The sequence below is a fragment of the Ranitomeya imitator genome, chromosome 1 (assembly GCF_032444005.1).
Source record: "Ranitomeya imitator isolate aRanImi1 chromosome 1, aRanImi1.pri, whole genome shotgun sequence".
NCBI classification, from domain to species: Eukaryota; Metazoa; Chordata; class Amphibia; order Anura; family Dendrobatidae; genus Ranitomeya; species Ranitomeya imitator.
The window spans coordinates 50212082-50273029 of NC_091282.1; the positions used below are offsets into that span (position 1 = coordinate 50212082).

The 60948-nt window shown below is 44.8% G+C and overlaps 1 protein-coding gene across 2 annotated transcripts; it reads right to left on the minus strand.

Moving 5' to 3' along the window:
* Positions 1 to 5493: 5493 nt before the first annotated feature.
* ME2 (malic enzyme 2) lies at positions 5494 to 51402 on the minus strand. Of its 2 annotated transcripts, XM_069746253.1 has the most exons (16): positions 51246 to 51402; positions 35927 to 36048; positions 30631 to 30764; positions 29958 to 30107; positions 23445 to 23520; positions 23199 to 23360; positions 20519 to 20622; positions 20306 to 20415; positions 15534 to 15631; positions 14639 to 14752; positions 10765 to 10879; positions 10453 to 10595; positions 10259 to 10361; positions 9402 to 9472; positions 8335 to 8433; positions 5494 to 6910 (listed from the first exon to the last, which is right to left on the minus strand). In XM_069746253.1, exons 2-16 carry the CDS (start codon positions 36032 to 36034, stop codon positions 6746 to 6748), a joined length of 1752 nt encoding a protein of 583 aa, XP_069602354.1. In that variant the 5' UTR covers positions 36035 to 36048; positions 51246 to 51402; the 3' UTR covers positions 5494 to 6745. The 2 variants fall into 2 exon arrangements, with proteins under 2 accessions (XP_069602354.1, XP_069602364.1); XM_069746263.1 differs by lacking the exon at positions 30631 to 30764 and having other exon boundaries at positions 51246 to 51392.
* Between the last annotated feature and the right edge of the window lie 9546 nt (positions 51403 to 60948).

The window sequence follows — 60948 nt, forward strand, 5'->3', positions numbered from 1 at the left end:
GAGAAACATGCCCATATCATGATGCTTCACTGTCTTCAGAGTGTACTCTAGATTAAATGTAGAGTATTTCTCAGGCTTTCAAGGAAAAATGCATGTACATTTCCTGCTTCACCCTTAAATAAGGATCAAACCTTTACTTTCTATGGAAACCACAAAATCTTTCTGTTGCTCCGATTCTTGTCTGGACTACTACAACTCACTAATCAGCCTTCCTCTCACTAAACGCTCCTCTCTCCAATCAATCCTTGACACAGCAGGAAGGCTTATATACCTGTCCAGCTGCTACACCGATTCCTCCACCCTGTTCCATTCATTACACTGATTGTATACCAGTTACAGAATACAGCATAAAAATTCTCACACTCACCACAAAGATCTTTACAGTTCTGTGCTACCCTGCCTCTCCTCCATCATCCCTATCTACCACCCTGCCCATCCTCTCCTCAATGCTGAACGGTCCTACATCTCCCTAATCTGTATCTACCACCCTTGCCTGTCCTCCCCACAGTGCAGCCCTACACCTTTTCACACATCTGTCTGCCACCCTACCCAGCTCTCCACAGTGCTCGACCATCCCACATCTCTTCTGTCTACTCCATCTACCACCCTACCTGTGCTCTCCATTTTTATAATGATCTATTATCCTCCATAATCTGAACTTCCCTTATTTATTATTAAAGATGATTGGATCGTACACTACAAGCACTTTTTACCTTTTGTTTCACAATTAATGATGAAATAGAGGTAAGATCAAGCAAGGCCCTCAGTCCTCTTATCAGAAAGATAGAGAAAAAGATGCAAAGAGAAACGCGGCAGAGAAGTGGAAGAGAGAGGGGGTAAAGCGGCAGAGAGGTTGGGTAAAGCGGCAGACAAGTGGAAGAGAGGGGGTAAAGCGGCAGAGAGGTGGGGGGGGTAAAGCGTCACAGACCGGGGAAAATGCGTCAGAGACCGGGGGGAATGGAGAAGAGACAAGGAGGAAAGCAGCAGAGACAAAGGGGAAAGCGGCAGAAAGGTGGAAGAGAGAGGGGGTAAAGCGGCAGAGAGGGTGGGTAAGGCGGCAGACAAGTGGAAGAGAGGGGGTAAAGCGGCAGACAAGTGGAAGAGAGAGGGGGGTAAAGCGGCAGAGAGGTGGGGGGGTAAAGCGTCACAGACCGGGGGGAATGGAGAAGAGACAAGGAGGAAAGCAGCAGAGACAAAGGGGAAAGCGGCAGAAAGGTGGAAGAGAGATGGGGTAAAGCGGCAGAGGGTGGTAAAGCAGCAAAGAGGGTGGCAAAGGGGCAGAGAAGTGGAAGAGAGAGGGGGTAAAGCGGCAGAGAGGTGGGGGGGTAAAGCGGCAGACAAGTGGAAGAGAGAGGGGCTAAAGCGGCAGACAAGTGGAAGAGAGAGGGGCTAAAGCGGCAGACAAGTGGGAGAGAGGGGGTAAAGCGGCAGAAAGGGTGGGTAAAGCGGCAGACAAGTGGGAGAGGGGGGTAAAGTGGCAGAGAGGGTGGGTAAAGCGGCAGACAAGTGGAAGAGAGAGGGGGTGAAGCGGCAGAGGGGGGTAAAGCGTCAGATCGGGGGAATGGGGAAGAGAAAAGGGGAAAAGCGGCAGAGACAAAGGGGAAAGCGGCAGAAACCGGGGGTAAAGCGGCAGAAACCGGGGTAAAGCGGCAGAGAGGTGGAAGAGAGAGGGGGTAAAGCGGCAGAGGGTGGTAAAGCGGCAGAGAAGTGGAAGAGAGAGGGGGTAAATCGGCAGAGAGGGGGAAAGCGGCAGAGACCGGGGGGAAAGTGGCAGAAATCAGGGGGAAAGGAGGTAGAAACCAGGGGGGGGGGGAGCAGCAGAGACCGGGGGGAAAGCTGCAGAGTGAGGGAAGGCGGGAGAGACAACACAACCAAATTTACTACAATTTGTATATTAGAGATTACACTTGTGAAGGTGTAATAATTTATTAATAGTCACCGAAACACAAGGGACAAAAAGAAACAAACCCCGAATCATCATCGAGGTGCATAGGTCGTCAGCTCTACATGAACATTTCCATCCTTCACCTTATGTTGCTTCTTCACAGTGATTTTGTTTTCTCAGCAGCTTATAAAAATACAGAAACTGAATGACGGACTGACTTTTCCCCACGATATCCATAAACATCCCTGAGATTGTGTGTGACACTGTAACCAGCTGATTAGTTCATATGAAAGGAAAATTGTGGACTGTAATAAAGAATAAAAAAAAAAATCTTCATATTCATGAAAATGAAAATAAAAAAAAAAAAACATTTAACTAATTGTTACAGTCATTTCCTAGGAAAATCTAAATGTGAACATTTCCATACAATAAACTCCCATTTGTTATACAATTTTCCACTATACTTTAGCAACGTCGCTCACTTTTTTAGATCTTTGCCATTGTTCCTCTCCGTGGAGTAGACATTTTCAGCAATAATGTAAAATCGTCCATCAATCAGTAATCCGGGACATTATGTCACAGTTCGGCTGCTGCTCAATTATGTTATTTACTTACAGAGATTATGTCATTTCTCTACACAACGGTGGCAGCTGCCATATTGGTTATCACCTCTGAATTAGATTCTCATTAAATTGCTATTAATAAAAATAAAACCGGTAAACACACATTTTTCCGTTTCTCAGATGCTAATTTAGAAGTCCCAACAAATATGTCTGCACTTCCCGTTGTCACTTTTACAAAAATGGCAGCCACAACAAAACTTATCAGTAAGTTACTGCCTATCTGCAGAGGATAAAGTGTCTGACCCAATATAGCAAGATAAGCACCTGCCTTGTAACAATAAGATGACTCTGTTCATCCAGTCACAGTCTATACAGCAAAGCTGACAAGTGATCAGCAGAAAAAGCGTCCAAAGTTATCACCTCTCTGCAGAGGATAAAGGGTTTGCTCCAAGACAGCAAGTTAAGCCCCTGCCTTGTAACAATAAGGAGATGACTCTGCTCATCCAGTCACAGTCTATATAGCAAAGCTGTCAAGTGATCTGCAGAAAACAAAGCATCCAAAGGAAAGTTATCACCCATCTGTAGAAGATAAAGAGTTTGTGCTATGATAGCAAGTAAAGCCCCTGCCTTGTAACAATAATGAGATGACTGTGCTCATCCAGTCACTGACTATGCAGCAAAGCTGACAAGTGTTCTGCAGAAAACAAGTGAAATATTATTTGTATTTTAGAAAAATATTTAAAAAAAAAAAAATGTGTTTATAATAAAAACAGGTTTAAATCTGATAATACATTCCCATTAGCAGTGGCAGGGTCGTCTGATGTGGCTGGTTTTGCCATGAGATTTTAGCAGGATGGCTGCGTAAAAGCATTTGGGCCATGAAGAAAATGTCCAAATGTGAGGTTGACTAATTTAGGCAGATGAAGAATCAGACCAAATATAAAGGATTTTTGTAGCTATCAAGTCAGTGAACAGAACACGTCCGGGCTAGACCCTGATTTTTGATGTTGGTGACTTGTGTTTATGACGGATGGCACTGAAACCACAAGTGGACCCTAAAGTAAACAAGCCAAGCCTTCCACCTGAAGATCACACCAGAGCTCCATTTTATTCTGGATTTTCTTAGATGAGCAAGATGGATGGACGAATGGATGGAGATTATCACAAAGTTCATGAGCCGGACATTGAGAAGACCGAAGACCCAAACACAAGACAAGACTTCATGGACAATATGTGACCACGAGGAGCCCTACCAAACATTCAGGACAGCTTCCTAGTGAAAGCAGGTCCCTTATGATACGGTAAATCAGTGTTAGTAAGGTGGCTTTACATAAAGAATCTTTTGGACAAACATCTCTGCAATTTGTTTTAACAAAGTGTTTTTTGTTTTTTTTAGCCAAATCCACAAGTGGCTCCAGAAATAAAAGGAAGTACGTCGTACCTTTATATCTCCCATTCCTTTAGATTCCACTCCCAGTTTTCTAGAAAAACAATATTATAGTATTCTGGTATGTGAAACCATCTCTACAGCGATACAGCTTTATCCCTAAGACGATCGATATCATCATGTTCTAAAAAACAGATGACTCCATGACACTACTGAACGTAAGTAACTTAAAGGGAACCTGTGAAGACGATTTTACTTCTGAAACTAGTGGTACAGCTGTATAGGTCCTAATACAACAATTAAAAGGATACCTGTCTTGTAGTAATCCGATGTGCCAGCGCTGAGAAACTGAGCTTTAAAGCCATATGCAAATTAGACTGGAAGTGCTTTGAGGGCATGCGGATACCCAGAAGCACTTCCAGGGTCATATCGCAGAAAGACCAATTTCTCGTCATTGGCACATCGGATTACGGCAAGACAGGTATCATTTTAATTGTTGTACTAGGACCTACAGAGCCGTACCGCTACTTTCAGAAGTAAAAATATCCTGACAAGATCCCTCTAAAACCCAAAGGACACAATCAGTTTTCATTTCTGCATTTTTTTGCTTTCGTTCCCCCCCCCCTCCTCTTCTTCTAAGAGCAATAACATAATTTTTTTTTTTTTTTTGTATAGACCGCCATATGGGGGATTGTTTATGCGGAATGAGTTGTAATTTTAAATGATGCCATTCATTTTATCAAATAATGTACTGAAAAACTAGGAAAAAAAAAAATCAGAATTGGGTAACATTGTGGAAAAAAATAAGCAATTGTGACATTGCTTTTTTAGTAATCTGTTTTTTACATTGTTCATTGTGCAGTAAAAATTAAGGTACCTGGAAACGTGATTCTCCACGTCAGTTTGACAGTGGGAATAAAACTATTTTATATTTTATTTATTGGTCAAAAAATATTTAGATCTTACAAAAAAAAATAAAAAAATTCTAAACCCCATAACTATTTATTTGGCAACAGATTTGAGCGGCGAGCAGAGATTTTAATAGATAGCAGTTTGGGATAATTAGGGTGTTTATTACTTTTTATTTTTATTTTAAAGTGATGTGGCAGTCAGGCCACAATTTAGGCTTTTTTTTTTCTCTTGGTACTTACAAGCTTTTATTTTAACGGATGGTACTTTTACAGACAACTTGATTGATACCTAATGTGTTTTTTTTTACTTTTTTCAAGGATAAAAAAAAGTGATTTCAACTTTTATACGTTTCACTTTTTTTTTTTTATACTTTTAGAACATACTTTTTCTTATACTGTATTTTTTTGACACTTTAGAGGAGTGGATTGCTGACATCCCTTGTGTGTGGAGTGATTTCTATATACCCACACCCAACGTGTGATGTACATGTATATCACATGTCAGGAAGTAGTAAAAGAGCCGTGTCTGCGTTTGTTGCTGCCTTTCAGCTCTATTTATATAATGGAAGCCGAGTTGCAATACCAGACACAGCCATTTTTACAAGGGCGGCGCTGTAATGAACCCCATCAACCCTCATTTTATAATGTCAGATAATATCCATTATTAGACCCCATCTTCATCAGTACACAGTAGGACTGATTTACTATTCCAGCGGAATATTTAGGTTTTCGTTTTATGTATTTAAAAAAAAAAAAAAGAATTTTTCCCCCCCCATCACAATCTGCATTAAGAAAAATAATATCTTGCAATTTTCACATTGACCACTAGGGCTTTGTTTAAAAACTGTAACTTCATGCTGTTTCAGGAAACAACACATGCACACAGCCAAAATTAACAAACTGACACCATCTTTTTTTGTATTGAAGCATCGAATGAGCGTGTGCAAAGGTCAGTGTGACATCGCCTACTGTGATTGGTAGATCCCGAGTCATAAACTGTGTATAAAAGAGTCATTGCAATCCTGCCTCTGCTGATAATGAGTCTGCTGAAAACTCTTCCTCAAAAGGATTTGCTCCAGTGAGCAGACTGAAAATTGCAAAATTACTCTTTTTTTTTTTTTATAAAGATGAGCTATGGGAAAAAAAGAAAAAAAAAATACAAGCAACACAAAAACCTGATTTAAACAATAGGACATTTTCTGATTCTTGATAAACGGGTTTGTCCAATTTAGTGACGTACGCTCAGTATATGTCAGCTGTGGAGGCCCCCCTCACTGATCAGTTATGATCCGCTCCGGCAATAGCCACAGTCTATGGAGCCAGAAAACCATAGCGCCGTTCACTGGGTGGTGGCCACTGCCAGGTACTGCAGCTTAGCTCCTATACAAATAAGCATGCTGGGAGTTGTAGTGTGACAAAACCCAGAGTGCTGCAGGTTGCCAGCTGTAAATCTATTGCATAGTAAGTCCCAGTGATGCCACAAAGACATTAACTTTACCTTTATGATTCCCATAATACCAAATGATGTGTATAAAAAAAATAAAAAAAAAACACAAAATATTCAAAAGTCGCAAGATATTAGGAAAAAAAAAAAAAGTTCAGATTTTTTTTTTCTAGACACTTTCACCTTTGATCATGGACCGGGGCTGAGCTGCATTACCAGACCCGGCCTCGAGACAAGAGAGGCGCTGCAGAGACAAAGATCTGATACACGGCACGAGGCAGGACTATACAAAATCACAGCACAAGAAGGTAACAGGCAATGTATATAGATGACGGACGTGATACTTTGTAGCAGCTCATGTGCAGGACTTGGCCGGATCTAGGACAGCGGGGATGTAGCAGATGGGCGCTCCTGCTGCTGCGCAGGAGATCAGTTCTATACAAGGCACCGGAAGAAGGACAACTTTTATTTTTAAAGTTTCTGAGCAGGAGACGTGAAGGTCACGATGAAGGTGATTGTCTCAGGACGGAGGTGCTGGGGGGGGGGGTCTGGACGTCAGAACATTTTATGTGGCCTCGATGCGTGCTCGGGCCAGTCATACAGGTCCGGCAGGAAGGAGTCATAGTCCGTGCTCCACACTTTAGAGCGCACGTAACCGTTCTTCTCCAGAGGCTCAGGGTACTGGAAAGCCATGCCATTCCTATACACAAACTCCATCACCTGGGGGAAAATGGACAAAGGGTAATTCTACTAAATGATATATTATATATGGGGACAACGCTAATAACATCAGGGTGTGCAAGAGAAGGAGAAAGGATCCAGCTCCCATACTGACGGAACAAGCTGAAGGGGGAGCTGACATTTATCTAAAGCTAGAGCTGCACTCACTATTCTGCTGGTGCAGTCTCTGTGTACATACATTACATTACTGATCCTGAGTTACATCCTGCATTATACTCCAGAGCTGCACTCACTATTCTGCTGGTGCAGTCACTGTGTACATACATTACATTACTGATCCTGAGTTACACCCTGTATTATACCCCAGAGCTGCACTCATTATTCTGCTGTTGCAGTCACTGTGTACATACATTACATTACTGATCCTGAGTTACATCCTGTATTATACTCCAGAGCTGCACTCACTATTCTGCTGGTGCAGTCACTGTGTACATACATTACATTACTGATCCTGAGTTACATCTTGTATTATACCCCAGAGCTGCACTCACTATTCTGCTGGTGCAGTCACTGTGTACATACATTACATTACTGATCCTGAGTTACATCCTGTATTATCCTCCAGAGCTGCACTCACTATTCTGCTGGTGCAGTCACTGTACATACATTACATTACTGATCCTGAGTTACATCCTGTATTATACTCCAGAGCTGCACTCACTATTCTGCTGGTGGAGTCACTGTGTACATACATTACATTACTGATCCTGAGTTACATCCTGTATTATACTCCACAGCTGCACTCACTATTCTGCTGGTGCAGTCACTGTGTACATACATTACATTACTGATCCTGAGTTACATCCTGTATTATACTCCAGAGCTGCACTCACTATTCTGCTGGTGCAGTCACTGTACATACATTACATTACTGATCCTGAGTTACATCCTGTATTATACTCCAGAGCTGCACTCACTATTCTGCTGGTGCAGTCACTGTGTACATACATTACATTACTGATCCTGAGTTACATCCTGTATTATACTCCAGAGCTGCACTCACTATTCTGCTGGTGCAGTCACTGTGTACATACATTACATTACTGATCCTGAGTTACCTCCTGTATTATACTCCAGAGCTGCACTCACTATTCTGCTGGTGCAGTCACTGTGTACATACATTACATTACTGATCCTGAGTTACATCCTGTATTATACCCCAGAGCTGCACTCACTATTCTGCTGGTGCAGTCACTGTGTCCATACATTACATTACTGATCCTGAGTTACCTCCTGTATTATACTCCAGAGCTGCACTCACTATTCTGCTGGTGCAGTCACTGTGTACATACATTACATTACTGATCCTGAGTTACATCCTGTATTATACCCCAGAGCTGCACTCACTATTCTGCTGGTGGTTAGATGACGGAGCATGGTAACACACAGGACATTGCACCTACTTTGACAGCGATACATATGGAGACCTCCCTGATGTTGGACAGCGGAGGGTACAGGCGTCCTTGCTCCAGCTCCTCAGCAGTTAGCTGTTCTGCGAGAGCCTGGAGAGAAGAATTATTATTAGGAACAACATTCTTACACCAGACCTACAGCCAACCTCTGTATCTGCGGGGTACGCTATTGCTCCCTGTTATCAACCAAGAGGCTGAGCATGGCTACTAGGTAACACGAGTCACATTTGTATCCACGGGTCTCGTTACAGCATTTCTCCCCTCCGGGACAGAAGAGAACGGCACAAGATATTTCTGGGCCCCCCGAACAGATATTGCAGAGGGGCCGAGAAGATAAAGTGCAGCGTTCTTTACACTTACGGAAACCCAATACTGTCCGATAATTCCTTGCCCGCAGGAGCGGACTCATGTGTTTATTGCACACAGATAAAAAGTGCTGCTTAAAGGGGATTTCCAGGTATTTAAATTACAGAGTATTCCTAGTATACACCGTCACTTGGGGAGGATCAGACATCTTATATCATTATTGATCCTGAGAGTGAGGGTTCCGGAATGTCGGCTGCGGGGGGACGCAGGGTGTCGGGCTGCGGGGGGACGCAGGGTGTCGGGCTGCGGGGGGACGCAGGGTGTCGGGCTGCGGGGGGACGCAGGGTGTCGGGCTGCGGGGGGACGCAGGGTGTCGGGCTGCGGGGGGACGCAGGGTGTCGGGCTGCGGGGGGACGCAGGGTGTCGGCTGCGAAGGGACGCAGGGTGTCGGACCTCCCTGATCAGATATTGATGACCCATCAATATTCAAGTAGTGGACAACCCCTTTAATTTTTAAGGTGCTATCAGACATCCACCTATCAAAAAGTGATGCCAAGCTCTAGAAATATGAGCAGAGATCCCAAATTTTATGGAGCTAGATTTGGTTTTTCAGAAGCCCTGGAAAGCCGAGTGACTACTCTGATTAACCCCTGGAGTGGTAGCCATATTGGTTTTGTCTATGAAAACATAAGAACATGATAGGATTCCTGCTCTGCCCTGACTGGCGCTTTTATACCTTTCCTTCATCTCACCTTAGCGGCTTCTAGGAATACTCGATCGCTTATGTGCCGCACCCCGCTCAGGATCACCGCAAGAGCGACACCTGGTGACAAAATGAGGGAATAACACCATTAAATATAAGTAATGATACTATCACTAGAGGGTGGCACAGTGGCTTAGCTTTGATGGGACCGAGGAGGTAAATTCTTAGTTGCACAATATTTAAAAAAATGAAGTAGCAATGACATTAGTTGCGCCAAAGACCTGGGCACATGCCGCAGAATTGTAGCCAGGTGCCCCAGACCTATGGGTGAAAGCCACTTTGATGTATCAGAATCAACATGATGCCGATACACTCGTGTCCTGTAGGTGGCAGTCTGCTGTAGGGTAACATCCAGGCGCAGGCGGCACAATGAATGGCGTCGCCCCAATATCAGTGCAGGGGGAAGAACTTATGATTGCACTAGAATAGGCAAGATTAACTTTTTTTTTTCCTTTTTATTGGTGGTCACATTATCAGAGGCACCATTACTAAAGGAAACACTAAGGGGGTATTACTACCATAGAGGGTACTCCAGGGTCATCATCACTAGATTAGGGGGCCTAATGAAGATCACCAGCAGTAATGACGCTCTCCAATACCTGCCATATACAAAGTGAGGGGAGAAACCAGGTTCCTCTAGAGAAAAAACCTCCAAACTAATCACACGAAGATCGGGCATGCTAAAATCCAACATGCCCAATCGTTCTCTCCCCACTGACATCTGCACCTGTTATAGATTTAAAAAAAAAAACCCTTTAAGGTGATTAACCCTTAATGGGCATTTTGTGCTCATGAGTAACCAACCCATGGCTAATAAAGCAGCCATGACACCCTTCACCCCCTCACCTGGGAAGATGTAGGCATTATTGCCCTGCCCTGGCTTAAAGCTACGGCCGTCATTTAAAGTCACTGTATCAAATGGGCTGCCGCTGGCAAAGAGACATCGCCCCTGGGGAAAAAGGGAAAATAAAAAAAACTGTTGAGTTGACTTTTTGATTGGTCACTTTTGGCACGTAGGATGTCACCGCACGCACACACACCTCGGTCCAGGAGTACGCCTCCTCCGCCGTGCACTCGGCCTTCGCAGTAGGATTACTCAGAGCAAAGATGACCGGCCGGTCGTTAATGGCGCTCATCGCCTTAATGACGTCTTCTGTGAAGAGACGGCCGGCTCCAGCGACACCTGCATCCGAAAAAAGCAAGCCATGCTCCGTCACGGTCATCTCTCCTGAAATACTCTGTGCTGCTGCGGGACACTGCTCTTTCCACTGGGCCCATGTCTCACAACATAAGCCCACCTACCTGTCCCCTTATGAGACCACACAAGTGACCTGTGTACACCGTTCACTCACCGATGATTGCTGTCGGCTTCAGGACATTGACGGCATCCAAAAAGCTTTTCACTGAATGGTGCGGAGGAAGATGCGCAAAAGACTCCTGATTGCCGTCCACACCTTCATCACGGCCCTAAGGAGCAGAGACCAAGGAAAGGAAACGTCAGAAACGCACAATAAGAAACATCAAAGGCGTAAGGAACGGTTCTGGGATATACGGATCTGAAAATGTGCTGAACATATAACACCACAATAAGATTAATACAAATACAAGCCGATCCCATGTCCTCATATACCAAGAAGAGCGAGAAAAGCTAAGTGTCAACACAATCAAAAATATTTCTGCCTTACAAATATGGAAATGTGATTATAAATAAATTCAGAGAAAGAACCTCTATTTACAAGAAGAAAAAACAACCTACTATAATACTGCCCCCTATGTACAAGAATATAACTACTATAATACTGTCCCCTGAAATAGATTGGGGAACAGAAACCTGCAGTTCCAGCAAAGGTAATCGGTTTTTGACAACTATGAGAGACAATTACCTTTCACAACTGGTTCAGGACCCAACAAGAAGGGGGGCACTGCTAGACCTAATATTAACCAACAGGCCAGACCGCATAGCAAACATAAGGGTTGGGGGTTACTTGGGAAATAGTGATCACAAAATAATAAGTTTTCATGTATCCTTTAATAAGATGTGTAGTAGAGGGGTTACAAGGACACTAAACTTCAGGAGGGCAAATTTCCAACGGATGAGAGAGGATCTTGGTGCAATTAACTGGGACGATATCCTGAGACACAAAAATACACAAAGAAAATGGGAGACGTTTATTAGCATCCTGGATAGGACCTGTGCACAGTATATACCGTATGGGAATAAACATACTAGAAATAGGAGGAAACCAATATGGCTAAATAGAGCTGTAAGGGGCGCAATAAGTGACTAAAAGAAAGCATTTAGAGAATTAAAGGAAGTAGGTAGTGAGGAGGCATTAAATAAATACAGAAAATTAAATAAATTCTGTAAAAAGCAAATCAAGGCAGCAAAGATTGAGACAGAGAGACTCATTGCCAGAGAGAGTAAAAATAATCCCAAAATATTCTTTAACTACATAAATAGTAAGAAACTAAAAAATGATAGTGTTGGCCCCCTTAAAAATAATCTGGGTGAAATGGTGGATGAGGATGAGGAAAAAGCCAATATGCTAAATGACTTTTTTTCATCAGTATTTACACAAGAAAATCCCATGGCAGACAAAATGTCTAGTGATAAAAATTCCCCATTAAATGTCACCGGCTTAACCCAGCAGGAAGTGCGGCGGCGTCTAAAAATCACTAAAATTGACAAATCTCCGGGCCCGGATGGGATACACCCTCGAGTACTGCAGGAATTAAGTACAGTCATTGATAGACCATTATTTTTAATCTTTAAAGACTCCATAATAACAGGGTCTGTACCACAGGACTGGCGTACAGCAAATGTGGTGCCAATATTCAAAAAGGGGACAAAAACTGAACTCGGAAACTATAGGCCAGTAAGCTTAACCTCTACTGTGGGTAAAATCCTGGAGGGCATTCTAAGGGACGCTATACTGGAGTATCTAAAGAGGAATAACCTCATGACCCAGTATCAGCACGGGTTTACTAGGGACCGTTCATGTCAGACTAATTTGATCAGTTTCTATGAAGAGGTAAGTTCCGGACTGGACCAAGGGAACCCAGTGGATGTAGTGTATATGGACTTTTCAAAAGCTTTTGATACGGTGCCACACAAAAGGTTGATACATAAAATGAGAATAATGGGGATAGGGGAAAATATGTGCAAGTGGGTTAAGAGCTGGCTCAGGGATAGGAAACAAAGGGTGGTTATTAATGGAGCACACTCGGACTGGGTCGCAGTTAGCAGTGGGGTACCACAGGGGTCAGTATTGGGCCCTCTTCTTTCTAACATATTTATTAATGACCTTGTAGGGGGCATTCAGAGTAGAATTTCAATATTTGCAGATGACACTAAACTCTGCAGGGTAATCAATACAGAGGAGGACAATTTTATATTACAGGATGATTTATGTAAACTAGAAGCTTGGGCTGATAAATGGCAAATGAGCTTTAATGGGGATAAATGTAAGGTCATGCACTTGGGTAGAAGTAATAAGATGTATAATTATGTGCTTAATTCTAAAACTCTGGGCAAAACCGTCAATGAAAAAGACCTGGGTGTATGGGTGGATGACAAACTTAAATTCAGTGGCCAGTGTCAGGCAGCTGCTACAAAGGCAAATAAAATAATGGGATGCATTAAAAGAGGCATAGATGCTCATGAGGAGAACATAATTTTACCTCTATACAAGTCACTTGTTCGACCACACTTAGAATACTGTGCACAGTTCTGGTCTCCGGTGTATAAGAAAGACATAGCTGAACTGGAGCGGGTGCAGAGAAGAGCGACCAAGGTTATTAGAGGACTGGGGGGTCTGCAATACCAAGATAGGTTATTACACTTGGGGCTATTTAGTTTGGAAAAACGAAGGCTAAGGGATGATCTTATGTTAATGTATAAATATATGAGGGGACAGTACAATGACCTTTCTGATGATCTTTTTAATCATAGACCTGAAACCGGGACAAGGGGGAATCCTCTACGTCTGGAGGAAAAAAGGTTTAAGCATAATAACAGACGCGGATTCTTTACTGTAAGAGCAGTGAGACTATGGAACTCTCTGCCATATGATGTTGTAATGAGTGATTCATTACTTAAATTTAAGAGGGGACTGGATACCTTTCTGGAAAAGTATAATGTTACAGGGTATATACACTAGATTCCTTGATAGGGCGTTGATCCAGGGAACTAGTCTGATTGCCGTATGTGGAGTCGGGAAGGAATTTTTTCCCCAATGTGGAGCTTACTATTTGCCACAAGGGTTTTTTTTGCCTTCCTCTGGATCAACATGTTAGGGCATGTTAGGTTAGGCTAGGTTCACACTACGTTAGTGCAGTCCGTTCAACATATCCGTTAAACGGACTGCACTAACGCAAGTGCCGGCGCTTGCACAACGCTAGCGCAGATGGAGCTTCTGCTAGCTCCATCTGCGCTAGCGGCGAGCTAGCAGTGACGGACCCGGAAACGCTGCAGGCGGCGTCTCGGGTCCGGCACTCAATGACGGCACATCGCTAGCGCACGCCCATTGTGGGCGTGCGCTAGCGATGCGCTCGCCATTGCTTGTAATGGCGGCGTTAACGGACTACGTTACACCGCGTTATGCCACGGTGTAACGTAGTCCGTTAAACGGGTTCACACAACGCAGTGTGAACCCAGCCTTAGGCTATGGGTTGAACTAGATGGACTTAAAGTCTTCCTTCAACCTTAATAACTATGTAACTATGTACAAGAATATAACTACTATAATTCTGCCCCTATGTACAAGAATATAACTACTATAATACTGCTCCTATGTACAAGAATATAACTACTATAATACTGCTTCTATGTACAAGAATATAACTACTATAATACTGCTTCTATGTACAAGAATATAACTACTATAATACTGCCCCCTATGTACAAGAATATAACTACTATAATACTGCCTCTATGTACAAGAATATAACTACTATAATACTGCCCCTATGTACAAGAATATAACTACTATAATACTGCTCCTATGTACAAGAATATAACTACTATAATACTGCTCCTATATACAAGAATATAACTACTATAATACTGCCCCTATGTACAAGAATATAACTACTATAATACTGTCCCCTATGTACAAGAATATAACTACTATAATACTGCTTTCTATGTGTAAGAATATAACTATTATAATACTAATATGGAGACTAGACCCAGAGGAATCAAACCGCCTCTTGCCTGTCACTTACTTGAACTAATAATCCAAATTTGTCAAACATCCAGATCTTCTCTCGTGCGGCTTCAGCAGAAATTCCGCTCTCCATCATGGCCATGACTATGAGGTTAGCGATGCCCAGAGCTGCCTGAGTATAGGAAAAATCGATTATCGGTATATTAGGCAAGAAGCCAATTATTATAGAACAGCTAATCAGGTGTACTGTGAAAATCTTACCGGTTACATTGGTGAGAGCCGTGGGAAGGTTTCACAACCAATAACCGGTAGTTGGCATCATTGCCTTAGGCTATGTTCACCTGTTGCACTTTTGATGCGTTTTTTTTTTTATACAAAAAGCAGGTTTTGCTTAGCTTTTACTGCGCTTTTACTGCTGCGTTTTTGTGTCGGTATGTTTTTCTCTTGTGCATGCTGATATATTTTTTTATGCACTAAACTTTACCGGATTAAACTTCATCAGGTTTTTGCACCAAAAATGCAGCAAAACCCGATACCTGCGTTTTTTGCCGAGTTTTTATGCACCACCCATTGCTTTCAATGGGGGGGGGGGGAGGGGGGGGAACGCTGAAAAAACACCTAAAAAGTGACATACTGCATTTTGCAAAAAAAAAAAAAAAAAAAAAGTGTGCATGAGATTTCTGAAATCTCAGACTTTGCTGGTTCTGTGAAACAGCTGAAAACTTGCATAAAATAAAAAAGCACTGCAAAAATGCAACGTTTGAATACAGCCTTTTCACCACCCTGTTCTTAAAGGTGGGGGTCCCAGTGACCGGACCCTCATTGACCTGAAAGATTTCAACTATCACGTGTGTGGGGGATTACTCCCAACACTAAAAGTTAAGATTCATGAGAATGCAAGGCTAATATTCTGAATAGTTAGACTAGACAAAAAGCACTGAACCATTACAGACCTCTCCTGCCCCAAGGAAGAGAACTCTCTGCTCTGTGATGGGTTTTCCAAGCACCTGCTGCGTCGCGAGGAGTCCGGCCAGCGCCACCGAGGCCGTGCCTGAAGCAACAATACCGCATTTGTATAACGCAGGTTATTGCACATACAATGTACATAACAAATCTGGTTCCCTGGATATTATTGCCTGCAGAACGAGCTAACTAAGAATCTGTCAGTGAGCTCATTACGACGGGCATTAGTGACTTGTTTTTAAGAACACTTCTGTGCTGATTTTTAACCGCTGACAGCTAAACTTCCATGAATTAAAGGAGCGCAGGTAAAGGCCACAAATTCCTAATAGAATAAACTCCCAATTAACTCATTCTGCAGCCAGTAATGTGCAGTGAAACAAAGAACTTGTAAAAGAAAAAAAAAAAAACTCTACAAAATTTTTAATCTAGTCCAAGTGTGGAAATTATTTTTAGCCCAGAAAACATGCACTGTCACTCAAAATAACTGAGATAAATACCTTGTAGAAATCGCGGAGACCTTCTGATTTTGCCGCTTTTTTCAGTTTTGCGCTGCGTCGCTCCATTGCAGAGATATTCAAATGTGTTGCTTTTGGAGCACAGTATGTGAAATCTCTAGTCGTACTGCAACTGTGCGTATTTTCAGAGTACTCCCTGGGTTTGTACGCTTTCAACCCTTCCCTCCCAGATGCCGGCAGGGTCTTAAACGGCTGGATCAGCTGCCGAGCTGTGATTGACAGAGTGTGGGAATGAGGAATGAAAGCGTACGCCCCCAAAGGAGACTCTGAAGAAAAACCCTGTTGGTTTGTAAGCAGAAATTTCACATGGTGCTCCCCAAAAGCAGCAAATATATCTCTGCCATCAAGGGACGTAGAGCAAAATGGAAAAAAGCGTCAGAATCAGGGGATCTCTGGGATTTCTACAGTATAAGGTACTCAACACTTTTTAGCAAATGACAGGTCCTCTTTAAGCAAAGTTTACAATAATTGTCCCTGAAGATCCCTATATATTTTAACGGGAGCGGTTTAGCATCTGTAAGCAGTGAGCGCCCCCTGGTGGTAGAAAGCAGTAATAGCGCTTCCTCTTCCTGACCTAGAGATCAATTACCAGAGGCTGCGAAGAAGCAGGAGCTGCAGGGTCTTACCCAGATCAGCTGCGCAGTGCAGGGAGACGGCCAAGGCCCCGAGGGGAAAATGCCATCAAGAGTTATAGGGGATATCGGCAATAAAAAGAAAATGTATTTGAAATGTTTAAATGCCCCCAAATGCTTTTAGGTTTGACACAATGTGTCACAAATCTAAAATAATTAAAGAAACCGCAAAAAAACAAATATTAAAACAGAAGTAAGCCACCGCCAGTACAAAATTATATTTTTATCCCCACCCCAGGCAAAAAAAAAAAACCCAAAACCAAACACATGTCCTATGTATAAACATAAATGTAACAAAAAGGGGAACACAATTTAAACTTTTTTAAGTGGCCCATTGTGGTTTTAAGAAAAAATAAATAAAAAGTGGAAAATATCAGAAAATTAAACATTACATTTACACATTTCATGATAAAAAAAAAAAGAGGTGAAATTCGTTCAATAACCAAAGAAGACATTTCTAGCTTATAAAACCACATGTACAAAATAAATACACAGGTGGTAAAATTGTCGAGCTTTGAACCAGTTAAGAAAACCAGACGTGTATGAAGTATTTTTTGGGAAGGAAAGGCAAGGAGGGAACGGAAGGAAAGGCAAGGAGGGAAGGCAAGGAGCTAAGGCAAGGAGGGAAGGCAAGGAGGGAAGGGAAGGAAAGGCAAGGAGGGAAGGCAAGGAGGGAAGGCAAGGAGGGAAGGCAAGGAGGGAAGGCAAGGAGGCAAGGCAAGGAAAGGCAAGGAGGGAAGGCAAGGAGGGAAGGCAAGGAGGGAAGGCAAGGAGGAAAGGCAAGGAGGAAAGGCAAGGAGGGAAGGCAAGGAGGGAAGGCAAGGAGGGAAGGCAAGGAGGGAAGGCAAGGAGGGAAGGCAAGGAGGGAAGGCAAGGAAAGGCAAGGAGGGAAGGAAAGGCAAGGAGGGAAGGCAAGGAGCTAAGGCAAGGAGGGAAGGCAAGGAGGGAAGGCAAGAAGGGAAGGCAAGGAGGGAAGGGAAGGAAAGGCAAGGAGGGAAGGCAAGGAGCTAAGGCAAGGAAAGGCAAGGAGGGAAGGCAAGGAGGGAAGGCAAGGAGGGAAGGCAAGGAGGGAAGGGAAGGAAAGGCAAGGAGGGAAGGAAAGGCAAGGAGGGAAGGCAAGGAAAGGCAAGGAGGGGAGGTAAGGAAAGGCAAGGAGAGAAGGTAAGGAAAAGCAAGGAGGGAAGGCAAGGGAAGGCAAGGAGGGGGCGGTAAGGAAAGGCAAGGAGGGGCGGTAAGGAAAGGCAAGGAGGGGCGGTAAGGAAAGGCAAGGAGGGGCGGTAAGGAAAGGCAAGGAGGGGCGGTAAGGAAAGGCAAGGAGGGGCGGTAAGGAAAGGCAAGGAGGGGCGGTAAGGAAAGGCAAGGAGGGGCGGTAAGGAAAGGCAAGGAGGGGCGGTAAGGAAAGGCAAGGAGGGGCGGTAAGGAAAGGCAAGGAGGGGCGGTAAGGAAAGGCAAGGAGGGGCGGTAAGGAAAGGCAAGGAGGGGCGGTAAGGAAAGGCAAGGAGGGGCGGTAAGGAAAGGCAAGGAGGGGCGGTAAGGAAAGGCAAGGAGGGGCGGTAAGGAAAGGCAAGGAGGGGAGGTAAGGAAAGGCAAGGAGGGGCGGTAAGGAAAGGCAAGGAGGGGCGGTAAGGAAAGGCAAGGAGGGGCGGTAAGGAAAGGCAAGGAGGGGCGGTAAGGAAAGGCAAGGAGGGGCGGTAAGGAAAGGCAAGGAGGGGCGGTAAGGAAAGGCAAGGAGGGGCGGTAAGGAAAGGCAAGGAGGTGCGGTAAGGAAAGGCAAGGAGGGGCGGTAAGGAAAGGCAAGGAGGGGCGGTAAGGAAAGGCAAGGAGGGGCGGTAAGGAAAGGCAAGGAGGGGCGGTAAGGAAAGGCAAGGAGGGGCGGTAAGGAAAGCCATGGAGGGGCGGTAAGGAAAGGCAAGGAGGGGCGGTAAGGAAAGGCAAGGAGGGGCGATAAGGAAAGGCAAGGAGGGGCGGTAAGGAAAGGCAAGGAGGGGCGGTAAGGAAAGGCAAGGAGGGGCGGTAAGGAAAGGCAAGGAGGGGCGGTAAGGAAAGCCATGGAGGGGCGGTAAGGAAAGCCAAGGAGGGGCGGTAAGGAAAGGCAAGGAGGGGCGATAAGGAAAGGCACGGAGGGGCGGTAAGGAAAGGCAAGGAGGGGCAGTAAGGAAAGGCAAGGAGGGGCGATAAGGAAAGGCACGGAGGGGCGGTAAGGAAAGGCAAGGAGGGGCAGTAAGGAAAGGCAAGGAGGGGCGATAAGGAAAGGCAAGGAGGGGCGGTAAGGAAAGGCAAGGAGGGGCGGTAAGGAAAGGCAAGGAGGGGCGGTAAGGAAAGGCAAGGAGGGGCGGTAAGGAAAGGCAAGGAGGGGCGGTAAGGAAAGCCAAGGAGGGGCAGTAAGGAAAGGCAAGGAGGGGCGATAAGGAAAGGCAAGGAGGGGCGATAAGGAAAGGCAAGGAGGGGCAGTAAGGAAAGGCAAGGAGGGGCGATAAGGAAAGGCAAGGAGGGGCGATAAGGAAAGGCAAGGAGGGGCAGTAAGGAAAGGCAAGGAGGGGCGATAAGGAAAGGCAAGGAGGGGCGGTAAGGAAAGGCAAGGAGGGGCGGTAAGGAAAGGCAAGGAGGGGCAGTAAGGAAAGGCAAGGACGGAAGGTAAGGAAAGGCAAGGAGGGAAGGCAAGGAGGGAAGGGGAGGGGAAAGAAGGAGAGAAGGGGAGGAGAGGGAAGGAGAGAAGGGGAGGGAAAGCAAGGAGGGAAGGGAAGGAAAGACAAGGAGGGAAGGAAGAAAGATAGGAAAGGGAATATGAGAAGGGACGGCAAGGAGAAAAGGTAAGGAGAAAAGGAAAAAAGATTTAAAAAATCTTCAGATCTCCACTAGGTGGCACTACTAGGATATTTCTCTTATATTCTGGTAAAAAACTAATTAATTACTATAAATGGCTCCTGCACAGAACAGTATTATCGGCTACATTGTCATCAGTTCAAAAAAAAAAAAAAATGATCACAACAGGACCAATATTAATCAATGGGGAAGTGAAGATGAACAACCTTTCTCATTGACTGAATCAGCTTGTAAAAAAAATAAAATTGCAGAATACCCAATTTTTCTCTGAGAACTGAACGAGACTCTCCCACTCAAGTCTATGGGTGTGAGAAAAAAAAAAAAAAAAAAACAGATGTCATACGAAAGCCACAGTCTAGCATCCGATTTTTATGGATACATTGGAATTATGTAAAATGCTATATTTTAAAGGATTTGTACACGGATGACAAGTGGGGAAACAATGGTTCCACTTTTCTGGCTACAACTCTGAACGATTTTTATACTGTTGCGTGATCCTAAGGCGATGTTCACATGAGCATATTTTGTCCGAGTGCCGTCCATGGAAAAACAGCCAACGCTCGGACTAATGTGCATCGAATAGGGATTTCAGAACCATGCTTTCATATTTCGGATACGCCTATTTGGGTTCGCAACGTCTGATAACAGAGGCCATACGGGTGACCACACATAAATGCTCCGTTTTTTCCAAATGAAAACCATTTTTTTTATATCCTCGTGTGATCTCAGCCTAAAGGCGAGGGCTCCTCTCTGATACCGGCCGGCTCGGCTCACCTGCAGGATTTGCCGTACCTTGAATATCATCATTGAAGGTGCAGTATTTTTCTCGGTACTTCCTCAGGAATCTGAAGGCATTGTGGTTTCCGAAGTCTTCAAACTGGATGAGCGTATTCTGGCCGTACCTGGGGAACACGTCGGGGGTGGTAGAGGCCACTGATCAGAGACGACACTAATGTGTATGTAAACACTGAAGATTCTGAAAACTAATATTCATGGAACAAGTACCGGTCTGTAACAGCATCCATGAACTCGTCAATCAGATCATCGTAGCGCTGGGTCCGGTCTCTCTTCTGGTAAAGGCCCATATAAAACGGATCCTTCAGCAATGCCTGTCATGTAAGAATACAGCAATGCAGGGGTTAACACAACCCAAGACGTCACTTATAATACTTCAGCACAAAAGACCAATTTTATCATCGCTTCCATGTCGATAATCCACTGCGAAAAATAAGGGTCCACACTGCAAATATGGAGTCTACAAAAACTTCCTGTATTTGTCAATAAAACGTATGAATCGCTGATAATTGTACTTTACTGACCATAGAAACAGAACAGTAACAGACCCAGAAACACCGACACAGCAAACGTAAAAACCAAAATCTGTGTCAGTCTCAAAAACCTTTGGCCACAGAGCGACTGCACCAGCAGAATAGTGAGTGCAGCTCTGGGTATAATACAGGAGGTAATTACTGATCCGTAATGTATGTACACAGTGACTGCACCAGCAGAATAGTGAGTGCAGCTCTGGGTATAATACAGGAGGTAATTACTGATCCGTAATGTAATGTATGTACACAGTGACTGCACCAGCAGAATAGTGAGTGCAGCTCTGGGGTATAATACAGGAGGTAATTACTGATCCGTAATGTATGTACACAGTGACTGCACCAGCAGAATAGTGAGTGCAGCTCTGGGGTATAATACAGGAGGTAATTACTGATCCGTAATGTATGTACACAGTGACTGCACCAGCAGAATAGTGAGTGCAGCTCTGGGGTATAATACAGGAGGTAATTACTGATCCGTAATGTATGTACACAGTGACTGCACCAGCAGAATAGTGAGTGCAGCTCTGGAGTATAATACAGGAGGTAACTCAGGATCAGTAATGTAATGTATGTACACAGTGACTGCACCAGCAGAATAGTGAGTGCAGCTCTGAGGTATAATACAGGATATAACTCAGGATCAGTAATGTAATTTATGTACACAGTGACTGCACCAGCAGAATAGTGAGTGCAGCTCTGGGGTATAATACAGGATGTAACTCAGGATCAGTAATGTAATGTATGTACACAGTGACTGCACCAGCAGAATAGTGAGTGCAGCACTGAGGTATAATACAGGATGTAACTCAGGATCAGTAATGTAATGTATGTACACAGTGACTGCACCAGCAGAATAGTGAGTGCAGCTCTGGGGTATAATACAGGATATAACTCAGGATCAGTAATGTAATGTATGCACACAGTGACTGCACCAGCAGAATAGTGAGTGCAGCTCTGGGGTATAATACAGGATATAACTCAGGATCAGTAATGTAATGTATGTACACAGTGACTGCACCAGCAGAATAGTGAGTGCAGCTCTGGGGTATAATACAGGATGTAACTCAGGATCAGTAATGTAATGTATGTACACAGTGACTGCGCCAGCAGAATAGTGAGTGCAGCTCTGGGGTATAATACAGGAGGTAATTACTGATCCGTAATGTATGTACACAGTGACTGCACCAGCAGAATAGTGAGTGCAGCTCTGGGGTATAATACAGGATGTAACTCAGGATCAGTAATGTAATGTATGTACACAGTGACTGCGCCAGCAGAATAGTGAGTGCAGCTCTGGGGTATAATACAGGAGGTAATTACTGATCCGTAATGTATGTACACAGTGACTGCACCAGCAGAATAGTGAGTGCAGCTCTGGGGTATAATACAGGATGTAACTCAGGATCAGTAATGTAATGTATGTACACAGTGACTGCACCAGCAGAATAGTGAGTGCAGCTCTGAGGTATAATACAGGATGTAACTCAGGATCAGTAATGTAATATATGTACACAGTGACTGCGCCAGCAGAATAGTGAGTGCAGCTCTGGGGTATAATACAGGAGGTAATTACTGATCCGTAATGTATGTACACAGTGACTGCACCAGCAGAATAGTGAGTGCAGCTCTGGGGTATAATACAGGAGGTAATTACTGATCCGTAATGTATGTACACAGTGACTGCACCAGCAGAATAGTGAGTGCAGCTCTGGGGTATAATACAGGATGTAACTCAGGATCAGTAATGTAATGTATGTACACAGTGACTGCACCAGCAGAATAGTGAGTGCAGCTCTGGAGTATAATACAGGATGTAACTCAGGATCAGTAATGTAATGTATGTACACAGTGACTGCACCAGCAGAATAGTGAGTGCAGCTCTGGGGTATAATACAGGATCAGTAATGTAATGTATGTACACAGTGACTGCACCAGCAGAATAGTGAGTGCAGCTCTGGGATATAATACAGGATGTAACGCAGGATCAGTAATGTAATGTATGTACACAGTGACTGCACCAGCAGAATAGTGAGTGCAGCTCTGGGGTATAATACAGGATATAACTCAGAATCAGTAATGTAATGTATGTACACAGTGACTGCACCAGCAGAATAGTGAGTGCAGCTCTGGGGTATAATACAGGATGTAACTGAGGATCAGTAATGTAATGTATGTACACAGTGACTGCACCAGCAGAATAGTGAGTGCAGCTCTGGAGTATAATGCAGGATGTAACTCAGGATCAGTAATGTTATGTATGTACACAGTGACTGCACCAGCAGAATAGTGAGCGCAGCTCTGGAATATAACAGGACCAATTAAAAAAATAAAAAGTTATTTTAGCAATGTGATCTTACCGGATTATCAGTGCCGACATCGATGACCACAGGGAGGCATTTCTGAGGTCGGATCCCTGCACATGCCGTATAGAGACACAATTTTCCTACAGGAATTCCCATGCCATAGACCCCGAGGTCCCCAAGACCCAGTATCCTCTCTCCATCTGTCACCACAACTGCCTGTGAGAGAAAAGTAGATGTCAGGAAAGCAAATCATACAACTTTAAGAAAATCACTTTGAAGAAGTGACTTCTGATCCATTACCTTAACATCTGTCTCCGGCCAATTATCCAGGATAGATCGGATATGCCCTTTATCAAAGATGGAAATATACAGTCCCCTAGAGGAAAATAGAACACACACATACATATATATTATATATATACCGTATATACTTGAGTATAAGCCGACCCCCCTAATTTTGCCACAAAAAACTGGGAAAACTTATTGAATCGAGTATAAGCCTAGGGTAGGAAATGCAGCAGCTACCGGTAAATTTCAAAAATAAAAATAGATGCTCCATATCGTTCATTATGGCCCCATAGATGCTCCATATAAAGCTGTGCCCCATATATAATGCTCTGCACCATTCATTATGGCCCCATAGATGTTCCATAGAAAGCGGTGCCCCATATAGAATGCTCTGCACCGTTCATTATGGCCCCATAGATACTCCACATAAAGCTGTGCCACATATAATGCTCTGCACCGTTCATTATAGCCCCATAGCTGTGCCATATAAAGCTGTGCCATATATAATGCTCTGCACCATTCATTATGGCCCCATAGATGCTCCATATAAAGCTGTGCCATATGGAATGCTCTGCACCGTTCATTATGGCCCCATAGATGCTCCATATAAAGCTGTGCCATATATAATGCTCTGCACCGTTCATTATGGCCCCATAGATGCTCCATATAAAGCTGTGCCATATATAATGCTCTGCACCGTTCATTATGGCCCCATAGATGCTCTATATAAAGCTGTGCCATATATAATGCTCTGCACCGTTCATTATGGCCCCATAGATGCTCTATATAAAGCTGTGCCATATGGAATGCTCTGCACCGTTCATTATGGCCCCATAGATGCTCCATATAAAGCTGTCCAATATATAATGCTGCTGCTGCTGCAATAAAAAAATCACATACTCACCTCTCTTCGCTGAGGACCCCGGCACTTTTACCTGCTCCTCGTGCGGCTCTGCCTCCAGCACTGACGCTCAGCAGAGGGCGCGCACTGACTACGTCACCGCGCCCTCTAACCTGAGCGCCACTGCTAGAGGACGCGGAAGACGGAGCCGCACCGGAGCGAGGAGCAGGTAAATATCGCGCAGCTCTCCCCTCCCCGTATACTTACCTGCTCCTGGCGCGGTCCCTGCTGCTCCCGGCGCTGCATCTTCTTGCTGTATTGAGCGGTCACAGTTACCGCTCATTTTCAGTCATGAATATGCGGCTCCACCTCTATGGGAGGTGGAGCCGCATATTCATGACTCTAATGAGCGGTACCATGTGACCGCTCAATACAGGAAGAATCTGCAGCGCTGGAAGAAGCAGGGACTGCGCCGGAGCAGGTAAGTATAACTAGACAGCCCCCGCCGCCCCCCGGGTATGACTCGAGTATAAGCCGAGAGGGGGACTTTCAGCCCCAAAAAAATGGGCTGAAAATCTCGGCTTATACTCGAGTGTATACGGTATAATATATATATATGAAAATGTTTGGGCACCCCTATTAATCTTAAGCTTAATGTTTTATAAAAATTGTTTTTTTTGCAGCAGCTATTTCAGTTTCATATATCTAATAACTGTTAAAGTGACATTAACATTTAGTAGATCCTCCTCTTGCAAAAATAACAGCCTCTAGTCGCTTCCTGTAGCTTTTAATGAGTTCCTGGATCCTGGATGAAGGTATTTTTGACCATTCCTCTTTACAAAACAATTCCAGTTCAGTTAAGTTTGATGGTCGCCGAGCATGGACAGCCCTCTTCAAATGATCCCACAGATGTTCAATGATATTCAGGTCTGGGGACTGGGATGGCCATTCCAGAACAGTGTAATTGTTCCTCTGCATGAATGCCTGAGTAGAATTGGAGCGGTGTTTTGGATCATTGTCTTGCTGAAAGATCCATCCCCTGCGTAACTTCAACTTTGTCACTGATTCATGAACATTATTGTCAAGAATCTGCTGATACTGAGAGGAATCCATGCGTCCCTCAACTTTAACAAGATTCCCGGTGCCGGCATTGGCCACACAGCCCCAAAGCATGATGGAACCTCCACCAAATTTTACTGTGGGTAGCAAGTGTTTTTCTTGGAATGCTGTGTTTTTTGGCCACCATGCATAACTCCTTTTTGTATGACCAAACAACTCAATCTTGGTTTCATCAGTCCACAGGACCTTCTTCCAAAAAGAAATTGGCTTCTCCAAATGTGCTTTTGCATACCTCAGCCGACTCTGTATGTGGCATGCTTGCAGAAACGGCTTCTTTCGCATCACTCTCCCATACAGCTTCTCCTTGTGCAAAGTGCGTTGTATAGCTGACCGATGCACAGTGACACCATCTGCAGCAAGTTGATGCTGCAGCTCTCTGGAGGTGGTCTGAGGATTGTCCTTGACTGATCTCACCATTCTTCTTCTCTGCCTCTCTGATGTTTTTCTTGGCCTGCCACTTCTGGCCTTAACAAGAACTGTACCTGTGTTCTTCCATTTCCTTAGGCTGGTTTCACATTTGCGTTTTAAAACGCATGCGTTTAAAAAAAAAAAAAACGCATGTAAACGCGTGCAAACGCTGTGTTTTTTTATACGCATGCGTTTTTGCATGTGGTGAAAAATATGCGGCGTTTTGACGCGTTTACATGCGTTTTTTCATGAGTTTGCGTTTTTTAAACGCATGATGAGAAGTGTGTGACAGCTGCCAATCATCAAAATCAAGTAAAAAACCCACTATAAACAGAAATAGCTAGGGTTAGGGGTAGGGATCCTAACCCTAAAGAGATCCTAACCCTACCCCTAACCCTACCCCTAGGGATCCTAACCCTAAAGGGATCCTAACCCTAACCCTTAGGTTAGGGGTAGGGTTAGGATCCCTAGGGTTAGGGTTAGGATCCCTTTAGGGTTAGGATCCCTTTATCAGCTTTATGGTGGGGGGTGGCATATCAGTGTGTTTTCTGTTTTTTTTCTATAAAAACGCATGCGTTTACATAGACAGCAATAGGTTTTTTTGCCGCAAAAAAAACGCATGCTTTTTTTGCGGCAAAAAAACGGTGCTAAAAATTACTACATGTTGCATTTCTGCAACACAACGCATGCATAGAAAAGACGCATGTGGCTGCAAAAAGGGGCAAAACGCATGCAAAAGAACGCATGCGTTTTTAATGTTAAGTATAGGAAAAAAAAACGCATGCGTTTTTTTGCACAAAAACGCAGCGGCAAAAAACACAAATGTGAAACCAGCCTTACTATGTTCCTCACAGTGGAAATTGACAGGTTAAATCTCTGAGACAGCTTTTTGTATCCTTCCCCTGAACAACTATGTTGAACAATCTTTGTTTTCAGATCATTAGACAGTTGTTTTGAGGAGCCCATGATGCCACTCTTCAGAGGAGATTCAAACAGGAGAACAACTTGCAAGTGGCCACTTTAAGTAGCTTTTCTCATGATTGCATACACCTGGCTATGAAGTTCAAAGCTCAATGAGGTTAGAAAACCAAAAAAAGTGCTTTAGTAAGTCAGTAAAAAGTAGGTAGGGGTATTTAAAACAAGAAAATGATAAGGGTGCCCATACTTATGCACCTGTCAAATTTAGTTTGAATGCAGATTGCACATTTTCTGTTAGTACAATAAACCTCATTTCAAGGCAGAAACATTACTGTGTCCAACAGTTATTAGATATATGAAACTGAAATAGCTGTTGCAAAAAAAAAAATTTTTTATAAAACCTTAAGCTTAAGATAAGTAGGGGTGTCCAAACTTTTTTCATATAACTGTATGTATAAATATATATATATATATATATATATATATATATACACATACATACATACACACGCATACATACGTGCACATTATCATCACTGTTTTCACCTTTGTTTGACCTATACAGAAGTCCAAAAACCTCCAACCTCTTCACACAGGCAGCCAAATGCTAACACTGTATGACTGTAGCCACCAGTAGGTGGCGCTTGTGCGTGTACTGCATACAGGGCTCCCATTCAATTTAATTTTAATGATATACGAGTATAGAGTATATAGTAAGCTGTTAAGCTCCTGCTAGTAGAGGATGCAGGCAAAATTTTACATATATCTGTACATGCAAAAATGGGGAAAACACATATTTGGTAAACTGATTATTAAAGGCTATGGATACCTTTGACAAGGAAAATATTCTTTACATATTCAAGTGATTACCATTAGTTATCAAAATTCCACTAAGTTTCACGCTGCAGTCATGAGCCCTTTATTCATTTTCAGACCCCTGAGATGCAATGTGCAGTCTAATGCAAGTTTTCAGATTTTTCTACTGTGAAGCTGGAACTGAGCTCTGTGCATCTCTCCCAGTAATATAGGCTGGATGTGAGGTCTTTGTGTCTCTCCCAGTAATATAGGCTGGATGTGAGCTCTGTGTCTCTCCCAGTAATATATACTGGATGTGAGCTCTGGGTGTCTCTCCCAGTAATATATACTGGATGTGAGGTCTGTGTGTCTCTCCCAGTAATATATACTGGATGTGAGGTCTGTGTGTCTCTCCCAGTAATATATACTGGATGTGAGGTCTGTGTGTTTCTCCCAGTAATATAGGCTGGATGTGAGGTCTGTGTGTCTCTCCCAGTAATATAGGCTGGATGTGAGGTCTGGGTGTCTCTCCCAGTAATATATACTGGATGTGAGGTCTCGGTGTCTCTCCCAGTAATATATACTGGATGTGAGGTCTGTGTGTCTCTCCCAGTAATATAGGCTGGATGTGAGCTCTGTGTCTCTCCCAGTAATATAGGCTGGATGTGAGCTCTGTGTCTCTCTCCCAGTAATATAGGCTGGATGTGAGCTCTGTGTGTCTCTCCCAGTAATATAGGCTGGATGTGAGGTCTGTGTGTCTCTCCCAGTAATATAGGCTGGATCTGAGCTCTGTGTCTCTCTCCCAGTAATATAGGCTGGATGTGAGGTCTGGGTGTCTCTCCCAGTAATATAGACTGGATGTGAGCTCTGTGTGTCTCTCCCAGTAATATAGGCTGGATCTGAGCTCTGTGTCTCTCTCCCAGTAATGTAGGCTGGATGTGAGGTCTGTGTGTCTCTCCCAGTAATATAGGCTGGATGTGAGCTCTGTGTGTCTCTCCCAGTAATATAGGCTGGATGTGAGGTCTGTGTGTCTCTCCCAGTAATATAGGCTGGATGTGAGCTCTGTGTCTCTCTGCCACTAATATAGGCTGGATGTGAGATCTGGATGTCTCTCCCAGTAATATGGGCTGGATATGAGGTCTGGGTATCTCCCCCAGTAATATAGGCTGGATGTGAGGTCTGGGTGTCTCTCCCAGTAATATAGGCTGGATGTGAGCTCTGTGTCTCTCCCAGTAATGTAGGCTGGATGTGAGGGCTGTGTGTTTCTCCCAGTAATATAGGCTGGATATGAGGTCTGTGTGTCTCTCCCAGTAATATAGGCTGGATGCGAAGTCTGTGTCTCTCCCAGTAATATAGGTTGGATTTGAGGTCTGGGTGTCTCTCCCAGTAATATAGGCTGGATGTGAGGTCTGTGTGTCCCTCCTAGTAATATAGGCTGGCTGTGAGGTCTGTGTGTCTCTCCCAGTAATATAGACTGGATGTGAGGTCTGGGTATCTCCCCCAGTAATATAGGCTGGATGTGAGGTCTGTGTGTCTCTCCCAGTAATATAGGCTGGATGTGAGGTCTGGGTGTCTCTCCCAGTAATATAGGCTGGATGTGAGGTCTGTGTGTCTCTCCCAGTAATATAGACTGGATGAGAGGTCTGTGTGTCTCTCCCAGTAATATAGACTGGATGTGAGCTCTGTGTATCTCCCCCAGTAATATAGGCTGGATGTGAGGTCTGTGTGTCTCTCCCAGTAATATAGGCTGGATGTGAGGTCTGGGTGTCTCTCCCAGTAATATAGGCTGGATGTGAGGTCTGTGTGTCTCTCCCAGTAATGTAGGCTGGATGTGAGGTCTGGGTGTCTCTCCCAGTAATATAGGCTGGATGTGAGGTCTGTGTGTCTCTCCCAGTAATATAGGCTGGATGTGAGGTCTGGGTATCTCCCCCAGTAATATAGGCTGGATGTGAGGTCTGTATGTCTCCCCCAGTAATATAGGCTGGATGTGAGCTGTGTCTCCACCCAAGTAATGTAGGCTGGATGCAAGTTCTTGGTGCACCCAGGGTCCCGCTGTCTTCAGTAACTCTTATCTTTCCTCTTCATGTGCTCTCCCTCTTTATCTATAGCCTGTTTTGTTTGCCCTCCTTGAGACTGTAGCTACTTTTTTCCCTACACTTTGCATATTTCTATATAACCATCCTACAATGCTGCTATCTCTTACACTGAGAAGGGAGGAACAGAGCAGACAAAAACGTAAAAACTCAGCAGCAGCTCTGACTGTTTTATATTGGTTTGGCAGGTAAAGGACTTACTGATACTCTGCAGAAGCAAAATAAAAAAAAAAAAAAAACGTCAAGACCATTCAGAAATTTTCCTAAATTTTCATATAGAATTCAAACAATAAAAATAATCTGTTTGAAAAAAAAAAATATTAAGCCAAGACTTTTCTCCTATCATCTTACTTTGGTCTCCGAAAGATATGTCCGTATTGTGAGCAAGCCAAGCCGACAGTGGGGGTGTACACGATGGGCATTAACCTTTCGATGTCATCCAGTAATATCCTGTAGAAAAGCTTCTCATTTCTCTCCTGGATGCCCATTATATAGATGTACCTGGTGAGGAAGAAGAGAATATGATCAACACATCCAAATTCCTTCCATAGAAACAGAAGTAAAATCTTTGTTGCTTTTGGCCACCACTAGATGGAGCTGAAGAGCTAGCTGCAGACATTTCTACACTGAGCTGAATATTAAAATCATATACAGTAAACTCCTAAGCTCCCTCTAGTGGTGGCTGGAAGAAGAGAGAATTTTAGCATTTCTGAAAATGATTTTGCAGGGGATTTTAAGCTCTTTATCAAGATACGGTCATGATCTGGAACTAGTAGAATGGACTAGAATTAAATTCTTAATATTTAGGTTTCATTTTTGGTTCTTTCCAATTTTAAAGATTCATGATCCCCAGAGGAGCTTCATTGTCAGATAATTAAAATACAAGTTGGTAAAACTTAGAAACTGTACTGTAATAAACACACATGCAAACAATACAAGCAGCGACAATAATAATAATAATGGTTATTATGTAAGGGTAGGATGGCTAATTAGGAAGACAAGCCCACACTAAATCGGTGATTACTTTTGCAGTGGGTCGTCCATTTTACGGAGGTTCTTGTGGAATCTGGCAGCTTGAATGTCCTGAGTTTCGATTTTGGAAGGCAGGAGGCCTTGGAGGCCGAGGATCTGTCTTTCTTGTAACGTGAAGGCCATTCCCTGGACAATAAAATGGATGAAAGATGGTAAAGGCACGACTCAGTGTAAGACAGGGATTCAAAGCCAATCATAGGCACAGCGCACTGGGAGGGGGGGAAGTGGAGGGGTCCTTCAAAGTACCACAATCTGGGGTGGTAGGCACTAAAGCTGGCACCCAGGAAAGAGAGAAGGCACCGACGCCAGCACCTGGGAGAAGGGAAAGAGGCTCCGACGCCAGCACCTGGGAGAAGGGAAAGAGGCACTGATGCCAGCACCTGGAAGAAGGGAAAGAGGCACCGACGCCAGCAGCTGGGAGAAGGGAAAGGGGCACCGACGCCAGCACCTGGGAGAAGGGAAGGAGGCACCGACACCAGCACCTGGGAGAAGGGAAAGAGGCACCGACACCAGCACCTGGGAGAAGGGAAAGAGGCACTGACGCCAGCACCTGGGAGAAGGGAAAGAGGCACCGACACCAGCACCTGGGAGAAGGGAAAGAGGCACTGACGCCAGCACCCGGGAGAAGGGAAAAAGGCACCGACGCCAGCACCTGGGAGAAGGGAAAGAGGCACCGACACCAGCACCTGGGAGAAGGGAAAGAGGCACTGACGCCAGCACCTGGGAGAAGGGAAAGAGGCACTGACGCCAGCACCTGGGAGAAGGGAAAGAGGCACCGACACCAGCACCTGGGAGAAGGGAAAGAGGCACCGACACCAGCACCTGGGAGGGAAGGTAAAGAGGCACCGACGCCAGCACCTGGGAGAAGGGAAAGAGGCACCGACGCCAGCACCTAGGAGAAGGGAAAGAGGCACCGACGCCAGCACCTGGGAGAAGGGAAAGAGGCACCGACGCCAGCACCTGGGAGAAGGGAAAGAGGCATTTACGCCAGCACCTGGGAGAAGGGAAAGAGGCATTTACGCCAGCACCTGGGAGAAGGGAAAGAGGCACTGACGCCAGCACCTGGGAGGGAAGGTAAAGAGGCACTGACACCAGCACCTGGGAGAAGGGAATGAGGCACTGATGCCAGCACCTGGGAGGGAAGGTAAAGAGGCATTTACGCCAGCACCTGGGAGGGAAGGTAAAGAGGCATGGACGCCAGCACCTGGGAGAAGGGAAAGAGGCACTGACGCCAGCACCTGGGAGAAGGGAAAGAGGCACTGATGCCAGCACCTGGGAGAAGGGAAAGAGGCACTGATGCCAGCAGCTGGGAGAAGGGAAAGGGGCACCGACACCAGCACCTGGGAGAAGGGAAAGAGGCTCCGACGCCAGCACCTGGGAGAAGGGAAAGAGGCACTGATGCCAGCACCTGGGAGAAGGGAAAGAGGCACTGATGCCAGCAGCTGGGAGAAGGGAAAGGGGCACCGACACCAGCACCTGGGAGAAGGGAAAGAGGCACCGACACCAGCACCTGGGAGAAGGTAAAGAGGCACCGACACCAGCACCTGGGAGAAGGGAAAGAGGCACTGACGCCAGCACCTGGGAGAAGGGAAAGAGGCACCGACACCAGCACCCGGGAGAAGGGAAAGAGGCACCGACGCCAGCACCCGGGAGAAGGGAAAGAGGCACCGACACCAGCACCTGGGAGAAGGGAAAGAGGCACTGACGTCAGCACCTGGGAGGGAAGGTAAAGAGGCATGGACGCCAGCACCTGGGAGAAGGGAAAGAGGCACTGACGCCAGCACCTGGGAGGGAAGGTAAAGAGGCATGGACGCCAGCACCTGGGAGAAGGGAAAGAGGCACTGACGTCAGCACCTGGGAGAAGGGAAAGAGGCACCGACGCCAGCACCTGGGAGAAGGGAAAGAGGCACTGACGCCAGCACCTGGGAGAAGGGAAAGAGGCACTGACGTCAGCACCTGGGAGAAGGGAAAGAGGCACCGACGCCAGCACCTGGGAGAAGGGAAAGAGGCACTGACGCCAGCACCTGGGAGGGAAGGTAAAGAGGCACTGACACCAGCACCTGGGAGAAGGGAATGAGGCACTGATGCCAGCACGTGGGAGAAGGGAAAGAGGCACTGACTCCAGCACCTGGGAGAAGGGAAAGAGGCACTGACGCCAGCACCTGGGAGAAGGGAAAAAGGCACCGACGCCAGCACCTGGGAGAAGGGAAAGAGGCACCGACACCAGCACCTGGGAGGGAAGGTAAAGAGGCATGGACGCCAGCACTTGGGAGAAGGGAAAGAGGCACTGACGCCAGCACCTGGGAGGGAAGGTAAAGAGGCATGGACGCCAGCACCTGGGAGAAGGGAAAGAGGCACTGACGTCAGCACCTGGGAGAAGGGAAAGAGGCACTGACGCCAGCACCTGGGAGAAGGGAAAGAGGCACTGACTACACCAGCTGGGGGGATTAAACACAGAAGTGACACCCAAGTATTATATGAAATCTCCGTTATTTGTAGGAAAATATTCAAATTGTACTGGAATACCGAGAGGTCACCATATGTGCACGTAGTACAGTTATATGAAAAAGTTTGGGCACCCCTATTAATCTTAAGCTTAATTGTTTTTTTTGCAACAGCTATTTCGGTTTCATGTATCTAATAACTGTTGGACACAGTAATGTTTCTGCCTTGAAATGAGGTTTATTGTGCTAACAGAAAATGTGCAATCTGCATTCAAACAAAATTTGACAGGTGCATAAGTATGGGCATCCTTATTTTCTTGTTTTAAATACCCCTACCTACTTTTTACTGACTTACTAAAGCACTTTTTTTGGTTTTCTAACCTCATTGAGCTTTGAACTTCATAGCCAGGTGTATGCAATCATGAGAAAAGCTACTTAAAGTGGCCACTTGCAAGTTGTTCTCCTGTTTTAATCTCCTCTGAAGAGTGGCATCATGGGCTCCTCAAAACAACTGTCTAATGACCTGAAAACAAAGATTGTTCAACATAGTTGTTCAGGGGAAGGATACAAAAAGCTGTCTCAGAGATTTAACCTGTCAATTTCCACTGTGAGGAACATAGTAAGGAAATGGAAGAACACAGGTACAGTTCTTGTTAAGGCCAGAAGTGGCAGGCCAAGAAAAACATCAGAAAGGCAGAGAAGAAGAATGGTGAGATCAGTCAAGGACAATCCTCAGACCACCTCCAGAGAGCTGCAGCATAAACTTGCTGCAGATGGTGTCACTGTGCATCGGTCAACTATACAACGCACTTTGCACAAGGAGAAGCTGTATGGGAGAGTGATGCGAAAGAAGCCGTTTCTGCAAGCACGCCACAAACAGAGTCGGCTGAGGTATGCAAAAGCACATTAGGAGAAGCCAATTTCTTTTTGGAAGAAGGTCCTGTGGACTGATGAATCCAAGATTGAGTTGTTTGGTCATACAAAAAGGCGTTATGCATGGCGGCAAAAAAACACAGCATTCCAAGAAAAACACTTGCTACCCACAGTAAAATTTGGTGGAGGTTCCATCATGCTTTGGGGCTGTGTGGCCAATGACGGCATCGGGAATCTTGTTAAAGTTGAGGGATGCATGGATTCCTCTCAGTATCAGCAGATTCTTGACAATAATGTTCATGAATCAGTGACAAAGTTGAAGTTACGCAGGGGATGGATCTTTCAGCAAGACAATGATCCAAAACACCACTCCAAATCTACTCAGGCATTCATGCAGAGGAACAATTACACTGTTCTGGAATGGCCATCCCAGTCCCCAGACCTGAATATCATTGAACATCTGTGGGATCATTTGAAGAGGGCTGTCCATGCTCGGCGACCATCAACTTAACCCTGCTGTTCTGTTCGGTCTGGGGAGACCTATTTTGAACTTTGGTATTTTTTGGGGTGTTCAAGATGCGGTTCTGAAACTTGTGGTTGATTGACTTAAATGAGGATGGGTCGGTCGGCCACGGGTTTCAGAGCCGCATCTTGAATATTTTAAAGAATATTGAAGTTCAAAGTCGGTCATTTTTGACCAACAGAACAGCAGGGTTAACTGAACTGGAATTGTTTTGTAAAGAGGAATGGTCAAAAATACCTTCATCCAGGATCCAGGAACTTATTAAAAGCTACAGGAAGCGACTAGAGGCTGTTATTTTTGCAAAAGGAGGATCTACTAAATATTAATGTCACTTTTCTGGTGGGTGCCCATACCTCATTTCAAGGCAGAAACATTACTGTGTCCAACAGTTATTAGATATATGAAACTGAAATAGCTGTTGCAAAAAAAACAATTTTTATAAAACATTAAGCTTAAGATTAATAGGGGTGCCCAAACTTTTTCATATAACTGTATAGTGGAACAACTAAAAGAGACTAAAAGAACCGTGGTTCAACCATAGCCAGGACCAGAACTACCACAACAGGGAATGTTTAAAATATTATATTTCATATAAATATGTATATACATAATATATTACATGTGCACGAATCAATAATGTACTGTATAATCAGATATTTATGTGGCAGGTCACTCTATATTATATCATGTAGTATACCCCTAAGGACTCAAGTATCAAAACAAAACCATATATTGCACATATCATAAAGTGCTTATACCAGAAAATCTATATAATTATAAAATGTGCATGTAATGTGCATATCACCATATTAAGTCAGATGTACTGAAGAATCAATAAAAGTGCATAAAATAATAAGGTGCTATATGTAGATATCAGGAGTCACTTACTTATAAAAATGGGGGAGTTTGTTCTGAGACCGCCAAGAGCTTGATGCCGTGCACCCCGACGCGCGTTTCGGAAGCACTGTTCCTTCGTCAGGGGGTGAGGACCTTGCGAGAGGGGGCAGCGCAGCCGACCCCTGGTGCGAGAGGAGGCAGCGCAGCCGACCCTGGTGCGAGAGGGGGCAGCGCAGCCGACCCCTGGTGCGAGAGGGGGCAGCGCAGCCGACCCCTGGTGCGAGAGGGGGCAGCGCAGCAGACCCCTGATGCGAGAGGGGGCAGTGCAGCCGACCCCTGGTGCGAGAGGGGGCAGCGCAGCCGACCCCTGGTGCGAGAGGGGGCAGCGCAGTTGACTCCTGAGTCCGAGAGGGGGCAGTGCAGCCGACCCCTGGGGCGAGAGGGGGCGGCGCAGCCGACCCTTGGGGCGAGAGGGGGCAGCCACTGAAGTCAATATCTGGGGGATCGGAAGGCACTTAAGCCTGTACTTTGGGGTAAGCCACTGAATCTGGCAACCTGCGCCAAGGAGAAATGACATTGGGTAATACGGCCTTTTTGTTGCTGCTACTTACCTTGTTGGTCCTTGGATTCAGTAGCAGAGCTTTTCCCTTTTCTTTGGTGTGAACAGTGCGGCAGGCCGGAGCCCATGACTGCACTACAATTCTCAGCCTGGACAACATTATGGAGATGGAACCTAAAATATGAATGCAAAACTTTAAACAACAACAAGGAAAAGGGGGGTAAGTGGTGCCTGCACAAGGAATAGAGACACAAAGTACAACAAGTAACTGGGATTGATCTGTGTGCCCGGTTTATTGCTCATTTTCATTCTGTACTTAATAACTTCATTGACAGATGTTCATATTCAAGATGTGAGTCTTCTATGAGGTTCAGCTGAGGGATCTCTTTCAAGAGGTGCTTTTTGTCACAACCGGTTTCAGGAAACAACACATGTAGCAGTAATGAGCACACCCCATCCCTATCCTTTGTATTGAAGAATCGAATGAGCGTGTAAAGGTCATTTTGAAGGGAGGAAGAGGAGAGCTGTGACACCGCCTATTCTGATTGGTGGATCCTGTGTAATCAGTTGTGTATAGGGTTGTTACCTGTCATTGTCCTAACTAAAGTCACCAATGACCTACTAACTGCCAGGAGCAAGCGACACTACTCTGTCCTCCTTCTCCTGGACTTGTCTTCTGCCTTTGACACTGTTGACCACTCCCTTTTGCTACAAATCCTCTCATCCCTTGGCATCACAGACTTGGCCCTATCCTGGATCTCGTCATACCTAACAGACCGAACATTCAGTGTCTCCCTCCCCCACACCACCTCCACACTTCGCCCCTTGTCAGTCGGTGTTCCTCAAGGCTCTGTGCTAGGACCCCTACTCTTCTCCATCTACACTTTCGGCCTGGGACAGCTCATAGAATCCCACGGTATGCAGTATCATCTCTACGCTGATGACACGCAGATCTACCTCTCCGGACCTGACCTCACCTCCTTACCAAAATCCCGCACTGTCTGTCTGCTATTTCAGCCTTCTTTTCTGCTCGCTTTCTACAACTGAACATGGACAAAACAGAATTCATCATCTTTCCCCCATCTCACTCTACCCCTCCACCAGACCTATCCATCAATGTCAATGGCTGCTCACTATCCCCAGTCCCACACGCCCGGTGCCTCGGGGTGATCCTCGACTCTGCCCTCTCTTTCAAGCCACATATCCAAGCCCTTGCCTCCTCCTGCCGTCTCAAACTCAAAAATATTTCCCGGATCCGTGCTTTCCTTGACCGCGACACCGCAAAAACTCTATTGCACGCCCTTATCTCCCACCTCGACTACTGCAACCTCCTACTCTCTGGCCTCCCCTCTAGCACTCTGGCACCACTCCAATCCATCCTACACTCTGCTGCCCGACTAATCCACCTGTCTCCCCACTATTCCCCAGCCTTTCCCCTCTCTGCCAAGCCCTTCACTGGCTTCCTATCGCCCAGAAACTCCAGTTCAAAAGCCTTTCTATGACATACAAAGCCATCCACAATCTGTCTCCTCCATACATCTGCGACCTCGTCTCCCGGTACTTACCTACACGCAACCTCCGATCCTCTCATGATCTCCTTCTCTACTCCCCTCTCATCTCTTCTTCCCACAACCGCATCCAAGACTTCTCCCGTGCTTCCCCCATACTCTGGAACTCTCTACGCCAACACATCAGACTCTCGCCTACCATAGAAACCTTCAAAAATAACCTGAAGACCCACCTCTACCGACAAGCCTACAACCTGCAGTGATCCTGAACTTACTGAACCGCTGCACAACCTGCCCTACCCTCTCCTAGTGTTTCATCACCCATCCCCCGCAGACTGTGAGCCCTCGCGGGCAGGGTCCTCCCTCCTTATGTACCAGTGTGCCTGTTATCTGCTCATGTTTAACCCCTTTACCCCCAAGGGTGGTTTGCACGTTAATGACCGGGCCAATTTTTACAATTCTGACCACTGTCCCTTTATGAGGTTATAACTCCGAAACGCTTCAACGGATCCTGGTGATTCTGACATTGTTTTCTCGTGACATATTGTACTTCATGATAGTGGTAAAAATTCTTTGATAGTACCTGCGTTTATTTGTGAAAAAAACGGAAATTTGGCGAAAATTTTGAAAATTTCGCAATTTTCAAACTTTGAATTTTTATGCAATTAAATCACAGAGATATGTCACACAAAATACTTAATAAGTAACATTTCCCACATGTCTCCTTTACATCAGCATAATTTTGGAACCAATTTTTTTGTTTGTTAGGGAGTTATAAGGGTTAAAAGTTGACCAGCAATTTCTCATTTTTATAACACCATTTTTTTTAGGGACCACGTCTCATTTGAAGTTATTTTGAGGGGTCTATATGATAGAAAATACCCAAGTGTGACACCATTCTAAAAACTGCACCCCTCAAGGTGCTCAAAACCACATTCAAGAAGTTTATTAACCCTTCAGGTGTTTAATAGGAATTTTTGGAATGTTTAAATAAAAATGAACATTTAACTTTTTTACACAAAAAATTTACTTCAGCTCCAATTTGTTTTATTTTACCAAGGGTACCAGGAGAAATTGGACCCCTACAGTTGTTGTCCAATTTGTCCTGAGTACGCTGATACCCCATATGTGGCAGTAAACCACTGTTTGGGCGCATGGGAGAGCTCAGAAGGGAAGGAGCGCTATTTGACTTTTCAATGCAAAATTGACAGGAATTGAGATGGGACGCCATGTTTTGTTTGGAGAGCCCCTGATGTGCCTAAACATTGAAACCCCCCACAAGTGACAGCATTTTGGAAAGTAGACCCCCTAAGGAACTTATCTGGATGTGTGGTGAGCACTTTGACCCACCAAGTGCTTCACAGAAGTTTATAATGCAGAACCGTAAAAATAAAAAATCATATTTTTTCACAAAAATTATATTTTTGCCCCCAATTTTTTATTTTTCCAAGGGTAAGAGAAGAAATTGGACCTCAAAAGTTGTTGTCCAATTTGTCCCGAGTACGCTGATACCCCATATGTGGCAGTAAACCACTGTTTGGGTGGATGGGAGAGCTCGGAAGGGAAGGAGCGCCGTTTGACTTTTCAATGCAAAATTGACAGGAATTGAGATGGGACGCCATGTTGCGTTTGGAGAGCCACTGATGTGCCTAAACATTGAAACCCCCCACAAGTGACACCATTTTGGAAAGTAGACCCCCTAAGGAACTTATCTGGATGTGTGGTGAGCACTTTGACCCACCAAGGGCTTCACAGAAGTTTATAATGCAGAGCCATAAAAATAAAACAATTTTTTTCCCACAAAAATTATTTTTTAGCCCCCAGTTTTGTATTTTCCCTAGGGTAACAGGAGAAATTGGAGCATCATTTGGAATGCAGACTTAGATGGATTGGTCTGCAGGCGTCACATTGCGTTTGCAGAGCCCCTAATGTACCTAAACAGTAGAAACCCCCCACAAGTGACCCCATATTGGAAACTAGACCCCTCAATGAACTTATCTAGATGTGTTGTGAGAACTTTGAACCCCCAAGTGTTTCACTACAGTTTATAACGCAGAGCCGTGAAAATAAAAAATCTTTTTGTTTTCCCACAAAAATTATTTTTTAGCCCCCAGTTTTGTATTTTCCCAAGGGTAACAGGAGAAATTGGTCCACAAAAGTTGTTGTCCAATTTGTCCTGAGTACGCTGATACCCCATATGTTGGGGTAAACCCCTGTTTGGGCACACAGGAGAGCTCGGAAGGGAAGGAGCACTGTTTTACTTTTTCAACGCAGAATTGGCTGGAATTGAGATCGGACGCCATGTCGTGTTTGGAGAGCCCCTGATGTGCCGAAACAGTGGAAACCCCCCAATTATAACTGAAACCCTAATCTAAACACACCCCTAACCCTAATTCCAACGGTAACCCTAACCACACCTCTAACCCTGACACACCCCTAACCCTAATCCCAACCCTATTCCCAACTGTAAATGTAATCTAAACCCTAACCCTAACTTTAGCCCCAACCCTAACTGTAGCCCCAACCCTAACCCTAACCCTAGCCCTAACCCTAGCCCTAACCCTAGCCCTAACCCTAGCCCTAGCCCTAACCCTAGCCCTAGCCCTAACCCTAGCCCTAACCCTAACCCTAGCCCTAACCCTAACCCTAGCCCTAACCCTAGCCCTAATGGGAAAATGGAAATAAATACATTTTTTTTTATTTTTCCCTAACTAAGGGGGTGATGAAGGGGGGTTTGATTCACTTTTATAGCGAGTTTTTTAGCGGATTTTTATGATTGGCAGCCGTCACACACTGAAAGACCCTTTTTATTGCAAAAAATATTTTTTGTGTTACCACATTTTGAGAGCTATAATTTTTCCATATTTTGGTCCACAGAGTCATGTGAGGTCTTGTTTTTTGCGGGACGAGTTGACTTTTTTATTGAAAACATTTTTGGGCACGTGACATTTTTTGATCGCTTTTTATTCCGATTTTTGTGAGGAAGAATGACCAAAAGCCAGCTATTCATGAATTTCTATTGGGGGAGGCGTTTATACCGTTCCGCGTTTGGTAAAATTGATAAATCAGTTTTATTGTTCGGGTCAGTACGATTACAGCGATACCTCATTTATATCATTTTTTTATGGTTTGGCGCTTTTATACGATAAAAACTATTTTACAGAAAAAATAATTATTTTTGCATCGCTTTATTCTCAGGACTATAACTTTTTTATTTTTTTGCTGATGATGCTGTATGGCGGCTCTTTTTTTGCGGGACAATATGACGCTTTCAGCGGTACCATGGTTATTTATATCTGTCCTTTTGATCGCGTGTTATTCCACTTTTTGTTCGGCGGTATGATAATAAAGCGTTGTTTTTTGCCTCGTTTTTTTTTTCCTTACGGTGTTTACTGAAGGGGTTAACTAGTGGGACAGTTTTATAGGTCGGGTCGTTACGGACGCGGCGATACTAAATATGTGTACTTTTATTGTTTTTTTTTTTATTTAGATGAAGAAATGTATTTATGGGAATAATATTTTTTTTTTTTTTTCATTATTTTGGAATATTTTTTTTTATTTTTTTTACACTTTTGGAAAATTTTTTTTTTACTTTTTTTACTTTGTCCCAGGGGGGGACATCACAGATCAGTGATCTGACAGTTTGCACAGCACTCTGTCAGATCACTGATCTGACATGCAGCGCTGCAGCCTTCACAGTGCCTGCTCTGAGCAGGCACTGTGAAGCCACCTCCCTCCCTGCAGGACCCGGATCCGCGGCCATCTTGGATCCGGGGCTCGAGCAGGGAGGGAGGTGAGACCCTCGCAGCAACGCGATCACATCGCGTTGCTCCGGGGGTCTCAGGGAAGCCCGCAGGGAGCCCCCTCCCTGCGCGGTGCTTCCCTGCACCGCCGGCACATCGCGATCATCTTTGATCGCGGTGTGCCAGGGGTTAATGTGCCGGGGGCGGTCCGTGACCGCTCCTGGCACATAGTGCCGGATGTCAGCTGCGATAAGCAGCTGACACCCGGCCGCGATCGGCCGCGCTCCCCCCGTGAGCGCGGCCGATCGGCTATGACGTACTATCCCGTCCAGGGTCAGATAAGCCCAGGGCACCTCGACGGGATAGTACGTCTAAGGTCACAGAGGGGTTAATGTATTTGTCTATATTTGCCTCGTATTCACATGTAAAGCGCCATGGAATAAATTGCGCTATAAAAATGTATAATAATAATGTATAATAATAATAATTGTCGTCCTTCCTCTGATGATAATGAGCCTGTTGAAAACTCTTCCTTAAACGACAGGAAGTAGGAGTTTAAAACGGAACCTGTCACCATGAAAATGCCCTTTATGGGATTTTTGGTCTAGACAGAAGTCTTATCAGGGACTGTAAAAGTGTGCATACAGAGACAGCTGTCAATCATTGATAGGACCGCCCATTTGACCAAAATCCTACAAAGGATTAAATAACGGAAACATAGGCTATACTGGATCTTTTCTTACTAAACCACATGTCGTTATATTCAGCACTGCACATTGTGTTGCATTTTCATGGTGACACATTCTCTTGAAAAGAAAGTCCCAGTGGCCAGTGTGAAAATGGTTAAGATTTATATATTTTTTTATAATAATCTTGATTAAAAAAATAAATAAATTATATAGCATTTTTTAAAGCAACACTACAATCTGATTTAAAGTGCCCCTGTCAGCAGGATTGTGTACAGTAACCTACCATCAGTGTCAGGTCGGCGCCGTTATACTGATTACACTGATTCCTGGTGATGAAATCCGTCTTGTGGTTGTTGTGTAATCTTTATTTTCAGTTTTGAGTTAATGATATGCTCGTGCTCCGGGGCGGCCTGTGGTGGTCTTCATGTGGTGCTCTGATTAGGTATTCATCTGTATGGCTTCTGACAGGTCACTGGACCACCAGCATATCATTAGCTGAAAACTACAAATAGAGATTAAACAACAACCACAAGACAGATTTCATCAACCAAGGTATCATTGTAATCAGTATAATGGCGCACAATGTTTGACCAATGGAGCCCTGAGTGTTTCCTACTGATTATGGCAGAAATCTAAAGACTTAGATACACTAGCTCAGCAGAGAGTACAACATACGATAGTCTTAGATACACTGACACAGTAGACAGTATTACACATTATTCTTACATACACAAACGAGACAGATCACTCATGGTAAGCTTAGATACACAGGCATAAAAGACAATATCACACTTAAAGGCTACACAGCCAGGAGACACCAGTATCACTCATGGCAAGCTTAGATACACAGGCACAAGAAACAGTATCACAGATGATAGGCTTAGATGCACCAAAATAAGAGACAGTATCACAGATTATCAGTTTGAATACACAAGGCAGGATCCTAGGCTGAGAGAGTGGCTCAGCAGACTGCTTAGATACACAGACAATAGCGTATCACAAATGACAGACTTAGATACACAGGCATAGGAGACAGTAACACACATGATAAGCTTAGGTACGCGGCATAAGAGACAGAATCACTCATTATTGGCTTAGATACACAGGCATAAGCGACAGTATCACAGATGATAGGCTGTGTATCTAATGCAGGATCACCCACAATCGGCTTAGGTAGAGGTGTGCTGCAGACTGTCACTATGCGTATCTAATCCTATTGTGTGATACAGAATGATAAATATATGTATCTAAGCCTGTGATAATAACCATGAAGATGATTAATTTAAGTCTATTTTGTGTGTCATTCTACGGTATCACAAATAGGCTTAGATACACCGGCACCAGACAGTATCACACACACACAATAGGCTTAGACTTTGCAGTATTTTACAGTATCACTGTGTATCTAAGTCTGACATGTTACGCAGTCTATGCAATGCTGTCATATCTGATACTGAGCTGCTGTATCTAATCCTATGATGGGATACTGGGCCATTATGCCCTCAGTATCAGACAGCTGGGACTGAATCGGAGAATAACTGACTCCGATCAGACTGGAGTATCGGGGGCAGCGGTGGAGGACACAGAGGAGGGGAGGTGAGGGGCCGACAACACAAATGTCAAGAAAACAAAGGCAACCGATGGGCGGCGAGGAAGAGGAAGGTCAGTACTGTCAGCGCAGACACCTGTCAGGGGTCATCACTCATATCATCACTTTACTGAGGTCAGCGGCGAACCTGAAACACAAGGTCACTCCATGCTGCATCTAATCCCTCTCCTCCATGACACCGACTCGCGCGTGCGTGTGTGTGTATATATATTCTCTTTTTTACAATAACAATGTTAATATGAAAGAAAAAAAACTTGGCGAGCATTTAAAAAAAAAAAAAAATTATATATATATATATATATATATATAAAATTTTATTATTATATTTTTTTAACTGCTCGCCAAGTTTTTTTTTTTTCTTTCATATTACTATATCTTTATTTAAAAAAAAGAAGTGTATATATATTTTTATTTTTTTAAATAATAAAGATATAGTAATATGAAAGAGAAAAAACTTGGCATTTAAAAAAAAAAAAAATATATATATATAATTTTTTTTTTTCTTTCATATTACTATATCTTTCTTTAAAAAAATAGTAATCTTGCAATTTTCACACTGGCAAATGGGAATATTTTAGACTGATACTTAGTTTTTTTCAGGAAGAAATTTCAGCAGGCTCCTTATCATCAGAGGCAGGATTACTAGTATGACTGGTATAAACCTCTACACACAGCTGATAATGCCGGATCCACCAATCACAATAAGTGATGACACAGCTGATCCTGGCCCTCTTCCCTTCACAATGGGTTTGCTCAAGCTCACTGCATACTTCAAAACAAAAGATGGGTTAGGGGTCTGACTATTGGAGCTCTAATGTACATGTGTTATTTCCTGAAACAATATTGTGGCTAATGTACACGTGTTATTTCCTGAAACAATATTGTGGCTAATGTACACGTGTTATTTCCTGAAACAATATTGTGGCTAATGTACACGTGTTATTTCCTGAAACAATATTGTGGCTAATGTACACGTGTTATTTCCTGAAACAATATTGTGGCTAATGTACGTGTGTTATTTCCTGAAACAATATTGTGGCTAATGTACATGTGTTATTTCCTGAAACAATATTGTGGCTAATGTACGTGTGTTATTTCTTGAAACAATATTGTGGCTAATGTACGTGTGTTATTTCCTGAAACAATATTGTGGCTAATGTACATGTGTTATTTCCTGAAACAATATTGTGGCTAATGTACATGTGTTATTTCCAGAAACAATATTGTGGCTAATGTACATGTGTTATTTCCTGAAACAATATTGTGGCTAATGTACATGTGTTATTTCCTGAAACAATATTGTGGCTAATGTACATGTGTTACTTCCTGAAACAATATTGTGGCTAATGTACATGTGTTATTTCCTGATAGGAAGTTAAAGTCTAAAAGAGTCGCAAGTGGTCAGTGTGAAAAGTGCAAGATCATTTTTTTTAATACAGATGACAGAAATATACTTTTTGCTGCAGATGTTTTGAAGAAAAAAAAACCTCTCTGAAGAGGTATAGTTCAGTTTCGTAAACCCCTTTTTCATATACTCTGCTTGTGAGGGGTGGTCTTCACCTCTTGGCCTGAGCGGAGAGGGTCTTTCTCTCTGGAGGACCCATCCTGTCTTGCATTACAAAAGCCATTGATATTACTGGGTACTGTGTAAGGAGGCACTGCAGGGAAATTGAACACTTGATTCTTCTCTATTGATTGCAGATAACCACTAAGGACACGCTGATTGTGATTAACTTGATATTTTATTTTTTTCTTATGATGATTTACAAAGTTGCTTATTCTCCTCATGAATTGACCTTTCACAATCAGTTCTTGGGTAAAATCTGTATTTAATGAAGACAGAGGTTCACATTAATGTGATGAGAAATGACAGTTGGTGCACAGAAGATTCTATGGCAGACAGACCTCCTGCTGCAAGTTCTCCATAGAACTTCATAGGCACCAACTGTCATCTCCTCGCTCAGTAATGGGAAAGTCTGTATTCACTGAAGACAGATTGAATCCGTCAATTGAGATTTTAAGAATGAATGATCAGTCCTGGAGGAGAAAGAAGCAGGTTTCTCCAACAACTATTAATTTATGGGGACATATAATTAAACTGATGGTTACTCGTTAAATCAAACAGTAATACAAGCTGCAGCCAAGCTGCAGGAACGGAAGCAGAACCTATCATTAGCTGCCGCACGATAAAAAGCTGAATATCTAGGTCTCCGGATCCTGATAGTACGAGGCAGGTTTGGCCGGGTGCAGGCGGGATCCTGCCGTACACAACCGGCAGCGTGGTCGTGCGTTGTCAGATGTAACCTTTCAAGGGTGACAGGGAACAGAAACCAGCGGCGTCAGGACATGACGACCACAATATCTGCAGATGCGTCCGGTCAGTGAGATTCTGCTGACAACCGAAGCCACAGACAAACCTCGAGATTTCAGAACGCCAGTCACATGGAGAACGCTTCCCTGATCAATGTGACCTCGCTAGGGCAGAAAGGGTTAAACTCACCCCCAATTCTCAGCCTCCTGGTGCACACAGTCCTACACAGCCAGAGCCAGCGGGATGGAAGGATCTGACATCTGCACAATATCAGTGAACGTCAATGCTAGAGATGAGCGAACCCAAATTTAAAGTTCGGGGTTTGTACTGGAAAGAGCGAAAGACAAATAATTTTCGAACTCTGAAGTTTGGGTCCCCATACATTTCAATGGGGTTCAGGTAAGGTTCTGGTACCAGAACACGAACGTTCACGGGTCTGCACATCCATAGCCAAACCATACATACAGGGTTAGATCTATCCACCCAAAATGTGGGATGGAAATGAACAGTCCAGGAAAAAGTTTTCATTATCAGTGGGGGTCCCAGAGTCCGATCCCCCACTGATCGCAGAGTGATGACATGACTTAAAAATAATAATAATAATATCAATTTTATTTCTACAGCGCCAACATATTTCACAATATACATACACCATCAGTAATATGGGAATATCCCATTTTGACTTGGCTTAAAGGGGTTTTCCAGTTTCGCTAGGATCTGGGACGCGAGCGCAGGGATCTGTTACGTGTGCGCAAGGATCCGGGACCCGAGCCCGGCTGTTTGGGATTTTCTGATTATCTTACACGCTCCCCGCTTCCATTCCCTCCACATCCTTTCTCTGTCGGTGACCAATTTGGTGCATTCGGAAAGTGATATTTGGAGACAATCCATGAAAGCTGCAATCTGATTGGCTGCTCAGGGCGGCTCCGCTCCTATTTATTTGCTTTGGTCTCCTAGTCCATGAACAAGCTACTTATTAAATCTGGGTTATCTGATAACGTCTGGCACTCATCGCAGTCATGTGACCCGGTGATGTCAGCACTGATGCATGATAAGATCATCACCAAATATAAGAATGCCGGCTTGCCATTCAGGAGGAAAGCTGGGTGACAAAACATAAGCTATAGAAGATATTAAAAGAAAAACAGAAACAGCGCCACCCTTGTACAAAGGCCAGATCTGGTATTGCAACTTGGCTTCATTCAGGTCATTTCTATCCCAGGGACAAGAGAAGTGCGGATTCTGGAAGGAAAAAGCCGCGTTTAAAAATAAAATCGTATTTGTTTCTGAATTCTGGAGGAAATGATCTTTACCACAAAGCTCAGCATCTCGCGTGCAGCTACTACAACTCTGCTCATCCTTCACCTCCTGGTGCATGCGACTCCTTGCAAAACAGCAGAACGCTGACACTTCTTATATCCTGTGGCCCCCGGTTGCCACAATCTATGGACTAGGAAAATCAGTCTGGTATCAATGCTGGGAGTTGTAGTACTGCAACAGCTCGAATATTAAAAATAAAGGGGGGCAGGAGTGCAGTGGTAGCGGCACTTACCTTGTGACTATGGGGCGGCTTTATTCTTACCGTCCTCGGGTTGCACAATAAAAGGCAGATGTGCCCGGGATAAACACTAACAGATGGCGGCACAGACAGGACTCAACGGGTCCAACTGTGCAGTGATCGAAAGCCTACCGGCTGCATGATGGGGCACTACAAGTCCCAGCATGTCAATGCGTGAGCGGATGCAGTAAGAGATGAGCTACGTACAGGCCGGGGTCGGATGATGGCGCTACTATAGAGGCCATATTCTGTATCACTGCACCCCCCAACCAGAAACACCACATGATGGGGGTGTACTGATTTATGGTTACTGAGACTTAGGATACAGAAAGAGGGTATCACACGTGCTGGGCTGAGATACATCAGTATGGCACATATTGTGCAAAACTATGTATCCAAGCCTAACATCCAATGACATCTGTGGCCTCGTGTATCTAAACCGGTCATGTGACCCCATCTGCAGGGCTGATCTATACAGGACATTCATGTGATACCACCTGCCAAGCTAAAGTATCTAAGCCTACTGTGAGATACCATCTGCCAAGCTCGTGCATCCAAGCTGGAGATATGAAGACAGTACCAGACATTAGATACATGATATGTGAGCTGGGCAGATAGTGCCTGTATCCCATGCGATAAGCTTAGATACACCGTATCACACCTCAGAAACTCACCAGAATATTCTACGTAATAAGCTTAGATACACAGGTCAGCAGACCGTATCCCACCTTATAAGCTCAGATACACAGCTCAGCAGACCGTATCCCACCTTATAGGCTCAGATACACAGCTCAGCAGACCGTATCCCACCTTATAAGCTTAGATACACAGCTCAGCAGACCGTATCCCACCTTATAAGCTTAGATACACAGCTCAGCAGACCGTATCCCACCTTATAAGCTCAGATACACAGCTCAGCAGACCGTATCCCACGTTATAAGCTCAGATACACAGCTCAGCAGACCGTATCCCACGTTATAAGCTTAGATACACAGCTCAGCAGACCGTATCCCACGTTATAAGCTTAGATACACAGCTCAGCAGACCGTATCCCACCTTATAAGCTCAGATACACAGCTCAGCAGACCGTATCCCACGTTATAAGCTCAGATACACAGCTCAGCAGACCGTATCCCACGTTATAAGCTTAGATACACAGCTCAGCAGACCGTATCCCACCTTATAAGCTTAGATACACAGCTCAGCAGACCGTATCCCACCTTATAAGCTCAGATACACAGCTCAGCAGACCGTATCCCACGTTATAAGCTCAGATACACAGCTCAGCAGACCGTATCCCACGTTATAAGCTTAGATACACAGCTCAGCAGACCGTATCCCACGTTATAAGCTTAGATACACAGCTCAGCAGACCGTATCCCACCTTATAAGCTCAGATACACAGCTCAGCAGACCGTATCCCACCTTATAAGCTCAGATACACAGCTCAGCAGACCGTATCCCACGTTATAAGCTCAGATACACCGCTCAGCAGACCATATCCCACCTTATAGGCTTAGATACACAGCTCAGCAGACCATATCCCACCTTATAGGCTCAGATACACAGCTCAGCAGACCATATCCCACCTTATAGGCTCAGATACACAGCTCAGCAGTCCGTATCCCACATTATAAGCTCAGATACACAGCTCAGCAGACCGTATCCCACGTTATAAGCTCAGATACACAGCTCAGCAGACCGTATCCCACCTTATAGGCTTAGATACACAGCTAAGCAGACCGTATCCCACGTTATAAGCTCAGATACACAGCTCAGCAGATAGTATGCCACCTTATAGGCTTAGATACACAGCTCAGCAGACCGTATCCCACATTATAAGCTCAGATACACAGCTCAGCAGACCGTATCCCACGTTATAAGCTCAGATACACAGCTCAGCAGACCGTATCCCACCTTATAGGCTTAGATACACAGCTCAGCAGACCGTATCCCACCTTATAGGCTTAGATACACAGCTCAGCAGACCGTATCCCACGTTATAAGCTCAGATACACAGCTCAGCAGACCGTATCCCACGTTATAAGCTCAGATACACAGCTCAGCAGACCGTATCCCACCTTATAGGCTTAGATACACAGCTCAGCAGACCGTATCCCACCTTATAGGCTTAGATACACAGCTCAGCAGACCGTATCCCACGTTATAAGCTCAGATACACAGCTCAGCAGACCGTATCCCACGTTATAAGCTCAGATACACAGCTCAGCAGACAGTATGCCACCTTATAGGCTTAGATACACAGCTCAGCAGACCGTATCCCACCTTATAGGCTTAGATACACAGCTCAGCAGACCGTATCCCACGTTATAAGCTCAGATACACAGCTCAGCAGACCGTATCCCACCTTATAGGCTCAGATACACAGCTCAGCAGACCGTATCCCACCTTATAAGCTCAGATACACAGCTCAGCAGACCGTATCCCACCTTATAAGCTCAGATACACCGCTCAGCAGACCGTATCCCACCTTATAGGCTCAGATACACAGCTCAGCAGACCGTATCCCACCTTATAAGCTCAGATACACAGCTCAGCAGACCGTATCCCACCTTATAAGCTCAGATACACAGCTCAGCAGACCGTATCCCACCTTATAAGCTCAGATACACAGCTCAGCAGACCGTATCCCACCTTATAGGCTCAGATACACAGCTCAGCAGACCGTATCCCACCTTATAGGCTTAGATACACCGCTCTGCAGACCGTATCCCACCTTATAAGCTCAGATACACCGCTCAGCAGACCGTATCCCACCTTATAGGCTTAGATACACAGCTCAGCAGACCGTATCCCACGTTATAAGCTCAGATACACCGCTCAGCAGACCGTATCCCACGTTATAAGCTCAGATACACAGCTCAGCAGACCGTATCCCACGTTATAAGCTTAGATACACAGCTCAGCAGACCGTATCCCACCTTATAGGCTTAGATACACCGCTCTGCAGACCGTATCCCACCTTATAGGCTTAGATACACAGCTCAGCAGACCGTATCCCACGTTATAAGCTCAGATACACAGCTCAGCAGACCGTATCCCACGTTATAAGCTTAGATACACAGCTCAGCAGACCGTATCCCACCTTATAGGCTTAGATACACCGCTCTGCAGACCGTATCCCACCTTATAGGCTTAGATACACAGCTCAGCAGACCGTATCCCACGTTATAAGCTCAGATACACCGCTCAGCAGACCGTATCCCACGTTATAAGCTCAGATACACAGCTCAGCAGACCGTATCCCACGTTATAAGCTTAGATACACAGCTCAGCAGACCGTATCCCACCTTATAGGCTTAGATACACCGCTCTGCAGACCGTATCCCACCTTATAGGCTTAGATACACAGCTCAGCAGACCGTATCCCACGTTATAAGCTCAGATACACCGCTCAGCAGACCGTATCCCACGTTATAAGCTCAGATACACAGCTCAGCAGACCGTATCCCACGTTATAAGCTTAGATACACAGCTCAGCAGACCGTATCCCACCTTATAGGCTTAGATACACCGCTCTGCAGACCGTATCCCACCTTATAGGCTTAGATACACAGCTCAGCAGACCGTATCCCACGTTATAAGCTCAGATACACAGCTCAGCAGACCGTATCCCACGTTATAAGCTCAGATACACAGCTCAGCAGACTATCACATTTACACATCACACTGTGACTACTTTCTGAATGTCCCTGGCCTCCTCTGGGTTATGCTGGGACTTGTAGTTCCCCATCTTCACATGATGGACTTAGCCTAGCACAGGTTTACTGGATAGTACCAGACGGCACATCTCCTGGGACTTGTAGTCCCCCAGCACCTGTAGGATCTAGCTTGGCACTGGTATATTGATAATACCCACACTACATCTCTGCAGCCGCCATCAGAGCCGGGCTGAGGTGGGGTCACTCCCTGCAGGCAGGGCACCATCTTACCTGCAGCTCCGGGCTGTCACTGGGTCCGAGTACAGGGGGGTAAGGACTGTCTCCAGGGTGAGGACGGGGCGGCTCCACCACCGGCACCGGAGCGAGCAGCACGGGGACCGGGAAGGAGGAAGGGGGCGGGGCGCAGAGCGCGCTCCTGATTGGGACCAAGAGAAACCCCGTTAGAGGTGGGCAGGCTGCAGTTCCACGGGCCGCCGCTGTGAGCCTGGCGCTGTAGAGCAACACTGATACATAGTATCACGTGACACCGCCGATACAGTGTGTCTCTCACTGGCGGCTGTAGCGGTGATTACACCGGAGCGGTGCTTACACCGGAGCCGCCATTACTGAGCCCGAGCCAGCGCTTATTGAGGGGGTGATAGGAGTAATGTGGTTCTTCAGCCTAGATATAATGGTCAAATATGGCCCCCGGGGCTTGTTCATATCTGGTGTAACCCCTTCAACCCCGAGCCTGTTTTCATCTACCTAACCAGGCCAAATTTTTGAATTCTGACCACTGTCCCTTTAAGTGGTTATAACTCTGGAACGCTTCCCCAGATCCCGGTGATTCAATTTTTTTGTTAAGAAGTTATAAGAGTTAAAAGTTGACCAGCGATTTCTCTTTTTTCTAACAAAATTTACAAAACCATTTTTTTAGGGACCGCATTATATTTGAAGTGACTTTGAGGTTCTATATGATAGAAAATATCCCAAAGTGACACCATCCTAAAAACTACACCCCCTCAAAGTGCTCAAAACCACATTCAAGAAGTTTATTAACCCTTCAGGTGCTTCACAGGAATGAACGGAATGTGGAAGGAAAAAAATAAACATTTAACGTTTTTTTTTTTAAAAATAGCCCCGTTTTTTTTATTTTCACAAGGGTTACAGTAAAAAATGGAATCCAAAATTTCTTCTGCAATTTCTCCTCAGTATGCCGATACCTCCTATGTGGGGGGAAACTACCGTTTGGGCGCACGGCAGAGCTCGGAAGGGAACGAGCGCCATTTAAGTTTTTGAATATTAAAATGGCAGAAATCAAGTCCAAGTCCAAGTCACATTTGGAGAGCCCTTGATGTGCCTAAACAGTAGAACCCCCCCCCCCCCCATCCTCCACAAGTGAAGCCATTTTGGAAACTAGACCCCTCAAGGAATTGATCTAGATGTGTGGTGAGCACCTTGACCTACCAGGTGCTTCACAGAAGTTTATAGCATAGAGCTGTGAAAATGAACAATCAAATTTTTCCCACAACAATGTTTTTAGCCCCAAATTTTTTATTTTCACGAGGGTCCGAAGCGTCATATATGTTCACTGTCGATTGCAAATAAATCACCTTTTTGCCACATTAATTGAGTGCCAAGTTCGTAGAGGTTATACTACGGATTGGGCACCTACTTGTGCACCTGCTGTCAGGACCGCTGTGCACTTCTATTATAACGTAGAGCTGTGAAGATAAAATGTTCTTTTATCCCCAATTTTTTTATTTTCACAATGGGAACAGTAGAAAATGGACTCCAAAATTGTGTTGTGCAATTTCTCCTGAGTACACTGATACCCCATAAGTGGTCCAAAACTACTTTTGAGGCACAGTCGAATGAAGAGTAATAACATCATGTGCAATATGGGAGATGAATAGTTGAAAAAAGGCCCAAAGATGTTATAGCCAAATAGTCACCCCAATGCATCTATGGACAAATGCCGGACCACCTGCAAAATTCAATAAGAAGAAACAAAGCACCAACAACAGTTTATAGTCCAAAATAGTGAATATAATTTATTCTAATTAAATAACAAACAGGTACAAGGTACAACAGGAGAGAGACATGCAGCAATGCGGCACATGAATGTGCACATAAGGGCGGAGAACAGCGCAAGGGGTTAATCATAGGTGTAAAAGGGCAATTCCACCAAGCAGAAACATAATGAAGCTGATATATATCACAGCCAGCAATGGGCTAACATCCAGGACTAAATAGCACCTCAACAATAGAAAAGAATAAAACATCCACAGCCCACCCCGACGCGCGTTTCGGAATGAAACCTTCCTCAGGGGGCGTGTCTTAGTCCCATGTGCGCAGGAATATATAGTGTGGCCGCGGTGATGACTATGCCGGCTGGGTGCATCACCGCACGATCAGCTGATGTTGGAACACGTGGGGCCCCACGTGACCGGACATCAGATGAACTGCGGGAGCCGAAGCCGTAAAGTAAAAGCGGCGCTTGCGCAGAGCAGACCAGGGACAATATGGGACATATTTAGTGTGGGCAAAGTAGAAACAAACGTTACCTATTATAAATAGAGCACCAATTAGATAACCTAGAGGCGGATATACAGTATACATGAAAGGCCGCAATATGCAGTATGAAAAAAAAACATAACAAAAACACACAATGTAAGTTAAGGACAATAGTAATGCCACCCTAAATAATGAATTGAACAAAAAACAGACAAAATGCAGTATAACATGATGAAATATTGTATAAATACCCCAAGGAGGCACCCCCATATATTATAAATAGTAAGACTACAATGTGCAAAATTATTTCTGGATCATATATAAAATAGGTAGTAAAAGATCATAATACCAAAATATCCAAATAATAAGAATACAAGACCCATAGCATATACAGAATACTAACACTGCCAGTAATTATACAAATATAATAACTGTGAAAAATATATATAAATGGCAATAATATATATACGGAAGTAATCAAAACAGATTGAGGTCCCATCAAATATTGTAGATATCAGGAAGTAGTGTCCTCATGGTTGATCGTATAGCGAAAACAGTCCAGCAGCCACAGTAGGTAATACTAAATGAAAGACAGACACAGAATTAAAACCAAATTTAAGAACAATCTATGCGGCAACTGCAGCACAGCAAGTGACACCGCGACGGGGCGATCACAAGAATGGAGCAAAAGAGAGATTCTCATTTAAACCTGTAAGTTCCAGATCCAACGTGCTTCCATCATACCGAGACGTTTAGATAATTGCCCCCCCCCCCGGATGTTAATGTGGAGGGCATCAATGCCACGCACCCTTAACAGCGAGCTATCACAGGCATGAAAAGTCTTAAAATGGCGTGGTGGCATCTTAAGGGTGGAAGTATCCGTGTATGTAGAGGCTGACTGAATGCCTGGGATGTGCTCCCTAACGTGGACCTTCAACCGGCGTGTTGTCAGACCAACATATATTAGGCCACATGGGCACGAGGCATGATATATGGCATATCTTGTGGTACATGTGATACGTTGTCTGATCTCAAAGGTTTTCTGGCGGCTGGAGTCCGTGAAGGAAGCACATCGATCTGTATTAGGACAGGCAATGCATCTACCTCAGGGAACACAACCTCCCCTAATAGGAAGACTATCCAGAAACGTGGGCGGATGTTGTTGTGAATTCTGTGGCAGAGTTCACTCCTGTGGTCACAAGTGGTACTTCGGCTGATTCTCTCTGGGATCTTCCGTTTGTGGAGGAAAGTGGTACTGCAGCTTCTGAGTTTCCTCCCTCAGGTGATCTGGTGTTTTTTCCCTGGATCATTCCTGTGGCCTGCTGCTCTGCAAAGCTAAGTTTTGCTTATGTTATTTTGTTGCTATTTTTCTGTCCAGCTTGCTTTATTGGTTTTTCTCACCTGCTGGAAGCTCTGAGACGCAGAGGGACCATCTCCGTACCGTTAGTCGGTGCGGAGGGTCTTTTTGTCCCCTCTGCGTGGTTTTTTTATAGGTTTTTGTGCTGACCGCAAAGTTATCTTCCCTATCCTCGTTCTGTTCAGCTAGTCGGGCCTCACTTTGCTAAATCTGTTTCATCTCTATGTTTGTGATTTCATCTTACTCACAGTCATTATATGTGGGGGGCTGCCTTTTCCTTTGGGGAATTTCTCTGAGGCAAGGTAGGCTTATTTTTCTATCTTCAGGATTAGCTAGTTTCTCAGGCTGTGACGAGGCGCCTAGGTTCTGGTCAGGAGCGCTCCACGGCTACCTTTAGTGTGGTTTGATAGGCTTAGTGATTGCGGTCTGCAGAGTTCCCACGTCTCAGAGCTCGTTCTATTATTTTGGGTTATTGTCAGGTCACTGTATGTGCTCTGACTTCTATGTCCATTGTGGTACTGAATTACCTTATCATAACAGTACAGGAAGCCAAAAGTGCTAATGATTCTCAATAGAGGGAAAAAAGAAGTTCTGAGACCATTTTTTTTTTCTTTGCACTGTGTTTTGTCTTTTTTTTCCCCTAGACATTTGGGTGGTTCAGGACACAGGTGTAGCAATGGACATTAAAGGTCTGTCTTCATGTGTGGATCAGCTCACGGCAAGAGTTCAAAATATTCAAGATTTTGTGGTCCAGAATTCTTTGCTTGAACCGAGAATTCCTATTCCAGATTTGTTTTTTGGAGATAGAACTAAATTTCTGAGTTTCAAAAATAATTGTAAACTATTTCTGGCTTTGAAACCTCGCTCTTCTGGTGACCCAATTCAACAGGTTAGGATCGTCATTTCTTTTTTGCGTGGCGACCCTCAGGACTGGGCGTTTTCTCTTGCGTCAGGAGATCCTGCATTGAGTAATATCGATGCGTTTTTCCTGGCGCTTGGGTTGCTGTACGATGAGCCTAATTCAGTGGATCAGGCAGAAAAAAATTTGCTGGCTCTTTGTCAGGCTCAGGATGAGATAGAGGTATATTGTCAGAAATTTAGAAAGTGGTCAGTGCTCACTCAATGGAATGAATCTGCGCTGGCAGCAATATTCAGAAAGGGTCTCTCTGAAGCCATTAAGGATGTCATGGTGGGATTTCCTATGCCTGCTGGTTTGAATGAGTCTATGTCTTTGGCCATTCAGATCGGTCGACGCTTGCGGGAGCGTAAACCTGTGCACCATTTGGCGGTATTACCTGAGCTTAAACCTGAGCCTATGCAGTGTGATAGGACCTTGACCAGAGTTGAACGGCAAGAACATAGACGTCTGAATGGTCTGTGTTTCTACTGTGGTGATTCCACTCATGCTATCTCTGATTGTCCTAAGCGCACTAAGCGGTTCGCTAGGTCTGCCACCATTGGTACTGTACAGTCAAAATTTCTTTTGTCCGTTACCTTGATCTGCTCTTTGTCATCATATTCTGTCATGGCATTTGTGGATTCAGGCGCTGCCCTGAATTTGATGGACTTGGAGTATGCTAAGCGTTGTGGGTTTTTCTTGGAGCCCTTGCAGTATCCTATTCCATTGAGAGGAATTGATGCTACGCCTTTGGCCAAGAATAAGCCTCAATACTGGACCCAGCTGACCATGTGCATGGCTCCTGCACATCAGGAGGTTATTTGCTTTCTGGTGTTGCATAATCTGCATGATGTGGTCGTGTTGGGGTTGCCATGGCTACAAGCCCATAATCCAGTATTAGATTGGAAATCCATGTCGGTGTCCAGCTGGGCTTGTCAGGGGGTACATGGTGATGTTCCATTTCTGTCAATTTCGTCATCCACCCTTTCTGAGGTCCCAGAGTTCTTGTCTGATTACCGGGATGTATTTGATGAGCCCAAGTCCGATACCCTACCTCCGCATAGGGATTGTGATTGTGCTATCAATTTGATTCCTGGCAGTAAATTCCCTAAAGGTCGATTATTTAATTTATCCGTGCCCGAACACGCCGCTATGCGCAGTTATGTGAAGGAATCCCTGGAGAAGGGACATATTCGCCCATCGTCATCACCACTGGGAGCAGGGTTCTTTTTTGTAGCCAAGAAGGATGGTTCGCTGAGACCTTGTATAGATTACCGCCTTCTAAATAAGATCACGGTTAAATTTCAGTATCCCTTGCCGTTGTTATCTGATTTGTTTGCTCGGATTAAGGGGGCTAGTTGGTTCACAAAGATAGATCTTCGTGGTGCGTATAATCTGGTGCGAATTAAGCAAGGTGATGAATGGAAAACTGCATTTAATACGCCCGAGGGTCATTTTGAGTATCTCGTGATGCCGTTCGGACTTGCCAATGCTCCATCAGTGTTTCAGTCCTTTATGCATGACATCTTCCGAGAGTACCTGGATAAATTCCTGATTGTGTACTTGGATGACATTTTGATCTTCTCGGATGATTGGGAGTCTCATGTGAAGCAGGTCAGAACGGTTTTTCAGGTCCTGCGTGCTAATTCCTTGTTTGTGAAGGGATCAAAGTGTCTCTTTGGTGTGCAGAAGGTTTCATTTTTGGGGTTCATCTTTTCCCCTTCTACTATCGAGATGGATCCTGTTAAGGTCCAAGCCATCCATGATTGGACTCAGCCGACATCTCTGAAAAGTCTGCAAAAGTTCCTGGGCTTTGCTAATTTTTATCGTCGCTTCATCTGCAATTTTTCTAGTATTGCTAAACCATTGACCGATTTGACCAAGAAGGGTGCTGATGTGGTCAATTGGTCTTCTGCTGCTGTGGAAGCTTTTCAAGAGTTGAAGCGTCGTTTTTCTTCTGCCCCTGTGTTGTGTCAACCAGATGTTTCTCTTCCGTTCCAGGTCGAGGTTGATGCTTCTGAGATTGGAGCAGGGGCTGTTTTGTCGCAGAGAGGTTCTGGTTGCTCAGTGATGAAACCATGCGTTTTCTTTTCCAGGAAGTTTTCGCCTGCTGAGCGTAATTATGATGTGGGCAACCGAGAGTTGCTGGCCATGAAGTGGGCATTCGAGGAGTGGCGTCATTGGCTTGAAGGAGCTAAGCATCGCGTGGTGGTATTGACTGATCATAAGAACTTGACTTATCTCGAGTCTGCCAAGCGCTTGAATCCTAGACAAGCTCGTTGGTCGTTGCTTTTTGCCCGTTTTGACTTTGTGATTTCGTACCTTCCGGGCTCTAAAAATGTGAAGGCGGATGCTCTGTCTAGGAGTTTTGTACCCGACTCTCCGGGTTTATCTGAGCCGGCGGGTATCCTCAAGGAAGGAGTAATTGTGTCTGCCATCTCCCCTGATTTGCGGCGGGTGCTGCAAAAATTTCAGGCTAATAAACCTGATCGTTGCCCAGCGGAGAAACTGTTTGTCCCTGATAGGTGGACGAATAGAGTTATCTCTGAACTTCATTGTTCGGTGTTGGCTGGTCATCCTGGAATCTTTGGTACCAGAGAGTTAGTGGCTAGATCCTTTTGGTGGCCCTCTCTTTCGCGGGATGTGCGTGCTTTTGTGCAGTCCTGTGGGATTTGTGCTCGGGCTAAGCCCTGCTGTTCTCGTGCCAGTGGGTTGCTTTTGCCCTTGCCGGTCCCGAAGAGGCCTTGGACACATATCTCTATGGATTTTATTTCTGACCTTCCCGTTTCTCAAAAGATGTCAGTCATTTGGGTGGTCTGTGATCGCTTTTCTAAGATGGTCCATCTGGTACCCTTGTCTAAATTGCCTTCCTCCTCTGATTTGGTGCCTTTGTTCTTCCAGCATGTGGTTCGTTTGCATGGCATTCCAGAGAATATTGTTTCTGACAGAGGTTCCCAGTTTGTTTCGAGGTTTTGGCGAGCCTTTTGTGGTAGGATGGGCATTGACTTGTCTTTTTCCTCGGCTTTCCATCCTCAGACTAATGGCCAGACCGAGCGAACCAATCAGACCTTGGAAACATATCTGAGGTGCTTTGTTTCTGCTGATCAGGATGGCTGGGTGTCCTTTTTGCCTTTGGCTGAGTTCGCCCTTAATAATCGGGCCAGTTCGGCTACCTTGGTTTCACCGTTTTTCTGCAATTCTGGGTTCCATCCTCGTTTCTCTTCTGGACAGGTTGAGTCTTCGGACTGTCCTGGTGTGGATACTGTGGTGGACAGGTTGCAGCAGATTTGGACTCAGGTAGTGGACAATTTGACCTTGTCCCAGGAGAAGGCTCAACTTTTCGCTAATCGCAGACGCCGTGTGGGTCCCCGACTTCGTGTTGGGGATCTGGTTTGGTTATCTTCTCGTCATATTCCTATGAAGGTTTCCTCTCCTAAGTTTAAACCTCGTTTTATTGGTCCGTATAGGATTTCTGAGGTTCTTAATCCTGTGTCTTTTCGTCTGACCCTTCCAGATTCTTTTTCCATACATAACGTATTCCATAGGTCATTGTTGCGGAGATACGTGGCACCTATGGTTCCATCTGTTGAGCCTCCTGCCCCGGTTTTGGTGGAGGGGGAATTGGAGTATATTGTGGAGAAGATTTTGGATTCTCGTGTTTCAAGACGGAAACTCCAGTATCTGGTTAAATGGAAGGGTTATGCTTAGGAGGATAATTCCTGGGTTTTTGCCTCTGATGTCCATGCTCCCGATCTTGTTCGTGCCTTTCATGTGGCTCATCCTGGTCGGCCTGGGGGCTCTGGTGAGGGTTCGGTGACCCCTCCTCAAGGGGGGGGTACTGTTGTGAATTCTGTGGCAGAGTTCACTCCTGTGGTCACAAGTGGTACTTCGGCTGATTCTCTCTGGGATCTTCTGTTTGTGGAGGAAAGTGGTACTGCAGCTTCTGAGTTTCCTCCCTCAGGTGATCTGGTGAGCTCGTTAGTTTCTTCTCTACTTAACTCCACCTGATGCTTTGATCTATGCTTCCTGTCAATGTTTCAGTGTGGGACTTGTTTTTTCCCTGGATCATTCCTGTGGCCTGCTGCTCTGCAAAGCTAAGTTTTGCTTATGTTATTTTGTTGCTATTTTTCTGTCCAGCTTGCTTTATTGGTTTTTCTCGCCTGCTGGAAGCTCTGAGACGCAGAGGGACCACCTCCGTACCGTTAGTCGGTGCGGAGGGTCTTTTTGTCCCCTCTGCGTGTTTTTTTTTATAGGTTTTTGTGCTGACCGCAAAGTTATCTTCCCTATCCTCGTTCTGTTCAGCTAGTCGGGCCTCACTTTGCTAAATCTGTTTCATCTCTATGTTTGTGTTTTCATCTTACTCACAGTCATTATATGTGGGGGGCTGCCTTTTCCTTTGGGGAATTTCTCTGAGGCAAGGTAGGCTTATTTTTCTATCTTCAGGATTAGCTAGTTTCTCAGGCTGTGACGAGGCGCCAAGGTTCTGGTCAGGAGCGCTCCACGGCTACCTTTAGTGTGGTTTGATAGGCTTAGGGATTGCGGTCTGCAGAGTTCCCACGTCTCAGAGCTCGTTCTATTATTTTGGGTTATTGTCAGTTCACTGTATGTGCTCTGACCTCCATGTCCATTGTGATTCTGAATTGCCTTTCATAACAGGACGTGACCCGATGTAATGACTTAGTGTAAAATAATCTCTCAGGTTTTTGGACGGTTTGTCCGGGAGAAATGTACTAATTATAGGGTCTACCATGAGAATAGGCCATGCTTTATCCAATGCAGATCTCACTCTGCTGGATCGTGAGGTAAACGATGTAATGAATCTGATGCCTCGAATCAGGTTTAACCCCATACAGGAGATCATGGCGAGACGTGTATTTTGCCCTGTGGTTTGTTCTTTTTATTGCCCTACCACTATATCCACGTGACAAAAATCGCTCCCTTAATTCCGAGGCGCTCTTTTCAAAATCTGTCTCAGACAGTGGAGCATATACGACGTAACCTCAAGAATTGTCCAATAATAATCGTCCTGATCATATGGGATGGGTGGCCCGAGGAAGCATGAAGGAGTGTATTGGTGGCAGTTGTTTTCCTGAAAATATCTGTCTGTACCATACCCACAGAATCCTTGGAAATGATAACATCCAAGAAATCTGTTCTGTTCATACTCCTTGTGAGGCCCAGTGCAAAACTCCGAAGGGAAGGAGCGTCATATTGAAGTTCAC

Coding starts and splice junctions, on each gene's coding strand:
- ME2 (XM_069746253.1), bottom strand. CDS start 36,034: ATGTTGTCCAGGCTGAGAATTGTAGTGCAGTCATGGGCTCCGGCCTGC. Junction 30,108..30,630: donor ATGGACGACCCACTGCAAAA/GTAATCACCGAT, acceptor CTTCCTCACCAG/GTACATCTATATAATGGGCA. Junction 9,473..10,258: donor TAATGCCTACATCTTCCCAG/GTGAGGGGGTGA, acceptor TTTTGTCACCAG/GTGTCGCTCTTGCGGTGATC.